Here is a 72,089-nt window from a genome sequence, read left to right as displayed (position 1 = left end):
TTATTTTGCAGAGCCGGACACTATCTTTGTGTTCAAAATCTTCTATTAAGTACTTGGAGGAGGAACCCGCCTTGCAATGCCGAAGACAATCTGCGCGCCGGACTCATCGTCATTGAAGCCTGGTTCAGGGGCTACTGAGGGAGTCCTGGATTAGGGGGTGTCCGGATGGCCGGACTATACCTTCAGCCGGACTCCTGGACTATGAAGATACAAGATTGAAGACTTTGTCTCGTGTCCGGAAGGGACTTTCCTTGGCGTGGAAGGCAAGCTTGGCGATACGGATATGCAGATCTCCTACCATTGTAACCGACTTTGTGTAACCCTAACCCTCTCCGGTGTCTATATAAACCGGAGGGTTTTAGTCCGTAGGACAACATACACAACAATAATCATACCATAGGCTAGCTTCTAGGGTTTAGCCTCTCCGATCTCGTGGTAGATCTACTCTTGTACTACCCATATCATCAATATTAATCAAGCAGGACGTAGGGTTTTACCTCCATCGAGAGGGCCCGAACCTGGGTAAAACTTCGTGTCCCTTGCCTCCTGTTACCATCCGGCCTAGACGCATAGTTCGGGACCCCCTACCCGAGATCCGCCGGTTTTGACACCGACAATCACCATGATCTTGCGTGTGCGTAGGAATTTTTTTTGAAATTACTACGTTCCCCTACAGTGGCATCCGAGCCAGGTTTATGCGTAGATGTTATATGCACGAGTAGAACACAAAGGAGTTGTGGGTGTAGGTATATACATATTGCTTGCCGTCACTAGTTGATTCTTGATTCAGCGGCATTGTTGGATGAAGCGGCCCAGACCGACATTACGCGTACGCTTACGCGAGATTGGTTATACCGACGTGCTTCGCACACAGGTGGCTAGTGGGTGTCTGTTTCTCTAGCTTTAGTTGAATCGGATTCAATGAACAGGGTTCTTTCTGAAGATCAAAAAGCAATCACTATATCGCGTTGTGGTTTTCGATGCGTAGGTAAGAACGGTTCTTGCTCAGCCCGTAGCAGCCACGTAAAACTTGCAACAACAAAGTAGAGGACGTTTGACTTGTTTTTGCAGGGCATGTTGTGATGTGATATGGTCAAGACATGATGCTAAATTTTATTTTATGAGATGGTCATGTTTTGTTAAAGTTATCGGCAACTGGCAGAAGCCTCATGGTTGTCTCTTTATTGCATAAGATACAAGTGCCATACAATTGATTTCCTTTATCGCTATGCGGTAGCAATAGTTGGGAGAGCAATAGTTGGCGAGACGACCATATGATGACACATTGATAGAGATCAGGATGATGGAGATCATAATGTCATGCCGATGACGATAAAGATCATGACGGTACTTTGGAGATGGAGATCAAAGGCGCAAGATGATCATGGCCATATTATGTCACATATTTTGATTGCACGTGATGTTTATCCTTTATGCATCTTATTTTGCTTAGTTCGACGGTAGCATTATAAGATGATCTCTCACTACATTTCAAGGTACAGGTGTTCTCCCTGAGTATGCACCGTTGCAAAAGTTTGTCGTGCCAAGACACCACGTGATGATCGGGTGTGATAAGCTCAACGTTCTTATACAACGGGTGCAAGCCAGTTTTGCACACGCAGAATACTCGGGTTAAACTTGACGAGCCTAGCATATACAGATATGGCCTCGGAACACTGAGACCGAAAGGTCGAGCGTGAATCATATAGTAGATATGATCAACATAGTGATGTTCACCATTGAAAACTACTCCATTTCACGTGATGACCGGTCATGGTTTAGTTGATTTGGATCACGTGATCACTTAGATGATTAGAGGGATGTCTATCTAAGTGGGAGTTCTTAAATATGATTAATTGAACTTTAATTTATCATGAACTTAGTCCTGATAGTATTTTCATAACTATGTTGTAGATCAATAGCTCGCGATGTAGCTCCCCGTTTATTTTGATATGTTCCTAGAGAAAAACTAAGTTGAAAGATGTTAGTAGCAATGATGCGGATTGGATCTGTGATCTGAGGGTTATCCTCATTGCTGCACAGAAGAATTATGTCCTTGATGCACCGCTAGGTGACAGACCGATTGCAGGAGCAGATGCAGACGTTATGAACGTTTAGCGAGCTCGATATGATGACTACTTGATAGTTTAGTGCACCATGCTTTACGGGTTACTATCGGGGCTTCAAAGACATTTTGAACGACACGGAGCATATGAGATGTTCCAAGAGTTGAAATTAGTATTTCAGACTCATGCCCATGTCGAAAGGTATGAGACCTTTGACAAGCACTTTGCCTACAAGATGGAGGAGAATGGCTCAGCTAGTGAGCATGTGCTCAGAATGTCTGAGTACTACAATCACCTGAATCAAGTGGGAGTTAATCTTCCAGATAAGATAGTGATTGACAGAGTTCTCTAGACACTATCACCAAGTTACTGGAACTTCGTGATGAACTATAATATGCAAGGGATAATGGAAACAATTCCCAAGCTCTTTGTAATGCTAAAATCGACGAAGGTAGAAATCAAGAAAAGCATCAAGTAAAGATGGTTGACAAGACCACTAGTTTCAAGAAAAGGGCAAAGGAAAGAAGGGGAACTTCAAGAAGAATGGCAAGCAAGTTGCTGCTCAAGTGAAGAAGCCCAAGTCTAGACCTAAGCCTAAGACTAAGTGCTTCTACTACAAAGGGACTGTTCACTGGAAGCAGAACTGCCCCAAGTATTTGGCGGATAAGAAGGATGGCAAAGTGAACAAAGGTATATTTGATATACATGTTATTGATGTGTACTTTACTAGTGTTTATAGCAACCCCTCAGTATTTGATACTAGTTTAGTTGCTAAAGATTAGTAACTCGAAACAGGAGTTGCAGAATAAACAGAGACTAGTTAAGGGTGAAGTGACGATGTGTGTTGGAAGTGGTTCCAAGATTGATATGATCATCATCGCACACTCCCTATACTTTCGGGATTAGTGTTGAACCTAAAATAAATGTTATTTGGTGTTTGCGTTAAACATGAATATGATTGGATCATGTTTATTGCAATACGGTTATTCATTTAAGTCAAAGAATAACTGTTGTTCTATTTACATGAATAAAACCTTCTATGGTCATACACTCAATATAAATGATTTATTGAATCTCGCTCATAGTGATACAAATATTCATAATATTGAAGCCAAAAGATGTAAAGTTAATAATGATAGTGCAACTTATTTGTGGCACTGCCGTTTAGGTCATATCAGTGTAAAGCGCATGAAGAAACTCCATGCTGATGGGTTTTTGTAATCACTTGATTATGAATCACTTCATGCTTGTGAACCATGCCGCATGGGCAAGATGACTAAGACTCCGTTCTCCGGAACAATGGAGCGAGCAACTGACTTATTGGAAATAATACATACTAATGTATGCAGTCCGATGAGTGTTAAGGCTCGCGGCGGGTATCGTTATTTTCTGACCTTCACAGATGATTTGAGCAGATATGGGTATATCTACTTGATGAAACATAAGTCCGAAACATTTGAAAAGTTCAAAGAATTTCAGAGTGAAGTGGAAAATCATCGTGACAAGAAAATAAAGTTTCTACGATCTGATCACGGAGACGAATATTTGTGTTACGAGTTTGGTCTTCAATTAAAACAATGTGGAATAGTTTCACAAATTCGTGCCACCTAGAACACCATAGCATAATGGTGTGTCCGAACATCATAACCGTACTTTATTGGATATAGTGCAATCTATGATGTCTCTTACCGATTTACCACTATCGTTTTTGGGGTTATGCGTTAGAGACAGCTACATTCACGTTAAAAAGGGCACCATCTAAATCCGTTAAGACGACACCGTATGAACTGTGGTTTAGCAAGAAACCTAAGCTGTCGTTTCTTAAAGTTCGGGGTTGTGATGCTTATGTGAAAAAAGTTTCGGCCTGATAAGCACAAACCTAAATCGGAAAAGTGTGTCTTCATAGGATACCCAAAAGAAACTGTTGGGTACACCTTCTATCACAGATCCGAAAGGCAATATCTTTGTTGCTAAAGAGTGGATCCTTTCTAGAGAAGAAGTTTCTCTCGAAAGAAGTGAGTGGGAGGAATGTAGAACTTGATGAGGTAATTGTACCTTCTCCCGAATTGGAAAATAGTTCATCACAGAAATCAGTTCTAGTGATCTCTACACCAATTAGTGAGGAAGCTAATGATGATGATCATGAAACTTCAAATCAAGTTACTACCGAACCTCGTAGGACAACCAGAGTATGGTCCGCACCAGAGTGGTATGATAATCCTTTCTGGAAATCATGTTACTAGACCATGATGAACCTACAAACTATGAGGAAGTGATGATGAGCCCAGATTCCGCGAAATGGCTTGAGGCCATGAAATCTGAGATGGGATCCATGTGTGAGAACAAAGTATGGACTTTGAATGACTTGCCCGATGATCGGAGAGTCATTGAGAATAAATGGATCTTCAAGAGGAAGACGGACACTGATAGTAGTGTGATAACCCACAAGTATAGGGGATTGCAACAGTTTTCGATAAGTAAGAGTGTCGAGCCCAACAAGGAGCTAAAGGCAGAACAAATATTCCCTCAAGTTCTATCGACCACCGATACAACTCTACGCACGCTTGACGTTCGCTTTACCTAGAACAAGTATGAAACTAGAAGTACTTTGTAGGTGTTGTTGGATAGGTTTGAAAGATAATAAAGATTACGTAAATAAAAAGTAGGGGCTATTTAGATAAAGACACAACTAAGTTAGTTTTAGTAAAGAGATTTTTTGTTACGAGAACGTTATTTGTCCCTAGGCAATCGATAACTAGACCGGTAATCATTATTGCAATTTTAGTTGAGGGAGAGGCATAAGCTAACATACTTTCTCTACCTGGATCATATGCACTTATGATTGGAACTCTAGCAAGCATCCGCAACTACTAAAGAACATTAAGGTAAAACCCAACCATAGCATTAAAGTATCAAGTCCTCTTTATCCCATACGCAAACAACCTACTTACTCGGGTCTGTGCTTCTGTCACTCACGCCACCCATCATAAGCAAATCATGAACATATTGCAAACCCTACAGCGGGAATCCCTCACTCTTGCGCGACACAGAGAGCACCATTGGACAACACCAACAATCAAACATGCAACTCAAACCAATCTTGATCATCAAATAGCCCATAGGACAAAACGGATCTACTCAAACATCATAGGATAGCCATACATCATTGGGAAATAATATATAACGTTGAGCACCATGTATAAGTAGAGATTACAGTGGGTAAGAGAGAGGTTACACCGCTGCATAGAGGGGGGAAGAGTTGGTGATGATGGCAGTGAAGTTGTTGGTGAAGATTGCGGTGATGATGATGGCCCCCGGTGGCACTCCGGTGCCACCGGAAGCGAGGGGGAGAGAGCCCCCCTTCTTCTTCTTCTTCCTTGACCTCCTCCCTAGATGGGAGAAGGGTTTCCCCTATGGTCCTTGGTCTCCAAGGCATGGGAGGGGCGAGAGCCCCTCCGAGATTGGATCTGTCTCTTTGTCTCTCTCTGTTTCTGCGTTCCCAGATTCTACCCTTTCACCATTTCTTATATTCCCGGAGATCCGTAACTCCGATTGGGCTGAAATTTTAACACGATGTCTATCCGGATATTAGATTTCTTGAGGCGAAAGAAGGGCACCAACCGCCTTACAGGGTGGCTGTAACGCCTAGGTAATCAAGCTACAGTAATCCAACGATAATCATGCCACGTCACCCCGGTTACTATTGATAATCTACCGTTAGGCCAAAACCGAGTCAAATTCAAACATTAAAATAAAGTTAAATTATAAAACTTTTCAAAATTTAAAACAAAAATGTTCGGGGTGTGCAAATAAATGCCTAGGAATTTATGGTGTGGGATCCATGCCTTTATAAAAGACCTAAATACTTAAAATGGATCAAACAGAAAAAAAAACAAAAAACAAACAAAAAAAATATAAAAGGACCCCTCCCCCCACTAGGCCAGACGGCCCAGCCGGCCAGGCCACCACCGGCCCAACTGGGCAAAGGCCCAGCCGGCCACCCCCCCCATAACCCACACCCCCCAAAACCCTAACCCCACCCGTCGCCCCACTCACCCCCCCACTCCCCACCTCTCCTCTCGCCCCCACTCCCCCCCCCCCCGATCCAATCGGGATCGGGCCCGAACCCATCGCCGCCTCCCCGACGCATCACCGGCGCCGCCCCGCCCGTCGCTCGCCGTCGTCCTCACCCCCTCCCCCTTTCCTGGACCGGAAGGGGCCCCCCCTTCCGTCGCCGCCACGCCAACCCCCACCGTCGCCGCCTGCCCTCGCTCAAGGGCCCGGCCCCGTGCCCCTGACGCCATTCCGGCGCAGCCCCGCCACCTCATCACCATCGTCGGACCTCCCCACTGGACCTCCTCATCTCCTCCCCGTCGGACTGCCTCCCCGCCACCGTTGCCGAACCGTCCCCGTCCTCCTCCCCGCCGGACCACATCGAGCCTCGCCGCCACCTCTGCTCGCCAACGCCGGTGAGGGCCGCACCCTCCTCGTCTCCTCTCTACCCCGTGTGCCACGACCTCGTCCGTCGCTCGACGTTGCCACCTGACCCACGCGCCGGATGCACCCAGTGCATGCGCCCGCGCCCACCGGCGGTGCTCTGTCCGCTGCTGTTGCGGCCCACGCGCTGCCTGCGCCCCACCTCGGCGCCTCGCCCCGCGACCATCTCCGCCTTCCCCTCGCCGCGCCGGGGGTGCGCCTTCGCCACCGCACACGCGCCCCACGCCCGTGCCTCTGCACGCGGCCGCTCGCCCCGTTCCCCCTCCCCCCCCCCCCCGCACGCCGCCCTACGCGGCCGCCATCGGCCGAGGCCATGGCCTCGACGACCCTGCTGGGTGCCTGCGCCCGTAACCCGCGCGCCCGAATCGCTGTGGCCCCTTGGGCCACTGACATGTGGGGCCCGGCCCCAGAACGTTTTAATTAAAAAAAAGAGAAGAAAAGAATTTTAAAATAATAATAATAATAATAATAATAATAATAATTAATTAATTAAGGAATTGATTAAGTTAATTAATTATAATTAGATTAACCTAATCACTAATTAACCTAATTAACTGTTAGTTAATTAAAACAGAGTATGACGATCGGGACCCACACGTCAGTTGACTGCTGACGTCATGCTGATGTCAGCGGGCACTATTCTGGATAATGTTGGTTAAATTAAATAAATAAATCCAAAAAAATGATTTAAATCTTTTAAAAATTAATATAAAATAAACCGTAAATCGGATGGAAAAACTTTGTACATGAAAGTTGCTCAGAACGACGAGACGAATTCGGATACGCAGCCCGTTTATCCGCCACGCATCCCTAGCATAGCGAACACGCAACTTTCCCCCTCTATTACACCGGTCCGAAAACGCGAAACACCGGGGATACTTTCCCGGATGTTATCCCCCTTCACCGGTATTACCTACTACCGCGTTGGGGCACCTCTAACGTCGTAACTTGACATGTCATGCATCGCTATGCATCTGTTTGCTTAAATATTTATTGTTTCTTCCTCCTCTTCTCTCCGGTAGACCACGAGACCGACGTCGCTGCTGGGGCCCCGACCGACTACGCTGTTGACGACCCCTCTCTCTTGCCAGAGCAACCAGGCAAGCCCCCCCTTTTTGATCACCAGATATCGCCTACTCTTCTCTATACTGCTTGCATTAGAGTAGCGTAGCATGTTACTGCTTCCCGTTAATCCTATACTGATGCATAGCCTGTCCTTGCTACTACTGTCGTTACCTTTACCTGCAATCCTAATGCTTAGTATAGGATGCTAGTATTTTCATCAGTGGCCCTACATCCTTGTCCGTCTGCCATGCTATTCTATCGGGCCGTGATCACTCGGGAGTTGATCACGGGTATATTACTTACTTTCTACAGGATACATGTGGTGACTAAAGACGGGTCGGCTTATGGAGCACCCGCGAGTGATTCATGGATTGGGGGCTGAAAGGACCTTTGTCCCAACGGCCCTCTGTGTGGATCTTTGAGGCGGAGCGACAGGGCAGGTTCCGACCACCTAGGAGAGAGGTGGGCCTGGCCCTGGTCGACGTTCGCGGATACTTAACACGCTTAACGAGATCTGGGTATTTGATCTGAGTCTGGCCATTTGGTCTATACGCACTAACCATCTACGCGGGAGTAGTTATGGGTATCCCGGCGTCGTGGTATCAGCCGAAGCCTTCTTGACGTCAGCGACGGAGCGGCGCGCGCTGGATTGGACTGGAACGCCACTAGGCTAGGTCTGCTTCCGGCCGCCCACGCAACGTGCAGGTGTGCTAAGGGCGATGGGCCCAGACCCCTGGGCGCTTAGGTTTAGACCGGCGTGCTGACCTCTCTGTTGGTCTAGGTGGGGCTGCGACGTGTTGATCTTCCGAGGCCGGGCATGACCCAGGAAAGTGTGTCCGGCCAAATGGGATCGAGCGTGTTGGGGTATGTGGTGCACCCCTGCAGGGAAGTTAATCTATTCGAATAGCCGTGATCTTCGGTAACAGGACGACTTGGAGTTGTACCTTGACCTTATGACAACTAGAACCGGATACTTAATAAAACACACCCTTCCAAGTGCCAGATACAACCGGTGGTCGCTCTCTCACAGGGCGACGAGGGGAGGATCATCGGTTAGGATTATGCTATACGATGCTACTTGGAGGTCTTCAGTCTACTCTCTTCTACATGCTGCAAGGCGGAGGCTGCCAAAAGCGTAGTCTTCGAAAGGATTAGTTATCCCCCTCTTATTCTGGCATTCTGTAGTTCAGTCCACATATGATACCCTTACTCCATTTGATACCCATGCATATGTAGTGTAGCTCCTTGCTTGCGAGTACTTTGGATGAGTACTCACGGTTGCTTTCTCCCCCTTTTTCCCCCTTTCCTTTCTTCCTGGTTGTCGCAACCAGATGTTGGAGCCCAGGAGCCAGACGCCACCGTCGACGACGACTCCTACTACACCGGAGGTGCCTACTACTACGTGATGCCCGCTGACGACGACCAGGAGTAGTTAGGAGGATCCCAGGCAGGAGGCCTGCGCCTCTTTCGATCTGTATCCCAGTTTGTGCTAGCCTTCTTAAGGCAAACTTGTTTAACTTATGTCTGTACTCAGATATTGTTGTTTCCGCTGACTCGTCTATGATCGAGCTCTTGTATTCGAGCCTTCGAGGCCCCTGGCTTGTAATATGATGCTTGTATGACGTATTTTATTTGTAGAGTTGTGTTGTGATATCTTCCCGTGAGTCCCTGATTTTGATCGTACACGTTTGCGTGTATGATTAGTGTACGGTCAAATCGGGGGCGTCACAAGTTGGTATCAGAGCCGACTGCCTGTAGGAACCCCCCTTCCACACTCCTTGGCCGAAGTCGAGTCTAGACATTACAAAACCCTTTTACTAACATGGTTGTGTGCCTTACGGGCCCACGTCGCCATCTGGGTGGTATTAGGATCTTTTACTCCTCGACCTTTACCCTGGGACTCTGAACTCTCTTCTACTCGGGTTAAACGAATTTACTAACTCTGACACTAGGATCCCGTTACGACATTCACCCCAAAGTTGGATAAGCCCTAGTTATTCTTTAGAATTGTATTTAAACATTATCCACATTGTCATTTGACTCCTGTGAAAACATCTGTGTTTTCAGATGGAACCCACGAGGCAGGTCGTGCGCCACACGACGGCCATTGGTACCTCGGGATCACCTGCCGTGCTAGCTGAGATGATGACCTATCTGGGTTATCGCTGGCACCCTGAGTACACCGTCTATGAGGAGTATCAGGACTTCAACCAGGAGCAGTACCGTGCCATCGTCCACCTCTACTCTCGAGAGTATGACTCCACTACCGTGCTGCACACTGCTCATGGTGTTGGAGTGACTATCGATATGGCGGTCCACGATGCTGCTTATGCTGCTCTGACACGTCTCCGTGGCGAGTATCAGGAGTTGGACACCTCCCCCTTCAGGCACATCGCTATCGCATCCGATGTTGGTGCGGAGGGTTACTACACTGCTGCCTACTCCACTGTCACCCGAGAGCCCTTCTACCATCAGAACCTGGTTCTGCATGCTGATGGGCTGGATCGAGCTAACCGAGCTCTTCGCCACGAGTTGTACACCACTCGTCAGCACCTCTACCGTGCTCTGACGATGTTGCACCCCTTCGTCGGATCTGGGGAGCTGTCGCGTTCTGCTATCTACCCAGCCAGAACCGTGATGCCCCAGGGTGTCAGTTGGCCAGAGGTGGGAGGCTACTCTCCCGCACTTGGTCCTCTTCTGCCACCTGAGCGTCAGGTTCTGCACCAGAGTACCCGCGGACCCCAGGTTGCCGACGTGGTGTACCCGATGCCACACTACCAGCTTTCAGGCTACAGCTACCTCCGCAGTACCGCGTGGGACTGATGTAGACTTGCTTGTTAGTGTTAGATGCATTCGCCGCGAGCCTGCGTGCCGCCTGTGATGTCTTAGTCTATGTACTGAACACTGTGTAACGAACTCTATGCATGATCTCTTTTGTAAGATATGCCGACTACTATGTGGTATCTATCGGGCTGCTTTCGTTGTGCATGTTTCATCATGAATGATTCTTGTTTTTACAATTCCTCAATGTTGAACTACCCCTGTTAAATATTAGCAGGATGGTTAGACCAGGTGGTCGTGGTCGTGGTGGCAACGCCCCACCACCGCCTGAGTACATGGCTGGTATGATCCAACAGCTTGAGATGAATCGCCAGTTCATGGAGAATATGATGGCTCAGTTTCCTCGCCCCAATATGAACCAGCAGCCAACCCCAGTAACTCTGCAGGATTTCATGTGCCTGAACCCAACAGTGTACCACAGCTCAACTCAGCCTCTGGATGCTGATGACTGGCTCCGTGACATCACCTATGAGATGGAGTCTGCTGATGTAGCCCCTGCCAGCTATGTCACCTTTGCTTCCTTCTTCCTGAAGGGACCCGCAGCTCAATGGTGGGACAGCCACAGGCGTACACTGCCAGCTGGAACAATCATCACCTGGCCAGACTTCCAAGCTGCCTTCCGTGCTCGCTTCATTCCTCAGGGAGTTACGGACCGGAAGAAGCGTGAGTTCCGCAACCTCACCCAAGGCAACAAAACTGTGGAAGCTTATCAGCGGGAGTTTCTGGACTTGTCCCGCTATGCTGAAGAGGACATTGCAACTGATGCACGCAGACAGGAGAAGTTCCGGGATGGCCTTCAAGCTGACATCAAACTCGCACTTCTAGTGCATGATTTTGCTGATTTCGCCACTCTGGTGAACAAAGCCATCAATGTCGAAACTGGTCTGCAGGAATACCAGAGCTCTCACAGGCGCAACCGTGACACGGGCTCATCTTCGGGCCCGTCCTCGCAGAAGCGCAAGATATGGATTCCCAATAGCTTGTACCAGCCGGATGCACCTACCCCAAGGCAGACCTATGCTGCACCTCGTCTGCCTACTCCTCCGACTAGGCGGCCAAGACTCCCAGCTCCACCACCACAAGCTCCTGTTCCCACTCCCAATAATGGATTGTGCTTCAGGTGTGGACAACCAGGGCATCGTGCTAGGGAATGCAACTAGAACCCGAATCAACTGGCCCTTCCAGCAACTGGCCGTGGAAGCAACCAGCCCCGCAGCAACAATGCCAAGTCTTATGGTCGTGTTCATGCCAACCACGTTGATCTGAGCGAAGCTCAAGACCAGCCTGCTACTGTGATGGGTACCCTCCTCGTAAATTCAGTACCAGCATCCGTTTTATTTGATACAGGTGCATCGCATTCATTCATGTCAGAAGGTTTTGCATGCTTGCACGACATTAAATGTGAGAACATGGATGCTTCACTATTAGTACACACCCCTGCGGGCCAATGTCGAACCTCCATGATTTGCAACGAAGTCCCTGTAGAAATCGAAGGGCTGGAATTCCTTGTCTCTCCCATCGTACTGAAGTCCTGTAGCATTGATCTCATTCTGGGAATGAATTGGTTAAAAGCGCATACTGCTTCTATAGTTTGCGCCACTAAGGTCGTCCATTTGCTACACCCTTCTGATGAAATAATAGCTTATCGAGCTCATCTAGTTCAGAACGCCGAGGCACGACTTTATGCCTTGAATGCGTTGAACGCTGCACCACTCGAGGGCATTGAAAACATTCCCGTCGTTCGTGAATTCCAAGATGTCTTCCCAGAAGAACTTCCAGGGATTCCCCCTGCTAGAGCTGTCGAATTCATCATCGACTTGAAACCCGGCACCACCCCTATAGCTAGACGACCCTACAAGATGCCGCCGCATGAACTCCTTGAGCTTAAGGAGGAAATCGACAAATCTCTTGTCAAAGGTTTCATTCGCCCAAGTTGCTCTCCTTGGGGAGCACCTTCTCTCTTTGTTAGGAAGAAGGATGGGACAAACCGATTGGTCCAAGACTACCGTCCTATAAACCAAGCTACCATTCAGAATAAATACCCTCTTCCTCGGATCAATGATCTTTATGATCAACTGGCTGGTTCATCAGTGTTCTCCAAACTCGACTTGAGGTTGGGTTACCACCAGATCCGTGTTCGTGAAGAGGACATCCCAAAAACTGCCTTCGTGACTCGGTATGGATCATACGAGTACACCGTCATGTCATTCGGTTTAACGAATGCTCCAGCCACCTTCTCTCGTCTGATGAATTATATATTCATGGATTACCTCGACAAGTTCGTCGTGGTTTATCTGGACGATATCCTTGTATTTTCCAAGAACGAGGAAGAACATGCTGGACATCTGCGTCTTGTGCTAGAGAAGCTTCGAGAACATCAACTGTATGCTAAGTATTCCAAGTGTGAATTCTGGCTCCCCGAAGTAACCTATCTTGGGCATGTCATCTCCAAAGATGGTATTGCCGTCAACCCTGAACGAGTTCAGGCTATTCTCGATTGGACTCCTCCGAAGAATGTGAAGCAAGTCCGAAGTTTTCTCGGTCTCGCCAGCTATTCCCGTCGATTCGTCGAGAACTTCTCCAAGATTGCCAGGCCTCTGACTAATTTGTTGCATAAGGGTGTCAAGTTTGACTGGACAGACAAGTGTCAGGAAAGTTTCTAGGCGCTCAAAGACAAGTTGACTTCTGCCCCCGTGCTTGCACCACCTGATACTAAGAAGGACTTCGTCATTTACTGCGACGCTTCCCGCCAAGGATAGGCTGTGTCCTAATGCAGGAGCGCAGAGTGATTGCTTATGCCTCTCGTCAATTGCGCCCTCACGAAGAAAACTACCCGGTTCACGACCTCGAGCTTGCTGCTGTCATTCATGCACTGAAGCAGTGGCGACATTACCTTCTCGGTAATCGTTGCGAGATCTTCACCGACCATCAAAGTCTGGAGTATCTGTTTACTCAGCCAGATTTGAACCTACGCCAGCAGAGATGGATGGAGACTGTTGCAGACTTTGACGTGGATATATCATATACCCCCGGCAAGGCTAATGTGATGGCTGATGCCTTGAGCCGCAAGTCTTACTGCAACCACCTCCAGGTTCATAAAGTTCAGCCCTCGCTTACCGAAGAATTTAGAAGGCTGAACCTCCATATTGTTCCTCCGGGATCACTCGCTCCCCCTCCCGAAGATTTCCCCAAACGGAACCTCCATGTTGTTTCCAAGGGTTCTCTCAATACCCTGGTTGCGAAACCAGATCTTGTGGACACCATCAAATGGATACAGAAATGTGACGATGAAGTCCTCAAGATTAAGCGCGGCCTCAAAAGGGGAAATCCCTCATTCTTCACGATCGCCGACGATGGCGCCTTGTATTTCAAAGGCCGCCTAGTGGTACCATGTTCGAAGAGAAACCTGGATAAGACTAAAAGAGTTATGCAAGAAGCTCATGATACGCCTCTGTCCATCCATCCTGGTAGTACAAAGATGTATCAGGATATTCGTCAAAGATTCTGGTGGTCTAATATGAAGCAGGACATTGCTCGTTATGTTGCTGAGTGTGACATTTGTCGCCGAATCAAAGCAGAGCATCAAAAGCCTGCTGGAACTCTGCAACCTATCTCTATTCCTGAATGGAAATGGGACCATGTTGAAATGGACTTCGTCACTGGATTTCCCAAATCGCAGAAAGGTAATGATGCTATTCTTGTCGTCATTGACCGGCTTTCCAAAGTTGCCCATTTTCTGGCGGTCAAAGAGGCAATCACTGCTAGTCAGCTTGCTACTCTCTACATGGCCAGAATTGTTTCACTTCACGGTATCCCACTGGTTATCAGTTCAGACCGTGGCAGCTTATTCACTTCAAGGTTTTGGGCGAGTTTCCAAGAAGCTATGGGGACTCATCTGTCGTTCAGTACTGCGTTCCATCCTCAGTCACAAGGGCAAGTTGAACGTGTCAACCAAGTTCTCGAAGACATGCTTCGAGCTTGTGTAATCTCATTCGGCAAGAAATGGGAGGAATCTCTTCCATATGCCGAGTTCTCTTATAATAATAGCTATCAAGCTAGTCTGAAGATGTCCCCCTTCGAAGTGCTATATGGACGTAAGTGTCGAACCCCTCTGAACTGGTCAGAAACTGGGGAACGTCCACTCTTTGGTCCGGATATTATTCAACAGGCCGAAGAACAAGTTCGCATTATTCGTGAGAATCTCAAGGCTGCTCAGTCACGTCAGAAAAGTCAGTATGACCGTCATCACCAAGACATGGTCTATCAACCTGGCGAAAAGGCTTATCTTCGAGTTACACCAATGAAGGGTGCTCACCGCTTCGGGATCAAAGGCAAGCTAGCTCCTCGCTATATCGGCCCCTTCACTATTCTCGAAAGGCGTGGAAAGGTGGCATATCAACTGGAGCTTCCGCCGAACCTTTCTCAGGTTCACGATGTGTTCCACGTGTCGCAGCTTCGACGCTGCTTCAAGGACCCAATCCGAGCAGTGGATCATGAAGTGCTTGAATTGCAACAAGACCTCTCCTATAAAGAGCATCCAGTCCGCATTCTCGACCAAGCTGAACGCCGCACACGTCAGAAGGCGATCAAGTTCCTCAAGGTCCAGTGGTCGAATCACTCTGAAGACGAAGCCACCTGGGAACGCGAGGATCGTCTTCGTGATGAATACCCCGCACTGTTTCCTTCTACCTCCTAAATCTCGGGACGAGATTTCTTGTAGTGGAGGAGTTTTGTAACGCTTGGGTAATCAAGCTACAGTAATCCAACGATAATCATGCCACGTCACCCCGGTTACTATTGATAATCTACCGTTAGGCCAAAACCGAGTCAAATTCAAACATTAAAATAAAGTTAAATTATAAAACTTTTCAAAATTTAAAACAAAAATGTTCGGGGTGTGCAAATAAATGCCTAGGAATTTATGGTGTGGGATCCATGCCTTTATAAAAGACCTAAATACTTAAAATGGATCAAACAGAAAAAAAAAACAGAAAACAAACAAAAAAATATATAAAAGGACCCCCCCCCACTGGGCCAGACGGCCCAGCCGGCCAGGCCACCACCGGCCCAACTGGGCAAAGGCCCAGCCGGCCACCCCCCCCCCCATAACCCACACCCCCGAAACCCTAACCCCACCCGTCGCCCCACTCACCCCCCCCCCACTCCCCACCTCTCCTCTCGCCCCCACTCCCCCCCCCCCGATCCAATCGGGATCGGGCCCGAACCCATCGCCGCCTCCCCGACGCATCACCGGCGCCGCCCCGCCCGTCGCTCGCCGTCGTCCTCACCCCCTCCCCCTTTCCTGGACCGGAAGGGGCCCCCCCTTCCGTCGCCGCCACGCCAACCCCCGCCGTCGCCGCCTGCCCTCGCTCAAGGGCCCGGCCCCGTGCCCCTGACGCCATTCCGGCGCAGCCCCGCCACCTCATCACCATCGCCGGACCTCCCCACCGGACCTCCTCATCTCCTCCCCGTCGGACTGCCTCCCCGCCACCGTTGCCGAACCGTCCCCGTCCTCCTCCCCGCCGGACCACATCGAGCCTCGCCGCCACCTCTGCTCGCCAACGCCGGTGAGGGCCGCACCCTCCTCATCTCCTCTCTACCCCGTGTGCCACGACCTCGTCCGTCGCTCGACGTTGCCACCTGACCCACGCGCCGGATGCACCCAGTGCATGCGCCCGCGCCCGCCGACGGTGCTCTGTCCGCTGCTGTTGCGGCCCACGCGCTGCCTGCGCCCCACCTCGGCGCCTCGCCCCGCGACCATCTCCGCCTTCCCCTCGCCGCGCCGGGGGTGCGCCTTCGCCACCGCACACGCGCCCCACGCCCGTGCCTCTGCACGCGGCCGCTCGCCCCGTTCCCCCTCCCCCCCCCCGCACGCCGCCCTACGCGGCCGCCATCGGCCGAGGCCATGGCCTCGACGACCCTGCTGGGTGCCTGCGCCCGTAACCCGCGCGCCCGAATCGCTGTGGCCCCTTGGGCCACTGACATGTGGGGCCCGGCCCCAGAACGTTTTAATTAAAAAAAAGAGAAGAAAAGAATTTTAAAATAACAATAATAAAAAAATAAAATTAATTAATTAATTAATTAAGGAATTGATTAAGTTAATTAATTATAATTAGATTAACCTAATCACTAAGTAACCTAATTAACTGTTAGTTAATTAAAACAGAGTATGACGATCGGGACCCACACGTCAGTTGACTGCTGACGTCATGCTGACGTCATGCTGATGTCAGCGGGCACTATTCTGGATAATGTTGGTTAAATTAAATAAATAAATCCAAAAAAATGATTTAAATCTTTTAAAAATTAATATAAAATAAACCGTAAATCGGATGGAAAAACTTTGTACATGAAAGTTGCTCAGAACGACGAGACGAATTCGGATACGCAGCCCGTTTATCCGCCACGCATCCCTAGCATAGCGAACACGCAACTTTCCCCCTCTATTACACCGGTCCGAAAACGCGAAACACCGGGGATACTTTCCCGGATGTTATCCCCCTTCACCGGTATTACCTACTACCGCGTTGGGGCACCTCTAACGTCGTAACTTGACATGTCATGCATCGCTATGCATCTGTTTGCTTAAATATTTATTGTTTCTTCCTCCTCTTCTCTCCGGTAGACCACGAGACCGACGTCGCTGCTGGGGCCCCGACCGACTACGCTGTTGACGACCCCTCTCTCTTGCCAGAGCAACCAGGCAAGCCCCCCCTTTTTGATCACCAGATATCGCCTACTCTTCTCTATACTGCTTGCATTAGAGTAGCGTAGCATGTTACTGCTTCCCGTTAAACCTATACTGATGCATAGCCTGTCCTTGCTACTACTGTCGTTACCTTTACCTGCAATCCTAATGCTTAGTATAGGATGCTAGTATTTTCATCAGTGGCCCTACATCCTTGTCCGTCTGCCATGCTATTCTATCGGGACGTGATCACTCGGGAGTTGATCACGGGTATATTACTTACTTTCTACAGGATACATGTGGTGACTAAAGACGGGTCGGCTTATGGAGCACCCGCGAGTGATTCACGGATTGGGGGCTGAAAGGACCTTTGTCCCAACGGCCCTCTGTGTGGATCTTTGAGGCGGAGCGACAGGGCAGGTTCCGACCACCTAGGAGAGAGGTGGGCCTGGCCCTGGTCGACGTTCGCGGATACTTAACACGCTTAACGAGATCTGGGTATTTGATCTGAGTCTGGCCATTTGGTCTATACGCACTAACCATCTACGCGGGAGTAGTTATGGGTATCCCGGCGTCGTGGTATCAGCCGAAGCCTTCTTGACGTCAGCGACGGAGCGGCGCGCGCTGGATTGGACTGGAACGCCACTAGGCTAGGTCTGCTTCCGGCCGCCCACGCAACGTGCAGGTGTGCTAAGGGCGATGGGCCCAGACCCCTGGGCGCTTAGGTTTAGACCGGCGTGCTGACCTCTCTGTTGGTCTAGGTGGGGCTGCGACGTGTTGATCTTCCGAGGCCGGGCATGACCCAGGAAAGTGTGTCCGGCTAAATGGGATCGAGCGTGTTGGGGTTGTGGTGCACCCCTGCAGGGAAGTTAATCTATTCGAATAGTCGTGATCTTCGGTAACAGGACGACTTGGAGTTGTACCTTGACCTTATGACAACTAGAACCGGATACTTAATAAAACACACCCTTCCAAGTGCCAGATACAACCGGTGGTCGCTCTCTCACAGGGCGACGAGGGGAGGATCATCGGTTAGGATTATGCTATACGATGCTACTTGGAGGTCTTCAGTCTACTCTCTTCTACATGCTGCAAGGCGGAGGCTGCCAAAAGCGTAGTCTTCGAAAGGATTAGTTATCCCCCTCTTATTCTGGCATTCTGCAGTTCAGTCCACATATGATACCCTTACTCCATTTGATACCCATGCATATGTAGTGTAGCTCCTTGCTTGCGAGTACTTTGGATGAGTACTCACGGTTGCTTTCTCCCCCTTTTTCCCCCTTTCCTTTCTTCCTGGTTGTCGCAACCAGATGTTGGAGCCCAGGAGCCAGACGCCACCGTCGACGACGACTCCTACTACACCGGAGGTGCCTACTACTACGTGATGCCCGCTGACGACGACCAGGAGTAGTTAGGAGGATCCCAGGCAGGAGGCCTGCGCCTCTTTCGATCTGTATCCCAGTTTGTGCTAGCCTTCTTAAGGCAAACTTGTTTAACTTATGTCTGTACTCAGATATTGTTGTTTCCGCTGACTCGTCTATGATCGAGCTCTTGTATTCGAGCCTTCGAGGCCCCTGGCTTGTAATATGATGCTTGTATGACGTATTTTATTTGTAGAGTTGTGTTGTGATATCTTCCCGTGAGTCCCTGATTTTGATCGTACACGTTTGCGTGTATGATTAGTGTACGGTCAAATCGGGGGCGTCACAGTGGCCACGAGGGTCATGAGCACGCCCAGGGGGATGGGGCGCGCCCCCTGCCTCGTGCCTCCCTCGGGCACTGTCTTGCGTGGATTTTTCTTCCCAAAAATCATATATATTCCAAAAAAATCTCCATCAGTTTTTATCCCGTTTGGACTCTGTTTGATATGGATATTCTGCAAAACAAAAAACATGCAACAAACAGGAACTGGCACTGGGCACTGGATCAATATGTTAGTCCCAAAAATAGTATAAAAAGTTGCCAAAAGTATATGAAAGTTGTAGAATATTGGCATGGAACAATAAAAATTTATAGATATGATGGAGACGTATCAGCATCCCCAAGCTTAATTCATGCTCGTCCTCAAGTAGGTAAATGATAAAAAAAGATAATTTTTGATGTGGAATGCTACCTAGCATAATCTTGATCACATATCTAATCATGGCATGAATATTAAGATACGAGTGATTCAAAGCAATAGTCTATCATTTGACATAAAAACAATAATACTTCAAGCCTACTAATAAAGCAATCATGTATTTTCAAAATAGCATGGCCAAAGAAAGTTATCCCTACAAAATCATATAGTCTGGCTATGCTCCATCTTCACCATACAAAATATTCACATCATGCACAACCCCGATGACAAGCCAAGCAATTGTTTCATACTTTTGACGTTCTCAAACCTTTTCAATCTTCACGCAATACATGAGCCTGAGCCATGAACATATCACTATAGGTGGAATAGAATGGTGGTTGTGGAGAAGACAAAAAGGAGAAGATAGTCTCACATCAACTAGGCGTATCGACGGGCTATGGAGATTCCCATCAATAGATATCAATGTGAGTGAGTAGGGATTGCCATGCAGCGGATGCACTAGAGCTATAAGTGTATAAAAGCTCAACAAAAGAAACTAAGTGGGTGTGCATCCAACTTGCTTGCTCATGAAGACCTAGGGCATTTTGAGGAAGCCCGTCATTGGAATATACAAGCCAAGTTCTATAATGAAAAATTCCCACTAGTATATGAAAGTGACAAAATGAGAGACTCTCTATCATGAATACCATGGTGCTACTTTGAAGCACAAGTGTGGTAACTGATAGTAACATTGTCCCTTCTCTCTTTTTCTCTCATTTTTTATTTTTTTTATTTGGGCCTTTTCTATTTTTTATGGCCTCTTTTCTTTCCTTTTTTTTATTTTTCGTCCCGAGTCTCATCCCGATTTGTGGGGGAATCATAGTCTCCATCATCGTTTCCTCACTGGGACAATGCTCTAATAATGATGATCATCACACTTTTATTTTCTTACAACTCAATAATTACAACTCGATACTTAGAACAAAATATGACTCTATATGAATGCCTCTGGCGGTGTACCGGGATATGCAATGAATCAAGAGTGACATGTATGAAAGAATTATGAATGGTGGCTTTGCCACAAATACGATGTCAACTACATGATCATGCTAAGCAATACGACAATGATGGAGTGTGTCATGATAAACAGAACGGTGGAAAGTTGCATGGCAATATATCTCGGAATGGCTAGGTAGGTATGGTGGTTGTTTTGAGGAAGGTATATGGTAGGTGTATGATACCGGCGAAAGGTGCGCGGTATTAGAGAGGCTAGCAATGGTGGAAGGAAGAAAAGTGCGTATAATCCATGGACTCAACATTAGTCATAAAGAACTCATGTACTTATTGCAAAAATCTACAAGTTATCAAAGCAAATTATTACGCGCATGCTCCTAGGGGGATAGATTGGTAGGAAAAGACCATCGCTCGTCCCCGACCGCCACTCATAAGGAAGACAATCAAAAAATAAATCATGCTCCGACTTCATCACATAACGGTTCACCATATGTGCATGCTACGGGAATCACAAATTTTAACACAAGTATTTCTCAAATTCACAACTACTCAACTAGCACAACTTTAATATCACCATCTTCATATCTCAAAACAATTATCAAGCATCAAACTTCTCATAGCATTCAACACACTCATAAGAAATTTTTTACTATTCTTGAATACCAAGCATATTAGGATTATTTAAGAAAATTACCATGTTATTTAAGACTCTCAAAATAATCTAAGTGAAGCATGAGAGATCAATAGTTTCTATAAAACAATTCCACCACCGTGCTCTAAAAAAATATAAGTGAAGTACTAGAGCAAAACTATATAACTCAAATGATATAAGCGAAGCACATAGAGTATTCTAACAAATTCCAAATCATGTATGGCTCTCTCAAAAGGTTTGTACAGCAAGGATGATTTTGGTAAACTAAAAATCAAAGACTCAAATCATAAAAGACGCTCCAAGCAAAACACATATCATGTGGTGAATAAAAATATAGCTCCAAGTAAAGTTACCGATAGAAGTAGACGAAAGAGGGGATGCCTTCTGGGGCATCCCCAAGCTTTGGCTTTTAGGTGTCCTTAGATTATCTTGGGAGTGCCATGGGCATCCCCAAGCTTAGGCTCTTGCCACTCCTTGTTCCATAATCCATCAAATCTTTACCCAAAACTTGAAAACTTCACAACACAAAACTTAAAGTAGAAAATCTCGTGAGCTCCGTTAGTGGAAGAAAACAAAAGACCACTTCAAGGTACTGTAATGAACTCATTCTTTATTTATATTGGTGTTAAACCTACTGTATTCAAACTTCTCTATGGTTTATAAACTATTTTACTAGCCATAGATTCATCAAAATAAGCAAACAACACACGAAAAACAGAATCTGTCAAAAACAGAACAGTCTGTAGTAATCTGTAGCTAGCGCAAGATCTGGAACCCCAAATATTCCAAAATAAATTTCTGGACGTGAGTAATTTATCTATTAATCATCTTCAAAAAGAATTAACTAAATAGCACTTCCCAAATAAAAATGGAAGCAGTTCTCGTGAGCGCTAAAGTTTCTGTTTTTTACAGCAAGATATCAAGACTTTCCCCAAGTCTTCCCAACGGTTCTACTTGGCACAAACACTAATTAAACACAAAAACACAACCAAAACAGAGTCTAGGTAAATTATTTATTACTAAACAGGAGCAAAAAGCAAGGAATAAAAATAAAATTGGGTTGCCTCCCAACAAGCGCTATCGTTTAACACCCCTAGCTAGGCATAAAAAGCAAGGATAGATCTAGGTATTGCCATAATAGTAAGATAGATCATTAAAACTCATTTCATATTCTCTATGTTCAGCAGCAAGTTTTCTTTGAGGCAAGCAAAAGTAATCAAAAGGGCTAAATTTAATGGGACAAAAGTCCCCAAGATCAACCTTGGGAGGTATAGGTTCCTCCTTTGGTCCTTCGTATTGCACAACCAATTCATCATTATAAGCATTCTTTTGACAGAACTTTGTGAGCCTATATTCAAGAGAATATCCTAGTTCATTATTTCGAATGGCCAAATCATCATTAAGTTCAGAAATTCTATCAACTAAAACATTGGTAGGAACCCTTTTTCTAAGATTTTCATTGAAAGCAACATAGTCTAGAGATTGAAAACGCATTATTTCTTCTTGATCAAAAAGGATAGCCTCTATGGGAGGATAGCAAGCGTCCACCCTATAATGCGCAAAGATTTCTTTGGCCTCTTTTATTATGAATCTAAACTCATGAGCCAAAAAGAAAGTAGCGGCACGCTTAACAGAAGAATGCTCAATATTAGAAAATTCTAGGAAAATCCTTTGTATGCAAGGATGCATGTGCATAAATTGTCTTTCAAGTTCAACTACAAACATGGCAATAGCGTCCGCAAGACTACTAGTTCTATGAAGGATAGAACTACCCATAGAAGGTAAAGCACCGGCACAAGTAAAGAAATCTTGAATAACTCCTTTTCCAATAATATTACCACTACCAACACGGAATTTTTTGTATGTAAGATGGGGGGTTCTTTAGCAGGAGCATCAGAATTTTTCATGATATTATTATTGTCCATATCGACAATAATTTCCCCAATTTCAGACATAACGGCAGAAGGTGCAAAGGGCAAAAAAAGGAAAATAGATAAAGAGAGGGAGGATAGAGAGAGAGGGCGAATAAAACGGCAAGGGTGAAGTTGGGGAGAGGAAAACGAGAGGCAAATGGCAAATAATGTAATGCGGGAGATAAGGGTTGTGATGGGTACTTGGTATGTTTGACTTTTGCGTAGACTCCCCGGCAACGGCGCCAGAAATGGCTCGTTGTCGGGAGTCAAATCTTGAATTGCGCGAACCTTCCCGGCAACGGCGCTAGAAATTCTTCTTGCTACGTCTTGAGCACTGCGTTGGATTTCCTTGAAGAGGAAAGGATGATGCAGCAAAGTAGCGTAAGTATTTCCCTCAGTTTTTGAGAACCAAGGTATCAATGCAGTAGGAGGCTACGCGCGAGTCCCTCGTGCCTGCACAAAACAAATAACTCCTCACAACAAACGCGATAAGGGGTTGTCAATCCCTTCACGGTCACTTATGAGAGTGAGATCTGATAGATATGATAGGATAATATTTTTGGTATTTTTGTGATAAATATGCAAAGTAAAATAAAAGTAAAGTAAAAAAGCAAAGGAAATAACTAAGTAACGGAAGATTAATATGATGAAGATAGACCCGGGGGCCATAGGTTTCACTAGTGGTTTCTCTCAGGAGCATAAGTATTTTACGGTGGGTGAACGAATTACTGTTGAGCAATTAAAAGAATTGAGCATAGTTATGAGAATATCCAGGTATGATCATGTATATAGGCATCACGTCTGAGACAAGTAGACCGACTCCTGCCTGCATCTACTACTATTACTCCACTCATCGATCGCTATCCAGCATGCATGTAGAGTATTAAGTTCATGAAAACAGAGTAACACCTTAAGCAAGATGACATGATGTAGAGGGATAAATTCATGCGATATGATAAAAAAAACCCATCTTGTTATCCTTGATGGCAACAATACAATACGTGCCTTGCTGCCCCTACTGTCACTGGGAAAGGACACCGCAAGATTGAACCCAAAGCTAAGCACTTCTCCCATTGCAAGAAAGATCAATCTAGTAGGCCAAACCAAACTGATAATTCGAAGAGACTTGCAAAGATAACCAATCATACATAAAAGTTCATAGATAATCTTGATCATAAACCCCCAATTCATCGGTCTTAACAAACACACCGCAAAAAGAAGATTACATCGAATAGATCTCCACAAGAGAGGGGGAGAACATTGTATTGAGATCCAAAAAGAGAGAAGAAGCCATCTAGCTAATAACTATGGACCCGAAGGTCTGAAGTAAACTACTCACACTTCATCGGAGAGGCTATGGTCTCCTGGATCATGTTCAGTGAGAAAATCACGTTCCCGAAGGTTTCATTCCGTTTAGACTCCGTTTGATATTCCTTTTCTTCGAAACCCTAAAATAGGCAAAAAAACAGCAATTCTGGGCTGGGCCTCCAGTTAATAGGTTAGTCCCAAAAATAATATAAAAGTGGATAATAAAGCCCAATAATGTCCAAAACAGTAGATAATATAGCATGGAGCAATCAAAAATTATAGATACGTTGGAGACATATCAATACCCACCGCGAGCCTCAACACTCATCGGACCGCATACATTAGTATGTATTATTTCCAATAAGTCAGTTGCTCGCTCCATTGTTCCGGAGAACGGAGTCATAGTCATCTTGCCCATGAGGCATGGTTCGCAAGCATCAAGTGATTCATAATCAAGTGATTCCAAAAGCCCATCAGCATGGAGTTTCTTCATGTGCTTTACACCAATATGACCTAAACGGCATGCCACAAATAAGTTGCATTATCATTATTAACTTTGCATCTTTTGGCTTCAATATTATGAATATGTATATCACTACGATCGAGATTCAATAAACCATTTATATTGAGTGTATGACCATAGAAGGTTTTATTCATGTAAATAGAATAACAATTATTCTTTGACTTAAATGAATAGCCGTATTGCAATAAACATGATCCAGTCATATTCATGCTCAACGCAAACACCAAATAACATTTATTTTAGGTTCAACACTAATCCCTAAGGTAAAGGGAGTGTGCGATGGTAATCTTATCAACCTTGGAATCACTTCCAACACACATCATCACCTCACCCTTAACTAGTCTCTGTTTATTTTGCATCTCCCGTTTCGAGTTACTACTCTTAGCAACTGAACCAGTATCAAATACCAAGGGGTTGCTATAAACACTAGTAAAGTACACATCAATAACATGTATATCCAATATACCTTTGTTCAGTATGCCATCCTTCTTATCTACCAAGTATCTAGGGCAGTTCCACTTTCAGTGACCATTTCCTTTGCAGTATAAGCACTCAGTTTCAGGCTTGGGTCTAGCTTTGGGCTTCTTCATGGGAGTGGCAACTTGCTTGACATTCTTCTTGAAGTTCCCTTTCTTTCTCTTGCCCTTTTGCTTGAAACTAGTGGTATTGTCAACCATCAACACTTAATGCTTTTCTTGATTTCTACCTTCGCTGATTTCAGCATCGCGAAGAGCTTGGGAATTACTTTCGTCATCCCTTGCATATTATAGTTCATCACGAAGTTCCAGTAACTTGGTGATAGTGACTAGAGAACTCTATCAATCACTATTTTATCTAGAAGATTAACTCCCACTTGATTCAAGCAATTGTAGTACTCAAACAATCTGAGCACATGCTCATTGGTTGAGCTATTCTCCTCCATCTTGTAGGCAAAGTACTGTCAGACGTCTCATATCTCTCGACACGGGCATGAGTCCGAAATACTAGTTTCAACTCTCGGAACATCTTATATGTTCCGTGGCGTTCAAAACATTTTTGAAGTCCCGGTTCTAAGCCATAAAGCATGGTGCACTAAACTATCAAGTAGTCATCATACCGAGCTTTGCCAAATGTTCATAAGGTCTGTCTACTCTTGCAATAGGTTCGTCACCTAGCGGTGCATCAAGGACATAATTCTTCTGTGCAGCAATGAGGATAATCGTCAGATCACGGACCTAGTCCGCATCATTGCTACTATCATCTTTCAACTTAATTTTCTCTAGGAACATATAAAAAATAAAACAGGGGAGCTAAATGCGAGCTATTGATCTACAACATAGATATGCTAATACTACCAGGACTAAGTTCATGATAAATTTAAGTTCAATTAATCATATTACTTAAGAACTCCCACTTAGATAGACATCCCTCTAATCATCTAAGTGATCACATGATCCATATCAACTAAACCATGTCCGATCATCACGTGAGATGGAGTAGTTTTCAATGGTGAACATCACTATGTTGATCATATCTACTATATGATTCATGCTCGACCTTTCGGTTTCAGTGTTCCGAGGCCATATCTACATATGCTAGGCTCGTCAAGTTTAACCCGAGTATTCAACATGTGCAAAACTGGCTTGCACCAGTTGTATGTGAACGTAGAGCTTATCACACCCGATCATCACGTGGTGTCTCAGCACGAAGAACTGTCACAACGGTGCATACTTAGGAAGAACACTTGTACCTTGAAATTTAGTGAGAGATCATCTTATAATGCTACTGTCGAACTAAGAAAAATAAGATGCATAAAGGATAAACATCATATGCAATCAATATAAGTGATATGATATGGCCATCATCATCTAGTGCTTTTGATCTCCATCTCCAAAGCACCGTCATGATCACCATCGTCATCGGCTTGACACCTTAATCTCCATCGAAGCATCGTTGTCGTCTCATCAACTATTGCTTCTACGACTATCGCTACCGCTTAGTGATAAAGTAAAGCAATTACATGGCGATTGTATTTCATACAATAAAGCGACAACCATATATGGCTCCTGCCAGTTGTCGATAACTGTGTTACAAAACATGATAATCTCATACAATAAAATTTAGCATCATGTCTTGACCATATCACATCACAACTGCCCTACAAAAACAAGTTAGACGTCCTCTACTTTGTTGTTGCAAGTTTTACGTGGCTGCTACGGGTTGAGCAAAAACCGTTCTTACCTACACATCAAAAACCACAACACGGTATAGTGATTGATTTTTGATCTTCAGAAAGAACCCTGCTCATTGAATCCGATTCAACTAAAGTTGGAGAAACTGACACCCACCAGCCACCTGTGTGTGAAGCACGTCGGTAGAACCAGTCTCGCGTAAGCATACGCGTAATGTCGGTCTGGGCCGCTTCATCCAACAATACCGCCGAATCAAGAATCAACTAGTGACGGTAAGCAAAATGTATATACCCACGCCCACAACTCCTTTGAGTTCTACTCGTGCATATAACATCTACACATAAACCTGGCTCGGATGCCACTGTTGGGGAACGTAGTAATTTCAAAATTTTCCTACGCACATGCAAGATCATGGTGGTGCATAGCAACGAGAGGGGAGAGTATTGTCCATGTACCCTCATAGACTGTAAGCGGAAACGTTATGACAACGCGGTTGATGTAGTCGTATGTCTTCACGATCGACCGATCCTACTACCGAAGGTACGACACCTCCACGGTCTGCACACGTTCGGCTCGGTGACGTCCCACGAACTCACGATCCAGTAGAGTGTCGGGGAAGAGCTTCGTCAGCACGACGGCGTGATGACGGTGATGATGAAGCTACCGGCGCAGGGCTTCATCTAAGCACTATGACGATATGACCGAGGTGGATTATGGTGGAGGGGGGCACTGCACACGGCTAAAAGATCAATGATCAACTTGTGTGTCTATGGGGTGCCCCCCTCCCTCGTATAAAAAGGAGTGGAGGAGGGGGAGGGGGTCGGCTGCCTAGGCGTGCCCCAAGGGGAGTCCTACTCCCACCGGGAGTAGGATTCCCCCTCCTTCCCTAGTTGGATTAGGAGAGAAAGAAGGGGAAGGAAGGAGGAAGGAAAGGGGGGCGACCCCCCTCCCAATTCGGATTGGGCTTGGGGGGCGCCCCCTCCTTTGCTTCCTTCTCCTCTCTCCCACTATGGCCCAATAAGGCCCATATACCTCCCGTGGGGTTCTGGTAACCTCCCGGTACATCGGTAAATGCCCGATCTCATCCGGAACCATTACGATGTCCAAATATAGTCATCCAATATATAGATATTTATGTCTCGACCATTTCGAGACTCCTCGTCATGTCCGTGATCATATCCGGGACTCCGAACTACCTTTGGTACATCAAAACACATAAACTCATAATACGATCATCACCGAACTTTAAGCGTGCGGACCCTACGGGTTCGAGAACTATGTAGACATGACCGAGACACGTCTCCGATAAATAACCAACAGCGGAACCTGGATGCTCATATTGGTTCCTACATATTCTACGAAGATCTTTATCGGTCAAACCACATAATGATATACGTTGTTCCCTTTGTCATTGATATGTTACATGCCCGAAATTTGATCGTCGGTATCTCAATACCTAGTTCAATCTCGTTACCGGCAAGTCTCTTTACTCGTTCCGTAATGCTACATCTCGTAACTAACTCATTAGCTACATTGTTTGCAAGGCTTATAGTGATGTACATTACCGAGAAGGCCCAGAGATACCTCTCCGACAGTCGGAGTGACAAATCCTAATCTCGATCTATACCAACTCAACAAATACCATCGGAGACACCTGTAGAGCACCTTTATAATCACCCAGTTATATTGTGACGTTTGGTAGCACACAAAGTGTTCCTCCGGTATTCGGGAGTTGCATGATCTCATAGTCATAGGAACATGTATAAGTTATGGAGAAAGCAATAACAACAAACTAAACAATCATCGTGCTAAGCTAACAGATGGGTCAAGTCAATCACATCATTCTCTAATGATGTGATCCCGTTAATTAAATGACAACTCGTGTCTATGGTTAGGAAACATAATCATCATTGATTCAACGAGCTAGTCAAGTAGAGGCAAACTAGTGGCATTCTGTTTGTCTATGTATTCACACATGTACTAAGTTTCCGGTTAATATAATTCTAGCATGAATAATAAACATTTATCATGATATAAGGAAATATAAATAACAACTTTATTATTGCCTCTAGGGCATATTTCCTTCACATGCCCACTTCCCATCCCTCTCCCCATGAGTGAGCTCGGGGAAGGAGACACTGCCGGCGAGCCACGTGGTTTAGGTCAGGGGCTTAGGGTTGTGTAGAGAGGGGGATCTCAACGAGCGGCAGCGCAGGAAAAAGAAGTGCAGGAGATGCAGTTTTGCGAGCGAGCAAAGGGAGGAGGTGCGAGCGATCGGGATCGCGTGGCTAGGGAGTCGTTTGGTAGTTTTGCAATTTGCCACACGGTTGCCACATACATATTTCGTTTTTCTTTAGCTTGTCTTTTTTTCCTATCTTCTTAGGCCTTCTATAATAAGTTGTTTAAAATTGGATGTCATGGACAATATACTACTCCCTCGTGCATAAATATAAGATATTTTGGATATTTTAATATAAACTACATACAAATTGAAATGAGTAAACAAACACACTAAAACGCGTCTATACACATCCGAATCAGGAAAAAAAACAATAAAACATTATATATTTGTGAAAGAAGGAAGTCCGTATAGGATTCTTTTGTTTTTGTTTTTGCGGGTGTGTATAGGATTCATCCAACCCAAAGATTAGAATCAATGCTTAACTTGGAGTCTGGCATTTTAAGTGAATTTATAGTGTTTTTCTCTCCAACCAATGGTAGACTAGAGAGCATCATGTTTTCATCGAGAAAAATTTAGAGCTAGTTTGGTTGGTGGCCTGGATAACATGCCTGGAAAATTTTGATGCCTGGCCCGGGCCTGAGTATTTGGAATTTTTTACGTGGCCAGGCAAGTAGCATTTGGTCCATGACCTGGCCTGGTGGTGTATTCCCTCTTTTATATCCTGCTGATTGCCTCATTTTTTGTAGCCTTGCCTGTGACAAGTTCAAGCTAGCACGTCCAGGCACGCCCAGGCCAGGTCCAAGCGACATTTACTCGATGTCTGGTTCAGGCTAATTAGGTTTGCAGGCTAATCATATTCTTCAGGCCAGGCTCACCACTCCTCATGAGGCCACCAACCAAACAGGAGCCAGGCAGCTCACAGGGAGAGTCCAGGCCAGGCGTCTCAAGCCGTGGAAGGAAACCAAACTAATCCTTAGACTATGTACCAAGTGGCTATGTTTTATCCTTTGATTACCGGAAATCCCTAAAAACCTTTATTTAGGGGGGCGGGGGGGGGGGGGGGGGGGGGGATATCCCCTAGGAACTTGCTTTTTATTGTTTTGTAAAATTGTCTAAACGATCCTTAGAATAGTAATGACGCCTTTTTTTGAGATGTTGTATTGTTTTATTTATTCAAACGTCTATGTAATTTTTGCATTGGATACGGGGAGATGGCCTGTGGTGATGTGTAGAGAACTACTTCCTTTGTCCCATGATATAGGACGTTTTTTGACACTACACTAATACAAAAAAAACGTCTTACATTACGGGACATGGTAGTAGTTTTTGTATTTAGGCAATATGGAGTTTTTTTTGAGAAAAATGTAAAGTCCAGTTTTTTGTAGGTGTTAGAGCATCTCCAGTCGTCCGGGCCCCCAGGGCGTCGAAAAAGAGCCTCCTGGGAGCGAGCCGGTGCTAGATTGGCGCGTGGGGCGACCTAGCTCCTAGTCGTCGGCCCAACGGTCGCCCCGGGTGCGGTGATATTGTGTACAAAATATATGCAAACTCGGCGACATTTGCACGAACTCGGCGAAACTTCATTCAAATTTGTACATAAAATATGAAAACATGCAAACTACGACTGAACTACGCCTAAACTACGCCTAGCCGCCACCGTCCGCCGCCGCCGCCGTCTACATGCCGAGAAATCTGTAGAAGCGGGTGTAGTCGCCGCCGCCGTCGTCATCGTTGCGCGGCTGGCTTGGGCCGGCGACGTCGCTGCTACAGTCCTGGCCAGGGTCGGCGAGGCGCGCTGGCGCGCTAGACGGCCCGGCCACGTCCTCTTCGTCGCTGTCGAGGACGATGACGCCGCGCTCCTCGCGCCCGTGGCGTCGGGCCTGGAGCTCCGCGTACGCCCGGCGCTGGCGGCGGACCTGCTCACGGACGTAGTCCTCCTTCGCTCACTTGAGAGCGGACTCGTCGTCGGGGGCAGCCATCTCGACGTGTTCCGGCTTCCTCGGGAGCAGCCACGGCTCGGGCTTCGACCGGACCAGGCGGAGGGAGCGCCTCCCCGAAGCCGGACCAGGCGGGGAGGGCCGGGCACCCTCGTTGATGATGAGGGCACCGCTACGGGTGCGGCGCCCAAGCGGCGTCTCCTCCGGCTCGGGCTTAACGGGGCGGAGCGGCGCGGCCGGTGAGCCAGGGCCCGACGACGAGGACGACCCCGGCTCCATCCGCCGCGGTGTCCAAGAGCTACCACGGCGGCGGGAGAAGGTCGGCCGCTGCGGGTACTCGAGGTGCGGCACGTTGCCGGTCTCGTTGTGATCGAGGACGGCCTCGAGGGTGCGGCCTGGCACGCCCCACCACTCGCGTCGACCGTTGGCGTTGAAGCGGGCATGGGGGATGACGCCGTTGGTGGCGGCGATTTGCTTGTCGCGGCAGCGTTGGAAGTACATGGTCCAGAGGGCGTGGCTGTCAGCGGCGTAGCGCGGCTCGTCCCTCTGCGTCTGCATCAGGGAAGAGCGGATGCGGGCGATCTCGACACACCGCGCCACTCCTTCGGGCATCGGTGGCACCGGTACGCCGCCGGCGCTCAGGCGCTACGTCCCCAGCACCCGCATGTCCGGGGACGCCGGATACTCGGCCTCGTAGAGCAGGCACACCTCCCGCTCTTGGAGGTGGCAGCGGCGGAAGCCGTTCGCCGCCGCTCCGTCGCCTGGGTACCTCTCGGCCATGTTTCTCCTCGGCGGTAAGAGAGGAGTGTTGCTATCTACGCCGGAGAGGGGGAGAATGAGAGCCGTGGCGTCCACCGGTGGGGAGGTCGCCTTTTATAGCCGTAACGGGGCGGTGACGGGCTGCATGCCGGGCGACGCGTGGCTGGATGCGCGTCGCGGCGCGTTCACTACGCCGCCCGTGAGAGGCATCAATAGAGGCTTACCGGCGCGACAGCGCGGCAGCCTTCGCATTGATTCCCGCAGGAACCGAGGCGATGAGGGCGACGAAGCAGCGTCTCGCTGACACGACAGGCCCATCTGCTTTCGCGCCAAAACCAATCGCCCCGGCGTCCCCGGGCGCCCCCCAGCGCCGGGTTCGGTCTGAATCCGCCGGTGCTAGTTTCGGCCCAAACCGGCGAAAAACGGGCTCCTGGGGTGTGACTGGGCCGATTTTTCGACGCCGGCGCGGCAAAAACGCCAGGGGAGAGCCTGCTGAGGGCGCGACAAAAACGTCGGGGGAGGGCCTGCTGGGGACGCGGCTGAGGAAATGTAGAGTCTCTAGTAGGGATTTTTTTCCTACTAGTAAACGTGTACGTGCGTGTCGATCAAAGCAGCCTCTCAGATTTATGTGAGTACTGAATTCTTAATTCATATTTTCTAGAAATTTAGGGAAAAAGAATATCTATAGTGCCCGCATCTCTAAAGGTCAAGTTTAATACAAACCATCATTTATCTTTTGATGATGGCATTTGAAGTTCAAGAAGACCAAAATGATCTTATAGTAAAGATTTCAGGATATCTAATTTTTCTTGTCTGAACTTGAAGGACTTATAATAAGTATAGGTATTGTCCAAGTGAACATGGAAGAGATGCAAAATTTTAATAAAGATAGAAAAAAATAGTTGTCCTGGAAAAACTAAACCTCACTTCCTCTTGGGTTCGGGCTACATGTTATCTTCACAAGTTGAATTGTTGGGCTCGACTACAACGCCATCAGTGGGAACACAGCGAGCTAAAGAGTTCGCCAGTAGTCAGGACTATTTTGCTCCTATTCTGAGTTTGTCTCATCTCATGTAGTGCAACATTCTGAACAAAAATGAAGAAATGGAATTTAACATTTTTGTATGACACAGATTGCATGCAACAAGCTACCTTTTTTTTTCTAAGCTAAGCTTAGTTCTGGAAGGATTAAACATGATTTAAACTTTTCATATGAACATCCTAACTATGGAGAAAAGTCTAGTGTTCTAGAATAACAAACTGTGCAATAAGTTAAAAAGCCCTAAGTCATGTGCTACAATAATAATTGGTTAGCTAACCAGGAAAGAGAAAATAAAAACACGTGAAATTTAGGAAGACGAAAGGCAGACAAAATAAATTTCTAATGAGATGAATATACCCTCAGAAAAATAAACCGTACCAATATCATGACGGACACATAAGTAACTTGCAGACTAAAAATGAAGGAAATGCATAATGTGATGCAACTATGAGTACATATTCCATTTGAAGCAACCTCACGTCAGTTAACTCACAAAAATGGTGTGGGGGGGGGGGGAGCATGCGTGCCGTATTTGCCTGCTGAACTTAAGCTCCTCTTCTATCCATTTTAGAGCACCATTCTTAAAATAAAACAGGGTTATTGTTTATGCATAAAAATCTGATCGTGACACCAGCCGAGGGGGTGTTTAAAAATTAATTGAGGAGCTATTATCAATATAAAATAGAAGAAAAGAGAGAAATTTATTGTTAGCAAATTATAATTCAGTACAATGTAAACTCATCATAGTCTGAATCCTCTTTTATTCGGCCACTATTAACAAAAAAAAGTAGAGCTATTTTTAGTTGCAACTATTAACAGAGGCATTGTTAGACCACAAATTAAATCATCTTATTGTTTAACATGTATGGCCGCAAGCCCTACAGTAAAAGAAAAAAAAATAGTTGTTGCATCTAATTGTTGGAATTGCATGTATGCATAGAATAGAAAAAAAATAGCAAATCTTTTTTGCAAAAAGTGCACTGGTGATGGGCATATCTTTCCCCGATTGACATGTGGAAATTGTCCAAATGCACTGGCCAGTTCATGCCAACAACTGTGAATCAAAATTGAAATAATAGACTTACCTGATTGAGCATCAAACGACAGAGAATACTGCTGCAAATACTCCACGAGCGCAGCGCAGAGCATCGCGTCATACATGATTTATCTAGTTACGGCTGGTGTAGGAACTTATGTACGAACTTATTCTGAATCTTCTGAAATCCAAAGGCAGACTTCAAACAAACTTCTTCAGATCTAGAAATCTAAAAAGCCCGACCAGTCCGAAAAAAGATACTACTGTAACTACAAGAAAAATCATATATGTATCAGTACAGAGGGAGCTCTGTTTACGACAACACATGAAAAATATAGTGCTATCCCTGTAATACCATCTATGACAACCATATTTTGAACATAAAAATGAATGATAAAGGGATCTGCATAAAGTGATACAATGATGTAGGAGCATGGAGAAAACTAAAAATATCTAGGATCTTCAATCTTGCAGGCACACATAGCGTTGGCCTTGTTTCCTGAAGGTCATCGTCCTAATTAGGAACATTTAGCTTCAGGCCTTCGGCTCTTTATCTCAAATCATTTTCTTTAGTAAATATTATGCAAATAAACCCACACCGAACAAAACTGAGATAAAGAAAAACAGATTTTATTTGATGCGCATAAAATGGAATGCCAGAATAATCAAATGCATCATCTAAAAATAGGTGCTTACCAAAGACCAGTAGCCCCAAATCAATTCTGTTTTGTATATCACTTAATCTGGTATATCCAGATGCATCTCACTTCCAGGCAGGTTAGCCCCAATACAGGCGTCGCATCCATGGACCATGAGCAAATTATTCTCCACCATCTCATTTCTAGATGGATTACATCCCAGGTCGCTGGAGTCCTATTAGTGATGGTGCAAATTGGCCATGAGCTGGCAGCCTGGCACGACGACGGACGGCAGCTGCGACCTCGTTAATCTCACATGTATAGTTTGGCGATTACCAGAAGCTGTTAGAATAAATTCGAGATACGCGGACGATCCACCGAGAAACAAGCAATCACAGACAATAACGACACCGAGATTTGTTAACGAGGTTCGGTGAACTCGCCTACTCCTTGGGGCAATGACTACGGGCGCTCCTCCCTGAGATACCGCAACACCGGCCACCCGGGCGTCGGCACAAGCCGCCGGCACCCCCTTGCGAGCCTGTCGCTATCTAGTCGTCATAGGTTACAACGTGGGGTGCCTCCTCATATATAAGAGGCCAAGGATACAACGTGTCCGACTCTGACACTACAAGTATCCTACCCACACTACAACACCAAGTCCAAGCGTAACCCAACTAGTACAAAATATTCGACACAAAAACACAACAAACTCCACCTTGACGAATATTCTCCATCACCTTGAATTTGTCCATGCGTCAAACTTCCATGTACTCCGGACTTGTGTTGTCTTCTTCGTAGCTTACTGAGAGTTACTCGACAAGTCTGCCCCAGACCCGCCGCCGCCATGAGACCCCGCTGCTACTCCCGCAACTCTAGTCTCCGTGACTCCACCTGCAATAGTGCTCCCTTGCAGCTTGTAAAGATGCGAAGCCGTCCTCCCTCCAATCATCACGGTCACCTCATCTTCCATGATTCTCATGGTCTTCCTATCCCGATCACAACGGAATACCATACCACCATCATGAAGAACACCAAGCGAAATTAGATTCCTCCTTAGCCCCGGCACATGCCAGACTCCCCGAAGCATCCGCTCAACTCCGTCAAACATCTTGATTCTGATGTCACCTACTCCAGCGACACGATAACATGTGTCATCGCCCACATAGGCTAAACCAAACTCACCAGACTTGTAAGAAGAGAACCACTCCCTGTTGGGTGTCGCATGAAAAGAGCAAGCTGAATCCAACATCCACGCTTCACTTTTGGTTGACCGCCTGTCTGATACTATGAGAACATCACTATTGCTATCTGAGTCATCACCATGAGTTGCCTTATTAGCACTTGCCCCACCATTGAGTTCTGGACAGTCCTTTCTGATATGTCCCCACTGCTTACACTTGTGACACTGTATATTCTTTTTCTTTTTCTTGTTCTTCCCAGCCTCATATCCCTTCCGCCACTGCTCACCCTTGACTAGCAAACCTTCACCATGAGAGACTTCCACCACGTTCTTCTTTCTCACACTACTAGGGAAAACCTTATACACAGAATCTTAGCAGCAGCGCGGTCTAAAAACAGACGCTACTGCTAATTAGCAGCAACGAGCTTTAGAAAAGAGCGCTGCTAATGACTGAGTAGCAGTAGCGCTCTAGGTGAAAAGAGCGCTACTACTATAATTTCCACGGTGTTGCCTCCAGGCTAGATATAGTAGTAGCGCCCTTCCCGTGGACGCGCTACTGCTAAAGAACTTAGTAGCAGCGGTTTTGCTCAAAACTCGCTGCTGGTAAGTATGACCGCAACTAATTAAGTTTAGTCCCATACTGCTAAGCGAACAAGGTGTTTACCACCTTAAATATGTTGCTTCTCAATCTATCTCGAGCACTTGGTCTTCATTGAACTATATGTGTATGATTTGTGGTTGCAATATGAATCCTCGCCTGTACCTATACAGGTACAGTGAGGATTCATGTTGACTATTTAGATTATACACAAAAAGATCAATGATGACCAATGTATATTTTTGATGTTTTTACTAAACAAAAGAAATAACTGCTTCCATTAGCAGTAGCGGTTTTTCCCAAAACGCGCTGTAGATAAGTTAGCTATAGCGCGTTTTCTGTACGTGCGCTACTGCTAGTTCGAGCTAACCACCCCCCGCATCAAAATTTCGCTAAGTCCTCCTTTCCCCCCCACCGGCCTGTTCCCCTACTCCCTATCGCCGCCGCCCGAGCCCGAGCGTGCCTGCGCCCTCACCGCCGCCGCCGCCGCCCGCCCTCAACCTCACCGCCGCCGCTCTCGACCACACTGTCGCCGCCCTCGACCTCACCGCCGCCGCCCTCGACCGAGCCCGCCGCCCAGGACTGCCGCCCTCCCGATCCCGAGCCCGCCCTCGCCGCCCCTCCGTCGCCGAGCACCTCCCCGCCACCGTCTCTCCCTCTGTAAGCCCCCCACCCCTCCCCAACCCCCTCTCTCTTTGCTTAGTTAGTAGATAATTTTAGTAGTAGTAGATGTTAATTTAGGGTTCATAGATAATGATTTTTAGAAGTAGTGGATATTAATTACTAGTAGTGATGGTAAACTAGTTGTATAATTAGCAGTAGTACATGTTAATTAGTAGTAGATGTAGTAGTTAGATGTTAATTAGTAGTAGTAGATGTGCTAGTTTCTTTCTATTTATAGTAAGTTTATATATAGTAAGAACTATTTGAATTAATAGAACTAGTTTAGTTTTAGTTGAACTAGTTAAGTTTTAGTTGAACTAGTATAGTAAGTAAATTAATAACTAGTTGAACTACTTCATTTTTAGAAAGAACTACTTTTTTTTCTTTTTATACTAAGTTTATATTTAGTAAGAACTAGTTGAATTAATAGAACTAGTTGAATTAATAGAACTAGTTGAACATGCCATATTTGGTGTTATTTTTTAGTTTAAGCAATTATTTCATGTTTTTGTTACACCTCCGAGTGGCCTATGTTTTGCCGGAGTGTTGATTAATTTCTGTTCCGGCAAATTTCAGGCGCTCGATATGTCCTTTTTTAGCAAAGGTCATGCCGGATTTTTCCGTGAATTCTGGCATGACTTGTGCTAGAATATGTGGGAAATATCGAGTGGTCTGGATTTTCTTTGAAAAATAATGATCTAATTTAGGTTTTTTAGTACATATATTTAATTGTACAAATTTAATCTTTGAATTATGAACGTAGGAAATGTCAAAATTGGTTGTCAAAATTGGGAAGCACTTTGCAAAATGTATGGTTTTTATGAGGGTATGATTGTCACCATGGATCTTGGTCATCCTGACATCGAGCAAGACAATATGGACATTTGGGTCCTTGTTGATACGCTTCTGATTCTACCGCAATGTGAGTTTCTCAAACATAGTTATTAACTAATTTATATTGTTTATTTCAAAATAGTTGACAGCTTATTTCCATTGACAGCTTATTTCGAATCTTCAAAGAATGTGCAGAAGATGGTAGACAAAACCCACTACACTAATGGCTCCGAATTAACTTATAAGGAGAAAAATCATCTGATTGCTTATTGTACTTTTTTTGAGAATTACAATACCTATTATCGAACTCCTCCAAATTATGGTGAATACGTGCCACTAGTGCACGTGTTGAACCACGATAACTTCTATGGAGATACCCTGGTAAGATATTTTACTATTACGACATCCGTGCATTTTTTGCATACTTCTAAAACTAGTACATCATTGCTAACTACGAAGTTATTACTATGTTTTTCAACAGAAAATCCTGATGGATTGTGTGCCTCATCTGATGTATTACAATGGTCGCCTTGAAGTTCTGAACGTACAGTCAGGTCATCCTACGGATTTCACCTGTGCATATCGAATTTCTAAAACCGGTGAACACATGCTAATCAAAGAGTGGAAAAAATGTTTGGACATTCGTAAGGAGGTTTTTGGAAGCAACATTAAGCGAAAGGCAAGAATTGGAGACAGGATAATCTGCATTCTCCATAATGGAGAGCGAGGGGCTATCTTGTTTTTTGCTATTTTACCTTGGAGAATATAGTAGGTCCTAAGAGAATGTAGTAGGTCCTATGAGGTACAATATGTTTATTATGTGATACAATGTGTTAGAGTTGAAGATATCAGGAGTACTTGTGATTACGACTAGTGACCAATGATATGATGATGATAAGTTGTTAATGATATGATGATGATGATGATGATATTTATTATATCATTGGGTGAAAGAACCGCGGATTAGTTTCAAGTGGATGTCCGTCCACTTGAAACTAGTCCACACGGTTCTTTCACCCCGTGATGTAATAACTCATGATGATGTAAAAACAATTTATAAATTCATGTTGTATGAAAATTTGTGTAAAGGTGTATGAATACAACATGAAATAAAAAAAATGAAATATGAAATAATAGTAGCAGCGCGGGCAGAGAGAAGCGCTACTACTAATTACCAGCAGCGCTCCTCCTGGAACTCGCTGCTACTAAGTCGATTTAGCCGTAGCGTGGGTGGAGGCACGCTACTGCTATTCGTTAGCTGTAGCGCCTTATCAGTAGCGCACCACCCCGCGCTACTGATAGGTTTAAAACCCGCGCTGCTGCTAGCCTTTTCCCTAGTAGTGTCATATCATAAGATAGCAATGCCGCAGTAATATCCTCATTCTTGACGGTCTCCTTGCCATGCGTCAAAGTAGTGATCAAATGATCATAGGATGATGGCAACGAACAAAGAAGCAGAATTGCCCTATCCTCGTCGTCAACCGTCGCACCCAAGCGTGCTAGATCCATCACGACTTGATTAAAGGCGTTCATATACTCCACAAGATCTGACCCCTCCTGCATCCTCATCCCATACAACTTTTGCTTCAGATACACCTTGGTCGTCGCAGTCTTGGACATAAACTGACTTTCCAGCTTCTCCCAGATCTTCTTCGGCGAATTCTCATCCATCACATGATAAATAACCTGGTCCGACAGACACAACCGTATAGTCCCGGCTGCTTTCAACTGTAACTCCTCCCAATCATCCGCCTCTATCTTAGCTGGCTTGGCTTCCTGCAACAACGCTTTCAAGCATCCCTGTTGTGCCAACAAATCTTTCACCCTTGTTTGTCATAACCCAAAGCTTCCAGTTCCGTTGAACTTCTCCATCTCAAACCTGGTATCCGATGGCGCCATGGTTCTTTGTATGGCTAACCCTGCGAAAAATTATCTAAGCTTTGTACGCGATGCCCCAAAGTACGCAACTGAACCTCCGGTCCTCCACGTACTACTAGCACTTCCAACCAAAAAAATCTCTTCACGTGTATAGCTCCTGTCCTGGCTCAACTCCTGATGCTAAGCTAATTTGCTTTGCCTTGCCCTTGCTAATTCCGATGGATAGCACAACCAGCGATGGCCTTTTCTGCCGATTGGATCTGTTGCTTGCCTCGTCTCGAGTCGTGAGGACCTGCCCTGCCGCTGCTTTTAACCGCGCGCAGACGTCCGCCTTGTACACGAGTCCCACCAGGACTCGGTCCTGTTTTGGTCTCCAAATAAAATCTCGTGACTTGTTGTTTCCGATTGCATCACATATATCGCTAGAATCTGTACGCCCAGCCACCGCTTGAGTCCTCAGCCTGCACGCGACGTTCCGCCGCTTGGGCTGCAACCTTGCCCGACTCCGAGTACGTCGGCTCGGCGCCCACGCGATCATGACACTCGCCGACGACTAATTCTTTCACGATATTTTCACCTCTAAATCAATATGATCCGCCTCAATTTCAAACCTTGCTTTGATATCATTTGTTAAAATAAATCCGAGATACGCGGACGATCCATCGAGGAACAAACAATCACAGACAATGACAACACCGAGATTTGTTAATGAGGTTCGGCGAACTCGCCTACTCCCCGGGGCAATGACTACGGACGCTCCTCCCCGAAATACCACAACACCGGCCACCCGGGCGCCGGCACAAGCCGCCGGCACCCCCTTGCGAGCCTGTCGCTATCTAGTCGTCATAGGTTACAACGTGGGATGCCTCCTCATATATAAGAGGCCAAGAATACAACGTGTCCGACTCCGACACTACAAGTATCCTACCCACACTACAACACCAAGTCCAAGCGTAACCCAACTAGTACAAAATATTCGACACAAAAAAACAACAGAAGCGGCTTCAGTGGTGGCCCATCTTCTCAGCCGCCATGGAGGAAGCCAAGGGAACGACCAGAGATGGGGAAGCGGTGCTGGGGTAGAGCTCTTGTGCTGGAAAAGGACAAGAATAGTAATTCAAGTTACCCAGAAAACTGTATGTATACATCATATATTTGTCATGCTTACGGTCACAAATTTCCTATATACACAAGGATACTTCAAGAGGAAAAAACTATCATCTGTTAATTCATGGAAGTACCTAAGCAAAATCCCTATTGATGATCCACTTCCTGTTTGAAAATGGTGATAACCAAAGTTTATATAAAGTACTGAAATTTCAATAAGTGTGCTTAGTATAGGTTATGCTGACATACCTGATTTCTGTAGGGGTAGGGGTACACGAAATAGGCAGTAAGCAAGACGTACTTCCCTTCATGACACCAGCCGGCCCTCCCTTGAATCCATACATGGTGCTGCCTTTGGCACGCTCCCACGGGTAATCAGATCCACAACACCAACCATGACAAGTCAATGACAAGAATTATTCAGCAAACACCGCAAAGCAACAAAATCTAACAAGATATATCCTCAGATTTTTCATCAGAAAAGAGACTGGCACAGTGCACTAACAGCTCTTTAATTCAATTATGAACACCTATTTTCACTCAATTGGTCTCAGCTAGTGCTAAACGAAACGAACGTGCGGTTGAAGATCACTCGCACTTATCAAAAATGTCGCAGATCACATTGTGCCCCCCTAGAACCTAGTCACCAGAAAGCACGGCGCCGATCTTGAGCACCTTCGTTGCAACCGGCTTGGCCCAAGGCTGGTCGTACAAGCTGGGAACAGTTTGGCGATCTCATCTGCGACAGATCAAGTCATGGTGGCGATCTCATCTGCGACAGATCAAGTCATGGCCGTCAAATCCCAAATTCAAAGCAGCCCAAACCGCAATCTTGCAGTCCGAGATCCGGGAGCGGCGCATCCCAGGAAACAGGGCGTTCATTACTCACCGAGTCACCGGGGCTTCCCACGGCGGTGGTGGCGGGCCCATCGGCGTCCATGAAATGGAAGCAGACGACTAAGGGGAGGGGCAGCGTGTGCCGATGCGGCTCATCTGCACCTCGATGTACACTTACGCGAGGTGACCGAGCACGGATGCTTTGGGGGTCGCTCCCCCGTTGAAGGCCGCCGCCGCCGCCATGTGATGCGATGTGCCGGTGAGGAGTTGCGGGCGACGGCGTGAGGTGAGGGGTGAGCGGCAGAAGCGGGCGGGGGTCTCCAGCAGCGGGCGGAGGCCAAGCTGTGCGGCGATGGTGGATGAGGGGATCGGCGGGGCGGCGAACGGTGCGGGAGGATCGGTGTGCGGCGGCCCGCCTGTGTTGTGGCCAGCTGTGGCGAATGGCTGGCGTCCGTTAGGAGGAGGAGGGGGTGAGAGGTCGTGCGGGCGTGCGTTGGCACTGTTTTTTTTTCGAACGTGGGCAGAGTTAGCGATTGATCGAGCGTGACTTGTTGCGTGGTTGGTAGCGTTAAACACAGAATGATTAAGAGCCATTAGATTTTGATGATGAATGGATGTGATTGTTTGGATCCATCCCTCTTTTTTTCTATAGTGGTAGTAGATAGTAGATAGTAGATTTTCTTTTTTTTAGACAAAGTAGATAGTAGATAGTAGACTAGTGGGAAACCGGAGGGCCGGAGACAACCGCAAGCCCAAGAGCCTCAGGGCCTATGATGCGCAAGCGGTTACGTTTTCGCCATCCATTTCGAAGCGGAGGCGCGCGCCTGCGGTTCCGCCACCAGTTGCTGCAGCCTCAAAAAGAAAAGAAAAAAACAGTTGCTGCGACTCATCCCCACCCCGCTCCGCTCGCCCTTCGCCACCGCGACGGCAACCGCCGATGGCTCCTCGTCCCCGTCCCCCTCATTCCCGGCCTGGTAACCACGCCGTGTTCCTCCTCCTCGCCGCGGCCGCCCTGGTCGAGCCCGCCGTCGGGGTGGAGATCCTCTCCAAGTCCCGCCTGGAGCGCTGTGCCCTGGACTCGGGGGCCGGCGGCGCCCTCGCCTGCGACCGCAAGCTCGTCCTCAACCTCGCCGTTCCCAGCGGCTCCGTAAGCCTATCCTCCTCTCGAGCCCCGATGGAGTCGTGCGTTTTGTTTTTTTTACTGACGATGTGTGTGTTCGGGGGCTCGATTCAGAGCGGCGGCGAGTCGTCGCTGGTGGCGCAGGTGGTGGAGGTCGAGGAGAACGATGCGCAGGCGATGCAGACGGTGCGGGATCCCCCCGTCATCACCATCAACAAGTCCGCCGTCTACGCGCTCTACGCCCTCAGCTACATGAGGGTAAAGCCCCTCTGCCTGTGCCCCCCCCCCCCCCCCCCCCCCCCCCTGACTAGCAGACCGGAGTCTGGTTTTTCTTATGAATAGCTAGTAGGAATAGGATGCCACTTTCCACTTCAAGACTTAGAGCCAAACAGCCTCCAGCCATCATACAATGCTGCCCGTTCCCATCACTTTGCGGCCCTATCGTATCGTAGCGTTGCTGAAATGTCGTGTTCTAGGTTTTGGAATGGACACATCATAGATAAACAGGGAGTCGACGAAGCGGGTTTCCTAAATGTTTTAGAGCTATCGAAATATTGGAATGCCATTCAGTATGTTCTGATATTGCTAGAGTGGGACCGTTTATGCTTACGTGTTTTGCATCTCCTCATTTGTTATAGCAACCCCATTTGCATCTGAAAATGTTTTTAGCATTTTGTTGTCTGATTGTTTTTATATGCGGCTTGTTGCACTGAAAAGTTAGCCGTATCACTGATATCAACTGTTACCTACCAGTAACACTATACTCTCTAACAAATCATGTGAATTCGGAGCTGATTTATTGTCTGTGCTTGTTTCTTCAGGATGTTGCTTATAAACCAGAGGAAATGTTTACCAAGACACATAAATGTGAGTCAGATGCTGGTGCTGATGTTGTTGGAGTTTGTGAAAGGTAAAAAAAAAACTTTGGGACTCGATCCAGTTGATAGGTTGTCATCATCATTCGTCAATATTTCTGGGAGGGATTCCAATTGGCAGGTCTTCGTAATCACAGACCCACCATTTCAGTTTTAGACAGCTATAATCTGTGCTGTAGCACTTTTGGTGCGAGTTTATTACAATAGTATACCATTTCCTCTCATGGCCATTCATATCTTCAGACTTTCCCTCGATTTCTGCATCCTTCTTTATACATATTTTCAATGCCGTATAAACTAATGATGTCTATTTCATGAATATGGCTAGGTTATGGGATCAGAACGGTCACGTAGTTGAGCATACAGAGGTGAAACGCACTGGCCTTTGTCATCCTTATTATCTCAGTGTCTTGAGTAGTAACAATATTGAACCAAACAGTTTTTGACCAAATAAACCGCGGATCTGATTGCTTTGGGCATTTTTTTCCTCGCCTACGCATAGCTTTGGTCTTACATGACTTTGCTAGGTGCCCGTGTGTTTTTGTGTATGTGTGTTGGTGTTGGTTGTGTGCATCATAGCTATGCAGAGGCCGGGTGTGTCCTCATAGTGTTTGTATCCTCTTGATGCTCCATTTTGAGCCAATACAATCCACCCTTTGTTGATTTCTTTTTGAGAAAAATAAAGGCACATATGAATTCTTTTCAACGTGCTTGTGCTCTGCATGTCATATACTCGTTTAGTTTGTGTTATTGTATTTTACATGTAGCTATGATCTACTATCTCATAAAAAAATGATATACTATCTCATGATTCTACTGTTTCCTCTCTTTTCCACGGTAAATTTAAAGTTTCCTCTACACTTTGACATTGCACTAGCCGGTTTGCTGTCCATGTGGGCCTAATCGCCGTGTTGGTTCGTCATGCGGATCAATTTGTGAGTTAACAAATTGATATTTTTTTACCATTTCTGCATTTTCAGTATAACATTGTGTCACACCTTTCACATGCATCTTCCTTGCAGTTGATAAAATGATTAAAGGCAAAGCTAATACGGCTCACTGTGTACGTTTTCCAGGTGATTGGTATGGGCATTACTTGTGAGATATCTTTGTAATATTTATAAATATTGTCTTAAGAACTCCACCTGCTGAGTTCACTAAAAGAAACTTGAATTGGCACGATATCCTAATATCTTGTACTTCTTATTTCGGTCTGACATGGTCGTAGTACTTCCTTTTCGTTGCTAACATCATCAAGTAGGTAGTAAACATTTTGGGGATTAATGGTGATCTAGTTTATTTATTTATTTTTAAGTAGAATCTTAGAGAGTATATGCTCATGCCAAACTTATATGCTGCTCACATCATTCCATGTTTTTTTAATCATTATTCAGGTCAAAATTTGAGTAAATCTGTGTATCACTCTATCTCCATTGCTTATAAACAGGTTTCATGTTTTTGGAATTAAGAGAAGTTCACTTGGGTTCAGCATCAGAGTACAAGTAAAGAAAGGCTCTTCTGTAACGGTAGGCACTAAAATTCTGCACTGTTACTTGTAAGGCTAGTATAGAATACAGACTCTTGAAGAAATTACCATGATTATGTACATGCTGACAATATGTTGGCACAAATAGGCACAAGCAAAATCAATCATCCTGATGATGATATTATTTTTCACATGCCTTTGCTATCCGGAGTTCTATCAAGTCTGGGGACCTTGGCTTACTGCGCTTTTATTGTTCGATCTTGTGCCCCTTTAAGGACTAATATTCTGAATATTCTATTTATTTATCAAATCAAAGTAGCGTCCAAATGACTACTTTTCTGTTCTTATATCTAGTTTGCTGTTTTGGACTTTGAGTATGCAAAGCACTCACGCAACAGCAGTATGCCTTTATCAATTAAACACTGCACTGCAGGAGGTTATTGTTAGTCCAGAGAATAGTACAGTTGTTTCTAAAGATAACTTTCTGAGGGTAAATCTCATTGGTGACTATGTTCGTTATACAAGTATCCCAGCATTTGAAGACTTCTGTCTTGTGACTCCACGGAAGGTATTCAGCAAATTATGATACGTGTATTTCTCTCACGTGACTTCATAATTATCTTCTATATCTGAAATATTGAAGGGTGGTGGTGACGGTCAACCACAAGTCCTTGGCGACGAGTTCTCCAGGTGGATGCTGTTGGAGAGAGTCCGGTTTACATTAGATGGTCTTGAGTGCAACAAGATTGGTGTTGGGTATGAAGCTTACAGAAACCAGCCTAACCTCTGTGGATCACCATTTGGGAGCTGCTTGTACAATCAGCTTTGGAATTTCAAGGAGGTAAGGTTGTGCATTAGCAAGTGTCAAGTTTTCTTTTGCAAGGATAAGTGTCAAGCTTCTTGTTCCTGAAGCACAATCTGCTAATATTGTAACTGTTTAGTCATGAGTTTTTATTTCACCATTTTTCTTCAGTCTGACGACAATCGAATAAACAGAAACCAAGAGCCCCAGTATATTGTGCAGGGAAGATTTGATAGGATCAACCAACACCCGGTTATATTCCCACCATTTATTCTTGAGTCCTGTTTTTATGCTGGCATTGGATAAAGCATTTGATACATACCCATCACAGAATGCAGGAGCTCATTCATTCTCTATTGGAATCACAGAAAGTCTGAATACTAATTTGCTGATAGAGCTGAGTGCTGATGATATAAATTATGTATACCAGAGGTACTGATAATAATTACGCAATTTTATTTTGCATTTACCTTGCACTGATTTGTCAATTTCAGGAGTCCAGGGAAAATAATTGACATTAATGTCCCTACATTTGAAGCCTTAAGCCAAGTTGGTACTGCCAAGGTCACAATTAAGAACATTGGCAAACTGGAAGCTTCATATAGCTTGACGGTATGCATCGCCAAGGAAATTATAATTTTCTTTGCAGGGAAGCAAATGCCTTTTGATATATTTTTAGACAATTGTCTACCTTTTGATAGTTCATTAATTGCATTAATTTTCTTTTCTCTTAAGATAGATACGTCCATGAACTGATTTCCTACCCATCATTCTTGTTGTCCTTGCATGAATATCCTTTCTATTCCCTGCATACCTACATGGACGCACCCACATCGTTCGACTGAGATATATTTGACTAACATATTTCACATTTACTTTGCTTATAAAACGGTTGGATTAAAAATTTAGTCAATGATTTACTTGGCCTCCTCAGTTTTCCTGAACTCTGATGACTGCCTTACTCCTTTTACAGTTCGTCTGCTTAAGTGGCATCAGTTATGTGGAGGTATATTTATTGTGGTATCGGTGTTTTCTGTTTTTATTTGATTGACGAGCTGCAACACATCATTTCAGTTAATTATTCATCAGCACAGTTTCCTGCTTTGGTTATTTTCTCATTCAGTTTGTTCTCATGAAGCTACCCTGCAATTTCATTTGCAGGAGCAATTCTTCATCATGAAACCTGGCCAAGTGCTTATCCGCTTATTCTATTTGCGTTCCTCATCAGACCAAGCATCAAAATATCGCTGCTCGGGTGAGTTAGAAACCAAAGACAGCTCATCATTGTCCTTACATCCAAAGTCCTATTTTAGGAATGAACATGGGATTTGTTTGTGGTCGATTGCAGCTATTTTGAAAGGGTCAGATTTCAGTGAACTTGACAGAGCAGAGTGCCAGTTCTCTACTACAGCCACAGTTCTTTGACAATGGAACACAGGTTCTGAAATGTTTGTTCCCTTGAAGTGATCCTGTTAGGATTCATTAGCTTTTGTTTCCTGTTAAAACAAGCGCAGGGAGATAGTTAGAGTTGCCTACAATGTTTCATCCCAATCTTTGATGTCAGTGTATCTCTTGCCTTGATAAACTTTTGTCAGAGTATCACAGATCTGTGTTTTCGCACGATCCAGATCCCCTTTTTACCATGACAAATAATTGTGTTGTGCTGTTCCAATCTCTGAGCTACATACATTGCTTACTGCCCTTAAAACCCATGTAGATCGGCCCACCGAAGCAGCATAAGAAGGGTGGCATCAGGGGTTTCATTGAAGCCATCGAAACCTTGTGGCGCAACACATGGGACAGCGTGATCGATTTCTTCACCGGCAGATCATGCAGGTAATAATGTTTTCGGTAGTAATTCGGATCCGGCTGTGCCTCTTACTCTTTCTGATCATTTTAGCTCATCTATCTATTCCACTCCCTCTGAAACAGCACCAAGTGCACGAGCTTCATGCTGATGGTAACAAACCTAACGGGGAGACGTACTGGACTGGACTTCCGGCGGCTGCCGGCGACTGGCGTGATGCCGATCCCCTTCTTCCCCTCTTCTTCTCCTTCCTCTCCTCCACCCCACCTTCTTCCCTAGCTGATCCACTCTTCCCTGCTCTGTCGCTACTTCTATCTCTGTTTCCTTTCTCTCAGATCCCTCTCCTTTCCCCTTGTTCCTGCCGGATTCAAGCCGGAGGCGATCTTTCTGACCGGATCTGATGCGGCGTCGTTCGATCCGACCGGATCCAGGGCTTCCTTGTCTCCTCCGCAGAGTCCATCCCCAGCCTTTGTTGTTCTTTCTACCTTTCCCGTCTTCCACTCCTCCAATCCCCTTGTTTTTGTTTTCTGTTCCTCTCAACTTGTCCCACTTATAATCTTCGATTCAAGTTTCCCAAAACCTGTTTTGCTGGATCTGCTTTTGCGCAATCTTTTTGTCTGGTTTAAGCCCTCTCTCTCGCGCAGGGGTCAGCAGTGCATCGTCCTTAAGGATCTTGGGTGCCATGAAAGCTATAGCGTGGAATTGCCGAGGCATGGGCCGGAGCCTCCGCAATGATCGTATGCTATTTCTGGCTAATCTGATCCGTTCTACTAAAGCGCAGGTAACTTTTGTTTCTGAAATAAAATCTTCTAAAGTGCGATCAATTGATCTAGTTAATAGATTTGATGTTGCCAACAGTTTTGTTGTTCCTTCGAGAGGGGCCTCTGGAGGGCTCTGGCTAATGTGGAATGATGATCTCAAAGTCACTATTCATGCTGCTTCCTTCCACTATATATTAGCTACTGTACTTCATGTAACCACTGGTGTCCAATTTTGTTTGGTCTGTATATATGGTGATCCCTATCATAGACAAACTACTGCCATTTGGAGTGAGATTTCAACTTTTGTGTATGATAATCTGGGTCTGCCCATGATGTGTATGGGAGACCTTAATGACATCTTGTATGATACGGATGGTTGTAACGGCAATGTTAACTATTATCGTATGAATGTTTTCCGCTCTCTTGTTAAAAATTGTGGATTCTATGATATAGGTTTTAGTGGTCCTGCGTATACTTGGCGTAGTAAACAACACACTTCGAAACCTATTTATAGACGCCTTGATCGCTGCTTGGTTAATTCTGAATGGTGCATGCATTATCCTAATACTAAAGTCCTCAACTTGCCTATTATTCTTAGTGATCATGCCCCCATTCTAGTGTCTACTGAAGGTACTTTTGTTAAACCTAAGCAAACATTTAAGTTTGAAAATTGGTGGCTGCTGGAGGAAGATTTCGCTAGTTTTGCTAAATCTGCATGGAATAATTGCTCAGTTCACTCCTTTGCAGCCAAAACCTCTTATTTGGCAGGTTCCTTAAAGATGTGGTGCAAGAAAAAAAATCCTCTCCAGCAGGATCTTCTTGACCTAGAATCGAAGATTAATCAAATTCAACAACTTCCCTTGCAACCGCAGAATCATGCATTGGAAAGTTCTCTTATTTTCAGGTATGAGCAAACTCTTTCTAAGCTTAACCAATTCTATAAGCAGAGAAGTAAGAAAGGTTGGGCTACTGCTGGAGATCGTAATACTAAATTTTTCCATCAAGCGGTGGTTAAACGTAGGAAGAGGAATATTATTTGTTCTGTTAAGGATGAGAATGATATGATCCATTTCAAATCTAGTGCTATCACTAACACTTTTGTTAATTATTTTCGTTATATTTTCTCATCTCCCGATAATAATGCTGATAGGCCTTATCTTGATACACATTGGCCTAGTGACTCTCTGGATCCTACCTATGCTCTTCCTGATAAACATGAGGTTTTACAGATTCTCAAAGAAATGAAATTGAATGCTTCTCCAGGGCCAGATGGGTTTAATGTTGAATTTTATTTGGCGGCCTGGGACTGGATAGGAGATGAAGTCACTCAACTTGTCATTAACTTTTACACTACTGGTATTTTGCCTCCACATATTAATGACACTAACATTGCTCTTATTCCGAAAAAGCTTGTGCCTCAAGTTCCCATGGACTATCGCCCTATTAGCCTTTGTAATGTTGTTTACAAAATCATTGCGAAGTCGCTTGCTAATAGGATCAAGCCTCATCTTCCTGATTATATCGATCCTGCTCAACAAGCTTTCATTGAGGGTAGACGTATTAGTGATAACATCATTATTGCCCAGGAGATTGCCCACTCTTTCTCTCTTAAATCTTGGAAACACAGTGCTTTCATGCTTAAGATAGATCTAGCCAAAGCTTTTGATCGTCTAGAATGGAATTTTATTGTGTCTGCTCTTGCTCGTAAAGGGCTGCATGGTCACTTCATTAATTTAATTCATGCATGTGTTTCTTCTCCTACGTTCTCTGTGCTGATTAATGGACAACCCTCTCACAAGTTTAGGAGCTTTCGAGGTATTCATCAGGGCTGTCCGATGTCTCCTTTTTTGTTTGTTATTGCCATCAATGAATTATCTATTGCTCTCAACGAAGCTCTTGCTGCTCATCATTTGCAGGGTATTTCGCTTGGACCAAATTGCCCTTCTATCCACTCTTTGTTATTTGCAGATGACTTGATGGTTTGTGGGCAAGCCAGTCTTCAAGAAGCTCGCACTATGGCTCATCTTATTAATCATTTTTGTTCTATCTCAGGTCAAACTCCAAATTGGGCCAAATCAGCCATTCTTTTCAGTTCTCATGTTCCTCAAGCTATGATGCAGGATATTAAGCAGATTTTCCCTGTTTCTAATCTGGATAGCAATTTCACTCATCTTGGTCATCCACTTGTTCTTCCTGCAAAAAGAAGAGCTGCTGCATATAACTTTGTTCTAGACAAATTTCTGAATAAGTTGCCCATTTATAAAGCTAACATGCTTTCTCATGCTGCCAGACTTGAATTGATTCGCTCGGTTTTCTCGGCTATCCTTGTCTATTACATGGCTAATATCTTGTTTACGAAGAAATTCATTGCTAAGCTTACTGCTGTTATTAGGAATTTTTGGTGGACAAGTGTTCGAGAAAATGACTCAAAAAAGAGTCTTTGCCTTAGAGCATGGAAGGACATTTGCAATTCAAAAGATGAAGGTGGCTTAGGTGTCAGAAATTTAAAAGCTATTAATGAGAGTCTTCTTATTTCTGCTGCCTGGAGGTTAGCCAAGTTCCCTTCTTCTCACTTGCATCTTGTGCTTAAGGCTAAGTACTTTCATGATGCTTCTATCTGGACAGCTACTGCTATTTCTCCCAAATCAGCTTTCTGGACCTCTATTTTGAAATTGTTGCCTAAACTTAAAGCTCATTCTTTTTATCAGTTATCTCAAGGTAATATTTCAATTTGGAGCACACCTTGGTGCACTCTTTGGAGCTCGGTTCATGATCATCTTATTGCTCAACAACCTGGTTTTATATATCCTTCTTTAGTTAAAGATCTTTGGCTTCCAGGTCAAAAAAGTTGGAATCATGATCTTGTTTTCTCCCTTTTCCAGCAACCTTTGGCCTCTCTCATTGTTCAAACTGAAACTATTGATGACGAAAGTCCAGACTTGCTTTGTTGGGATCTTACCCCTAATGGAATTTGTTCTTCTAAATCTGCATATAAACTCTGTTTACAGGAGATTCATGCTAATCCCAGAAATGCGCCTGCTACTCTTCCTTTGGATTTGTTAGATTTTCTCAAATTAATTTGGAAACAGAAGGATTTGCTTCCTAGGGTCAAAACTTTCGCCTGGAAATTACTTAGAAAGGCCTTGCCTACGGGTTTGCGAGCTGGTCGTTTTTCCATTCATATTTCTAAAAATTGTTGTCGTTGTGGCCAGCAAGAGGATGAGTTCCATCTATTTTTTCTGTGTAACTTTTCCCGTGCGGCTTGGTTTTCCTCTCCTTGGTTCCTTCGATCGGATGCTTTAATTCAGGGCCATTCCACTATGCATTCTGTTCTTTTTGACTTGCTTCGTATGGGACATCCTCATGGTTCTATTTCTAGTGTTTTAAATTTTTTGTGGTGTCTCTGGAAGGCTAGAAATGATTTTCTCTTTGATAGAAAAAAGGCTCTTCCCCACCAAGTTCATATTGCAGCTCTTGCTTTAGCTTCTGATTGTTATGATAATCTTCCATGTTTACCTTCGAAGCAGGATCAAGCTCATAATCAATTGCCTCCTAATCAGCTCCCTATGCAAGGTAGAACGCTTAAGACAAATCTGTTAATTGTTGGCCCTAAGATCTATTCTGATGCTGCTTATAGGACCAAGAAAGTTCCAGGTTTGTTGCAAGGAGAGGTTGCTACAGGTGTGGGAGTGTACATCTCTATGCCCTTCAACCAAAAGGAAATTAATGTGCAAGTTCAAGCTTCGGCTTCTCCTACTTCTACTCCTCTGCAAGCTGAAGCATTGGCTCTTTCTTTTGCTGCTCATCTTGCTTCTCAATTCAATATTGCGCAGCCCACTTTTCTTTTGGATTGTCTTGCTTTAGCTTTGGCTGTTGCCTCAGGTAATATTTGTGATTCTGCCACCCCTTGGAATATTAGAAAGTCTTTGGCTAGCTTTTTCAAATGTACATCTAATTTGCAACCGCGCGTGTTTCATATTTCTAGAGAAATCAATGGTATTGCTCACAATCTTGCGCAACAGGTTTTTTCTTCTGATGGGCACACTCAACTCTCTTGTTTTGCTGCTACTCATTCTCAAGTTTCTTGTCCTGTGTTGCCCCTTCTTTCAAATTTCCAGATTCAGGGTTTTAGAATTCATACTATACATTGCTACTAACAACCTTGTTGTGCATGGATCTTCTGCTTCTATTCACAGTGTTGCTGTGCTGGCTTCTATACTCTCTCTCTCTCTCTCTTTTAGGATGCGCCTTTGCCAGATTAAGGATGGTCTTTTTCAACCTGCTGGTTTCTCACAGGAAAAGGAATCCTCTTCCATGTTGTGCATTTTGCAGAGTTTGCCAAGCTGAGGCCAGTTGACGTCTTAAGCTCTGCAGGATTAAATTTAGAGGCTTGTATTACACCTGCATTTGGGTGCTTCAGTACACTTTCAAGTCATCTTTGTTTGGCACACTTGTTGTTTTAGTCTGTCTGTTGTCTGTCTTTCTGTTCTTCTGATCATGGTGTTCATCAGTTGGGGTTTCCCTCTCTGTCTTTCAGGATAGTTCCTCAGCTCATATAGCCTTAGACTCTGCTTCTCTTTCTTTCAATTTCTTGGCAGGTCTATGTAATGCTTGATGTACTCTGTCAATGAGCTGAATGAAATTGGCACCTGTTGGTGCCTTCTCTTGTTCAAAAAAAAAAAGTGCACGAGCTTCTTGGACCTGAGCTGCCACATCCAGTACATATGCATCGGCTGGCTCGTCATGTTCGGCCTGCTGCTCACCACGCTACCCGCTGGTCCGTAAGCATTTCGTATCGTCAGGTGGCTATTTTTCTTCATGTTCACGACGCCGATGCTCATTTTCTCCGTGTTTTGGGGGTTGCAGTCGCGGTGCTGCTGTGGCTGCTCCACCAGAAGGGCATGTTCGACCCGCTGTACGACTGCTGGGAGGACGTGTTCGGGCCGCCGGAGGCCGCGCACCCAAAGCACCGGGGAGGCCCAGGCCACCACACGCACGCCCACGCCCACGCCCACCACCACCACCACCACCACAGTAAGCACCCGCACGCGCACAAGAAGCGCAGCAGCGGGGCGCCCGGCCAGCACCACCACCACGTTCTCCATAGGCACGCGGCAGCCGACGGTGGTGAGCGGCACAGGGACGCCGGGCACAAGCACCACCGCCACGGCAAGGCGCCGCAGAGGGAGAGGGATGACGGCCGCGGCGCGGAGTACAAGGAGCAGCGTGGGCACCATGAGAGGCACGGCGGGCGCGAGGGCCGCCACCACTCCCGGGCGGCGTAGAAGACGGACGGTTGTGATCAATTGGCTCAATGCCGGTCGATGTATGTAAGACACTTAAAGGAAATTAGGAACTCGTTGCGACTTGTGTGATTCATGTTGTTCATTTCTGTTTGCCGTTGTTACGTTGTCCTACAGAACAACTTTAGTTCTTTTGACATGAGCATCCGTGACAATCGACCGCACATCAAATAAACACAGAGATGTGCATAACAGGCGCGAGTAGAATTGGTGACAAACCAACATCTCAATCAGATAAAAATTTCACATCAGCACAATCACAACTCACAACAAGCACAGATTATTAATTTCACATATTATTGTCTACTTGGCGGCACCGGGATTGTTCCATCCCGCTCACTAGCTCAGGGCCTTATTAACTCAGAGCGGCGTGAAGAAGAACACATGAATCACTTCTTGGGCGGTGGAGTGAGCGCCGCCTTGAGCTTCTGCACGGTGGGCAGGTCGGTCTTGAATGACTTGGCGAGCACGGCATCATCGACGCCGGTGCCGAACACAGTGACAGGCACGGACACGGTGCCAGGCGCGGAGCTGCCGAACGCAGAGAGCGCCACGGCGGGGCTTTGCCCCGGGTTGGACTGGTAGTGCACCAGGCCCTTGGGGAACACAAACATGTCGCCGGCGGCCAGGTCCTGCGTGTAGAGCTTGCCGGCCGTGTCGACGAAGCCGACGGAGAGCGCGCCGTCAAGGACGAGCAGCAGCTCGGCGGCACGGGGGTGGGTGTGTGGCGGGTTCACGGATTCGGAGGGGAACTTGAGCATGGCGTAGGCTACGCTTTGCCCGTTGAGCGCAGGGAATTCCACCATGGTGGCCTTGGTCACCGTGAAGTTCTGCGTCCCCGGCATCGGCATCGGCATGGTCATGTTGCTGAAGCCGGTGTAGGTGAAGAAGTCGCCGGTGATGTTCATCGGTGGCATGCCGATCATGGAAGTCGGCACTACGAAATCGCTGAGGATGTCCGGGTCGCCGGCCACGGCGGCCAACGGCACCAAGGCCAGTGCAACCACCACCAACACCAAGGAGTAGTAGCAGTTGATGGACGCCATTGGAAATGGATGTAGCAGCAAGCTAAGCTAACAGTTTAGCTTTGCTAACCGATTGATTAAGGCTGTGGTTGTGAGATGCTGTGGTTGAACGACTTGCTGTGTTAATTTATACGGAAGAGGTGGGCTAGTGATGTGATGGAGGGTTTGAGAAACCAAGGACGATGGATGCACATTGTGGAACAGCAAGCTGTAACCAGCTAGCGTTAATTGACAGTTTGACACACATCTGAGGAAGAATTAACTGGCCGATGTTATGCAATTCTTGGTGTCTCCAAGCATATGGATATACCTGCAATGCAGCGCGGAATTTATTTTTGCTTCCATTATAATGAAAACTTTGGTGTGTGTCCCTCAAGAAAGAAAAAAGACTTGGGTGTGTGAGTGTGTCTCATCCCCAACTTCATTAATCTGAGAAATTTAAAAATGTAACAACAAATATATGCATGTAATTTTTCCAAAGTCCAAACACAAAAGTCTAACCTATGTATGCACTAGCAATTTACAATAACTATGTTTTTCTTTAAGTCTAGAATATGTAATGTATGAACAAACCAAACTAGCAGCGAGTCGCCAATTGAACCAATCCGAATCAGGCCATACAGCAAATGATGACATCATTGAATATGTCAATTAATCAACATGTTGCACGTAATGATTGTGAAATCATACTAACTAGAAGGATTAGGCACGCTTTGCTGCGCCGTTTATGTTGTTGTGATTTCATAGTGATCAAAATTGGGTTGACACGTGGGGAAGATAGTGAAGTGTTTTTTTATATAATACAATGTTTTGATGTGTTTTTTGGCAGTATGATTTTTGTGTTAAATGCTAATCAACCCATACGTGGAAAAGTTTTCAGTGTTGGTGGACGCATGTACTATATTAGTGTTGCAGTGCACGTGTTGGCGCTGGTTTGTTAGTTGGGAGGGTGTGTGGGACAGATGTGTTTCTATAGAATGGTTGTTTCCAATTAATTTGACAAGTTGTTGGTCCAGTCAAAATCGTGAATCAAATCCGAGTGGTTGTTTCCAATTAACTTGAGAAGTTGTTGATCCAGTCAAAATCGTGAATCAAATCCAACATTAAATACCTCAACTGAATGAGAGAGCTCCTGAGAAATCGTTGACCCGGTAGAAATCGAGAACCAGTGAACTCCTCAATTGAACGGGAGAGCTCCAAAATTAGGCAGCAGGGTGCATTAGATAGATGATAAGAGAATTAAAGACAGAGCCCCTTAAATCATTGACCTGGTCAAAATTGGTGACCCAATTTCAAATTAAAGACCTCGTTGAATGTGTAACACCTCTGGAGGGCTCTAAAAATTAGGGAGCATGGTATATTAGATGATAAAAGAATTGAAGAGAGAGCCCCTTAAATCATTGACCCGGTCAAACGGTGATCCAATTCTAAATTGAAGACCTCAATTGAATGTAAGGCCTTAACAATTAGGGAGCATAATGTATTAGATATATTGTGCAATTATTGTATACATACACGCTGTTGAAAGTATTTAAAAATATGATGTATTAATTTATAGTAGTAAAAGGTTTATATTCAAATGCGAATCATAGTTTTATATAAGGATTGAAATGCACTCTCAAACTAATTGCACGATCTGATACGGGAAAAACAATAATGTTAGACCTACAAAGAATCTACAAAACGTTTAACTTTCCAAACTAACTCTCTCTTGAATGGGGCTTGCTGACTACCAGAATAGTAAAAACTTTGTGCATAAAGACGCAACGAACAATATATATTGTAATGCAAAGATACAGTTAACTATTTCAAAAATGCGTTTACAAAACTATATAAAACTCCGAGTGGATTCAGTGGGACTCGTACCCTCACCCTATGGAAAATTTTGGTTGACATGTGGTCACCAACTCACCATTCAATCCTCCTGTAACGAATCTGTCTCTCCGGATATGTGATTCCAACAACACGCAATTAGTAGATTTTAGGATCTCATTTGACAACGCTAAGGTGCCGGCAGCAACACCCTTGAGAAGCGTTTGCACTCCTCTGGACAATGTTGACAAGCCGACGAGATTAGAGTTTGGTTGCGCACGTCGTCTCTTTGGGGAGGTGACCGAGACATGCTAGCCTTTTGGCACTCTGGTGACCTCCTACCCTACCCAACAAGCCGTTGACATTTTTGGCGACTCCATGAGGGTCTTGTGAGCCTGAGTCTCCTGAATCTGTATGATCAGGATATGCAGTGCTTTGTGGTTCCATCCATAACCCGGTACAACACCGTCTTCTTCTTATGGTTGTCGGTCCCTCTAGATTGACATCACTGATGTATCATAATAGAGTTTGATGCCTTTCCGGTTGCATGCCAAGGCCAGTCGACTTTGCACACGTTAAGAAAGGAAGTAAGCCCTGCCCAAATTTCATAAGGGCGACACTCTGTGCCGGTTGACGGCTGAAAGGATCGAGAAGAGGGGTCTAGAGGGGGGGGGGATTAGACCCTTAACTAGTAAAAGTGGTAGTTTTTAGTTTCTTCAAGTTAAGGTTGAGTTTAGCACAAGTTAAAGGGCATCCAATACATTTCAAGTATGCATGACAAGAGTATAAGCAACGAAAAGAGTAACACATGCAATTTGCAAGAATGTAAAGGGATGGGATTGGAGTGTGCAAACGCAATGGAGACGCGGAGAATTTTTTGCGTGGTTCCAATAGGTGGTGATATCGTACATCCACGCCCATGAACGGTAATGGTTGTGCGAGTTCACGGAGGACTCCACCCATGAAGGGTCCATAAAGAAGCAACATTGTCTATCCCACCATGGCCATCGCCCACAAAGAACTTGCCTCACTCGGATAGATCTTCACGAAGTAGGCGATCTCCTTGCCCTTACAAACTTCTTGGTTCAACTCCACAACATGTTGGAGGCTCACAGGCGACACCTAACCAATCTAGGAGACACCACTCTTCAAAAGGTAATAGAAGGTGTGTTGATGATGAACTCCTTGCTCTTGTAATCTAAATGATAGTCTCCCCAACACTCAACTCTCTCTTCATAGATTTGGCTATGGTGAAAGGATTTGAGTGAAAGGCAACTTGGGGAAGGCTAGAAATCAAGGTTCAAATGGTTGGAATGGAATCTCTTGATCTCAACACATGAGTAGGTGGTTCTCTCTCAAAAAATGAATGGTAGGAGTGTAGGCATGTTCTGATGGCTATCACTCAAATGGACAAGGGGTGAAGGGGTATATATAGCCTCCACACAAAATCCAACCGTTACACACTTTTGACTCATCTCGGTGGCACCTATTTGGAAACTCGGTGACACCGATCTGTTCAAAAATATGAATGTTAGGAATCTCAGTGGGACCGACTGGAACAACTCGGTGGGGCCGATGTGCTAGGGCTTAGGGCAAACTTCATCTTGATGGCGCCGATTGCATCAACTCGGTGGGACTGAAATGAAGCAATAAGCAACAGAGAATCTGCCATGCCAACTCGGTGAGATCGATTGCATGAACTCCATAGGACCGAAGTGAATGCAACAGATCACAGAGCGCTGGCAAGGCCATCTCGGTGGGATCGAGATCCGTATCGGCGTGACCGAACTATTAAGGTTTATGGCAGTGGCTATGTCAAATGAACTCGGTGGCTCCGGGTAGAAAGAATCAGTGGGGCCGAGTTTGGAATTTAGGTTTGGACATATTTGGATAGAGAAAGTGGCTGAGGGTTGATGTGGCTTGAGACTGCGTCGGTATTTCCCCAAAAAGGAAGGGATGATGCAGCACGGCTACGGTAAGTATGTTTTCCCTCAGTTACGAAACCAAGGTTATCAATCTAGTAGGAGAACCAAGCAACACTATGTAAACCATACCTGAACATAAAGAACAAATACTTGCAACCCAACGCATAAGAGGGGTTGTCAATCTAAAATAAGTAAAGAAAAAGTGCAACAATGTATTTTGGGGTTTTTGGGACAATAGATTTGAAAACAATATGATAAAAGATAGACTGAGGGGCCGTAGATTCCACTAGTGGCTTCTTTCAAGAAAATAACATACGGTGGGTAAACAAATTACTGTTGAACAATTGATAGAAGAACAAATAATTATTACGATATCCAAGGCAATGATCATGAATATAGGCATCACGTCCAAGATTAATAGACTGACTCCTTTCTGCATATACTACTATTACTCCACACATCGACCGCTATCCAGCATGCATCTAGTGTATTAAGTTCATGGAGAAACGGAGTAATTCAATAAGAACGATGACATGATGTAGACAAGATCTATTCATGTAGGAATAGACCCCATATTTTTATCCTTAATAGCAATGATACATACGTGCCTTGCTACCCCTTCTGTCACTGGGTGAGGACACCGCAAGATCCAACCCATCACAAAGCACCTCTTCTCATTCAAAAAAAAATCAATCTAGCTGGCCAAACCAAACCATCTAGCTACTGCCTACGGACCCGTAGGTCTATGGTGAACTACTCACGCATCATCGGAGGAGCACCAATGAGGATGATGAACCCCTCCGTGATCATGTTCCCCTTCGGCAGAGTGCCGGAACAGGTCTCTAGATTGGATCTCGTGGTTCTGGAACTTACGGCGGTTGGAATTGTGTTTCGTCAACTCCCCTAGGGTTTCTGAAATATTTGGGTATTTATAGAGATGAGAGGCGGTGGAGAGGACCTTCGTGGGTCCCACAAACCATCAGGGCACGTTAGGGGCCTCTGGCGTGCCCTGGTATCTTGTGGACCCCACGGGCCTCCCCTCTGGTGCTTCCTTGGCTCCCAAGTTTTCTTCTGGTCCAAAAAAAATCTTCAAAAAGTTTCGCTGCGTTTGGACTCTGTTCGATAGGGATATTCTGTGAAGTAAAAAACAAGCAAATAACAGCAACTGGCACTAGGCCCTATTGTTGGAAATATGCCCTAGAGGCAATAATAAAATGGTTATTATTGTATTTGCTTGTTCATGATAATTGTCTATTGTTCATGCTATAATTGTATTAACCGGAAACCGTAATACATGTGTGAATATATAGACCACAACATGTCCCTAGTAAGCCTCTAGTTGACTAGATCGTTGATCAATAGATGGTCATGGTTTCCTGACCATGGACATTGGATGTCATTGATAACGGGATCACATCATTAGGAGAAGGATGTGATGGACAAGACCCAATCCTAAGCCTAGCACAAGATCGTATAGTTCGTCTGCTAAAGATTTTCTAATGTCAAGTATCATTTCCTTAGACCATGAGATTGTGCAACTCCCGGATACCGTAGGAATGCTTTGGGTGTACCAAACGCCACAACGTAATTGGGTGGCTATAAAGGTGCACTACGGGTATCTCCGAAAGTGTCTGTTGGGTTGGCACGAATCGAGACTGGGATTTGTCACTCCATGTAAACGGAGAGGTATCTCTGGGCCCACTCGGTAGGACATCATCATAATGTGCATAATGTGACCAAGGAGTTGGTCACGGGATGATGTGTTATGGAACGAGTAAAGAGACTTGCCGATAATGAGATTGAACAAGGTATTGGGATACCGTCGATCGAATCTCAGGCAAGTACTATACCGGTAGACAAAGGGAATTGTATACGGGATTGATTGAATCCTCGACATCGTGGTTCATCCAATGAGATCATCGTGGAGCATGTGGGAGCCAACATGGGTATCCAGATCCCGTTGTTGGTTATTGGCCGGAGAGTTGTCTTTGTCATGTCTACATGTCTCCCGAACCCGTAGGGTCTACACACTTAAGGTTCAGTGACGCTAGAGTTGTAGAGATATTAGTATGCGGTTAACCGAAAGTTGTTTGGAGCCCCGGATGAGATCCCGGACGTCACGAGGAGTTTCGGAATGGTCCGGAAGTCTAGTTTCGGCCACCGGGAGAGTTTCGGGGTCACCGGTATTGTACCGGGACCACCGGAAGGGTCCCGGGGGTCCACCGGGTGGGGCCACCAGTCCCGGAGGGCCCCATGGGCTGAAGTGACGTGGGAACCAGCCCCTGGTGGGCTGGTGCACCCCCCTTGGGCCTCCCTTGTGCCTAGGGTTGGAAACCCTAAAGGGGTGGGGGCGCCTCCACCTGGCTTGGGGGCCAAGCCACCCCCTAGGCCGCCGCCCCTCCCATTAGATGGGATCTCTAGGGGCCGGCGCTCCCCAGGGCCCCTATATATAGTGGAGGGGAGGGAGGGAAGCAGCACCCAAGCCCTGGCGCCTCCCTCCCTCCCGTGACACCTCTTCCTCCCCGCTTCCGCTTGGCGAAGCCCTGTCGGGATCCCGCTACTTCCACCACCACGCCGTCCTACTGCTGGATATCCATCAACTTCTCCTCCCCCCCTTGCTGGATCAAGAAGGAGGAGACGTCTCCGCTCCGTACGTGTGTTGAACGGGGAGGTGCCGTCCGTTCGGCGCTAGGCTCATCGGTGATTTGGATCACGACGAGTACAACTCCATCAACCCCGTTCTCTTGAACGCTTCTGCTTAGCGATCTACAAGGGTATGTAGATGCACTCCCCTTCCCCTCGTTGCTAGATTACTCCATAGATTGATCTTTGTGATGTGTAGAAATTTTTTAAATTTCTGCTACGATCCCCAACAGTGGCATCATGAGCTAGGTCTATGCATAGATTCTATGCACGAGTAGAACACAAAGTAGTTGTGGGCGATGATTTGTTCAATTTGCTTGCCGTTACTAGTCTTATCTTGATTTGGCGGCACTGTGGGATGAAGCGGCCCGGACCGACCTTATACGTACACTTACGTGAGACAGGTTTCACCGACTGACATGCACTTGATGCATAAGGTGGCTGGCGGGTGTCTGTCTCTCCCACTTTAGTCGGATTGGATTGATGAAAAGGGTCCTTATGAAGGGTAAATAGCAATTGGCATATCACCGTTGTGGTTTTGCGTAGGTAAGAAACGTTCTTGCTAGAAACCCATAGCAGCCACGTAAAACATGCAACAACAATTAGAGGACGTCTAACTTGTTTTTGCAGGGTATGCTATGTGATGTGATATGGCCAAAAGGATGTGATGTATGAGATTGATCATGTTCTTGTAATAGGAATCATGACTTGCATGTCGATGAGTATGACAACCGGCAGGAGCCATAGGAGTTGTCTTAATTTATTTATGACCTGTGTGTCAATGAAAACACCATGTAATTGCTTTACTTTATTGCTAACCGTTAGCCATAGTAGTAGAAGTAATAGTTGGCGAGGCAACTTCATGAAGACACATGATGGAGATCATGGTGTCATGCCGGTGACGATGGTGTTCATGCCGCGCCTCGAAGATGGAGATCAAAGGCGCAAGATGATATTGGCCATATCATGTCACGTTATGATTTGCATGTGATGTTTGTCATGTTTACATCTTATTTGCTTAGAACGACGGTAGCATAAATAAGATGATCCCTCGCAATAATTTCAAGAAAGTGTTCCCCCTAACTATGCACCGTTGCTAAGGTCCGTTGTTCCGAAGCACCACGTGATGATCGGGTGTGATAGGTTCTAACGTTCGCATACAACGGGTGTAAACCAGATTTACACACGCAATACACTTAGGTTAACTTGACGAGCCTAGCATGTACAAACATGGCCTCGAAACACGGAAGACCGAAAGGTCGAACATGAGTCGTATAGTGGATACGATCAACATGAAGATGTTCACCGATGATGACTAGTCCGTCTCACGTGATGATCGGACACGGCCTAGTTGACTCGGATCATGTATCACTTAGATGACTAGAGGGATGTCTATCTAAGTGGGAGTTTATTGAATAATTTGATTAGATGAACTTAATTATCATGAACATAGTCAAAAGGTCTTTGTAAATTATGTCGTAGCTCACGCTTTGGTTCTACTGTTTTAGATATGTTCCTAGAGAAAATTTAGTTGAGAGTTGACAGTAGCAATTATGCGAACTAGGTCCGTGAACTGAGGATTGTCCTCATTGCTGCACAGAAGGGTTACGTCCTTAATGCACCGCTCAGTGTGTTGAACCTCGAGCATCGTCTGTAGATGTTGGGAAACATCTGACATACACGTTTTGATGACTACGTGATAGTTCAGTACGTAATACTAACGGTTTAGAATTGTGGCACCAAAGATGTTTTTGAAACGTCGCAGAACATATGAGATGTTCCAAAGACTGAAATTGGAATTTCAGACTAGTGCCCACGTCAAGAGGTATGAGACCTCTGACAAGTTTCTTAAGCCTGCAAACTAAGGGAGAAAAACTCAATCGTTGAGCATGTGCTCAAATTGTCTGAGTACTGCAATCGCTTGAATCGAGTGGGAGTTAATCTTCCAGATGAGATAGTGATGGTTCTCCATACTCACTGCCACCAAGCTATTGGAGCTTCGTGATGAACTATAACATATCAGGGATAGACATGATGATCCTTGAGCAACTTGCGATGTTTGACACCAAGAAAGTAGAAATCAAGTAGGAGAATCAATTGTTGATGGTTAAACCACTAGTTTCAAGAAGGGCAAGGGAAAGAAGGGATACTTCATGAGACGGCAAATCAATTGTTGCTCTAGTGAAGAAACCCAAGGTTGAACCAAACCCGAGACTAAGTGCTTCTATAATGAGGGGAACGGTCACTGAAGCAGAACTACCCTAGATACTTGGTAGATGAGAAGGCTGGCAAGGTCGACAGAAGTATTTTGGATATACGTCATATTATTGTGTACTTTACTAGTACTCCTAGTAGCACCAGGGTAATAAATACCGGTTCGGTTGCTAAGCGTTAGTAACTCAAAATAAAAGGCTGCGGAGACTAGCTAAAGGTGAGATGACGATATGTGTTGGAAGTGTTTCCAAGGTTGATGTGATCAAACATCGCACGCTCCCTCTACCATCGGGATTGGTGTTAAACCGAAATAATTGTTATTTGGTGTTTGCGTTGAGCATAGACATGATTGGATTATGTTTATCGCCACACGGTTATTCATTTAAGGAGAATAATGGTTACTCTGTTTATTTGAATAATACCTTCAATGGTCTTGCACCTAAAATGAATGGTTTATTGAATCTCGATCGTAGTGATACACATGTTCATGCCAAAAGATATAAGATAGTAATGATAGTACCACGTACTTGTGGCACTACCGTTTGAGTCATGTTGGTATAAAACGCATGAAGAAGCTCCATGTTGATGGATCTTTGGACTCACTCGTTTTTGAAAAGATTGAGACATGCGAACCGTGTCTATTGGTAGATATGCATAAAGAAACTCCATGCAGATGGATCGTTTGGACTCACTTGATTTTGAATCACTTGAGACATGCAAATCATACCACATGGGCAAGATGACTGAAAGGCCTCGTTTTCAGTAAGATGGAACAAGAAAGCAACTTTTTGGAAGTAATACATTTTGATGTGTGCAGTCCAATGAGTGTTGGGGCACGTAGTGGATATCGTTATGTTCTTACTTCACAGATGATTTGAGTAGATGCTGAGTATATTTACTTGATGAAACACAAGTCTGGATTATTGAAAGGTTTAAGTAATTTCAGAGTGAAGTTGAAGTTCGTCGTGACAAGATGATAAAATATCTATGATATGATCATAGAGATGAATATCCGAGTTACGACTTTGGCACACAATTAAGACATTGTGGAAATTGTTTCACAACTAATACCGCCTTGACCACCATAGTGTGATGGTGTGTCCGAACATCACAACTGCACCCTATTGGATATGGTGCATACCATGATGTCCCTTATCGAATTACCACTATTGTTTATGGGTTAGGCATTCGAGACAACGCACTCACTTTAAATAGGGCACCACACAATTCCGTTGAGACGACACCGTATGAACTATGGTTTAGAGAAACCTAAGCTGTTGTTTCTTAAAAGTTTGGGGCTGCGATGCTTATGTGGATAAGTTTCAGGCTGATAAGCTCGAACCCAAAGCGGATAAATGCATCTTCATAGAATACCCAAAAACAGTTGGGTATACCTACTATTTCAGATCCGGAAGCAAAAGTGATTATTTCTAGAAACGGGTCCTTTCTCGAGGAAAAGTTTCTCTCGAAAGAATTGAGTGGGAGGATGGTGGAGACTTGATGAGGTTATTGAATCGTCACTTCAACTAGTGTTAGCAGGGCACAGGAAGTTGTTCCTGTGGCACCTACACCAATTGAAGTGGAAGCTTATGATAGTGATCATGAAACTTCGGATCAAGTCACTACCAAACCTCATAGGTCGACAAGGATGCATACTAATTCAGAGTGGTACGTAATCCTATCTTGGAAGTCATGTTGCTAGACAACAATGAACCTACGAGCTATGGAGAAGTGATGGTGGGCCCAGATTCCGAAGAATGGCTCGAGGCCATAAAATCCGAGAGAGGATCCATGTATAAAACAAAGTATAGACTTTGAAAGAACTACTTGATGGTCGTAAGGCTGTTGGGTGCAGATGGATTTTAAAAGGAAGATAGACAATGATGGTAAGTGTCACCATTAAGAAAGCTCGACTTGTCGTTAAGATGTTTCCCGACAAGTTCAAGGAGTTGACTACGATGAGACTTTCTCACTCGTAGCGATGTTAAGAGTCTGTTAGAATTATGTTAGCAGTTACTGCATTATTTATGAAATCTTGCAGATTGGATGTCAAAACATTGTTTCCTCGACGTTTTTCTTGAGGAAAGGTTGTATGTGATACAACCAGAAGGTTTTGTCAATCCTGAAAGATGCTAACAAGTATGCAAAGCTCCAGCAATCCTTTTAAGGACTGGAGTAAGCATCTCGGAATTGGAATATACGCTTTGTGAGATGATCAAAGATTTTGGGTTTATACAAAGTTTATGAGAAACTTGTATTTCCAAAGAAGTGAGTGGGAGCACTATAGAATTTTTGATGAGTATATGTTGTTAACATATTGTTGATGAGAAATGATGTAGAATTTTTGGAAAGCATACAGGGTTATTTGAAAAGTGTTTTTCAATGGAAAACCTGGATCAAGCTACTTGAACATTCAGCATCAAGATCTATAAGGATAGATCAAAAACGCTTAATAGTACTTTCAAATGAATACATGCCGTGACAAGTTTTTGAAGGAGTTCAAAATAGATCAGCAAAGTTCTTGGCTGTGTTACAAGGTATGAGCATTGAGTAAGACTCAAGACCTGACCACGACAGAAGAGAGAGAAAGGACGAAGGTCGTCCCCTATGCTTTAGACATAGGCTCTACAGTATGCTATGATGTGTACCGCGCCTGAAGTGTGCCTTGCCATGAGTCAGTCAAGGGGTACAAGAGTGATCCAGGAATGGATCACATGACATCGGTCGAACTTATCCTTAGTAACTAGTGGACTAAGGAATTTTCTCGATTATGGAGGTGGTAAAAGAGTTCGTCGTAAAGGGTTACGTCGATGCAAACTTTGACACTAATCCGGATGACTCTGAGTAGTAAACCGGATTCGTATAGTAGAACCGTTATTTGGAATAGCTCCAAGTAGCGCACATGGTTCTGAAAGGTTCAGACTCATTGACTAATAAACCTCTCTCACAAGCAAGATATGAACAAACCCCATGGGTGTTGGATTCATTGCAATCACATAGTGATGTGAACTAGATTATTGACTCTAGTGCAAGTGGGAGACTGTTGGAAATATGCCCTAGAGGCAATAATAAAATGGTTATTATTGTATTTCCTTGTTCATGATAATTGTCTATTGTTCATGCTATAATTGTATTAACCGGAAACTGTAATACATGTGTGAATACATAGACCACAACATGTCCCTAGTAAGCCTCTAGTTGACTAGCTCATTGATCAATAGATGGTCATGGTTTCCTGACCATGGACATTGGATGTCATTGATAACGGGATCACATCATTAGGAGAATGATGTGATGGACAAGACCCAATCCTAAGCCTAGCACAAGATCGTATAGTTCGTCTGCTAAAGCTTTTCTAATGTCAAGTATCATTTCCTTAGACCATGAGATTGTACAACTCCCGGATACCGTAGGAATGCTTTGGGTGTACCAAATGCCACAACGTAACTGGCTGGCTATAAAGGTGCACTACGGGTATCTCCGAAAGTGTCTGTTGGGTTGGCACGAATCGAGACTGGGATTTGTCACTCCGTGTAAACGGAGAGGTATCTCTGGGCCCACTCGGTAGGACATCATCATAATGTGCACAATGTGACCAAGGAGTTGATCACGGGATGATGTGTTATGGAACGAGTAAAGAGACTTGCCGGTAACGAGATTGAACAAGGTATCGGGATACCGACGATCGAATCTCGGGCAAGTACTATACCGGTAGACAAAGGGAATTGTATACGGGATTGATTGAATCCTCGACATCGTGGTTCATCTGATGAGATCATCGTGGAGCATGTGGGAGCCAACATGGGTATGTAGATCCCGCTGTTGGTTATTGGTCGGAGAGTTGTCTCTGTCATGTCTACGTGTCTCCCGAACCCGTAGGGTCTACACACTTAAGGTTCGGTGACGCTAGAGTTGTAGAGATATTAGTATGCGGTTAACCGAAAGTTGTTCGGAGTCCCGGATGAGATCCCGGACGTCACGAGGAGTTCCGGAATGGTCCGGAGGTAAAGATATATATATATATATATATATATATATATAGGAAGTCTAGTTTCGGCCACCGGGAGAGTTTCGGGGTCACCGGTATTGTACCGGGACCACCGGAAGGGTCCCGGGGGTCCACCGGGTGGGGCCACCTGTCCCGGAGGGCCCCATGGGCTGAAGTGACGTGGGAACCAGCCTCTGGTGGGCTGGTGCTCCCCTCTTGGGCCTCCCTTGCGCCTAGGTTTGGAAACCCTAAAGGGGTGGGGGCGCCTCACTACTAGGAAAAGGCCTACTAGTGGCGCACCAGTTTTGCCTACTAATGGCACACTACTGGTGCACCACTAGTACCACGCCACTAGTATTATATACTAATGGCACACCACGCCATGCGCCATTAGTATAGACCAACATGCGCCATTAGTATGCCTCCCAGGGGGCCATATTTACCCATGTGCTTTGGCATACTAATGGCGCACTGTGGGGTAATACGCCATTAGTATCCTTTGGCATACTAATGGTGCACTGTGTAGTGATGCGCCATTAGTATCCTTCGGCATACTAATGGCGCACTTTGAGATGATGCGCCATTAGTATGAATATTAGGTTTTATTTTTTTTACTTTTCTGATTTTTGCACAGGTTACAAAATATATTATTGGACAGAATATAGACAACACCACACAGCAACAACAGATTCATTGAATACAATAGAAGATTAGTCTCCGAATACAATTCATCATATTAGTCTCCGAATTCAAAAGACCGAACAAAGATAGAACATTACAAGTCTCGAGACCGCGAGTAGCGAGTTTGTCTTCACATTACAAGTCGATATCGATCATCTAAACTACCATCACATAGAAGAGAGCTGCGGTCATCATGATGAGCATCATCGCGATGAAACTGATCTTCATCCGGTTCCTCCAACGCTCCCTCCTCTCTCCCGCTAGATAGCGGGCGTATCTAGATTCCGCCTCCGCCCTAGTGGTGTACCCTTTGTAACTATTACCGCTGAAACGGTGAACCTGTCTCCGACACTCCTCCCAGTCGTCGTAGACTCCGGGAACCTTACCCTTGTACACGACATACGACGGCATCTCTATGCACAAGCCAAACAACAGACAATACATGAGCAATATATAAGTATGCAACAAAAGGATCGGAAGAGAAAAGCAAGACATTAATAGCACGGTTCATGGTCCTACTAATAAATAGCATCGATTACATCTAAGTTGAACGACTGTCCAAACCAAAGAGACATACAATTCATTAAAGTTTAATTACAACATGAGCCAATCAATGTTTCAGAACTACTCATAGCATCGCTACTTGTGACTCAACTCATGGGACCGAAGCGTGGATGAAGCCGCCGTCTGTCGTGATGGTCATGAAATCGCGGGCGTTGTCAGCCTGCATTTGTAGCGTTGTGTCTATCTCACTGTTGGACGGTTGATATCTGAGGTAGAACTGCCCCGAGGTATGAAGGACATCTTGATGGATGATTTCCGCAAACTCCGATTGGATGCGAAAGAATTCTTGTCTGATGTCCGCGTCCTGGATTGCCGACAAGCTCGCAGCCCAATCTTTGAGATTATCTGGTAGCAGAAGGTGATGATGGTCCCGTACGATCGCCCGCATGTGATGGAGGGCATAGTAGGCATCCTTATGACCTCCAGGCGGCTGCTTGATGCAGCAGAACTTAGTATTATGGGCGAACACGTGCCTGCCGTACCTATGAACTGGCCTGGTGAAGGTGCCTCCAGATTTGGCGTAGCCGGGGAGAACATCATCAAGAACTTTCTTGATATTTGTGTAGTCTATCTTGGAGTCACGGTTCGGGTCGTGGCCATGGAATATTTCGGGCTTAAGAGGATGAGTGTGCAATGTGTGTCACTGCACAGAACACGGAATGTTAGGAAAAAAACGATCGAAATCTACGAAATCATATGGTACGGGGCGGTTAAGGGATGACTTACTCGGGAAAGTATGACACGAGGAAGTTATCCTTATCTGGGTTTGCCAGAATGACGCCTTCGAGGTGTGAACTCGCGACTTGGCGGTCCCCAGCGCTGCCCAAGAGCTTGGCACACATGTAGAAGGGTCGACTATCACGATGTCCGGGGTCTTGTCTCTAATGATCCGCATCTCCATACTCAGCGAAAACTGCCGAACGAAGTTGTAGTGCAGCGGATGAAGGTTAAACATAGCAAAGATGTCATCAAACCGCAGGACGATCGTACCCCCGATGGTGCCATCCACAAAGCCCTTGCCCTCTGGCACCTTGGCCACGAAAACCGGGTATGCCACATCATTCTCTCTGAGACGCCGCTTCTCCAAAGAAAGAACACTGTCATGCAGACTCCGCATAGCACCGGTTGCAGCATTGAGCATATTTGTCGGTAGCATCGCCCTACCCGCCACATGCACCCTCCTCGAGATATCCTTAGGTGAAGGTGGCCCGTCCTGAGCACGGATCGTACTCGGTGCCGGCTGGCTCTCACCGGCGCCCTTTTTAGCCTTTCATTTCCGTCCCTTCTTCTTGATCTGCTGTAGTGGGACCGAGTTCTGCTCACAGACCGCCTTCTTGAGCGTGTTGGGGTTGATAATATTTCGCACCTCAGCTATCTGAGGCTCGGTGAAGGCGGCAGCTGGAGGCGTCTCCTGAGAACTAAATACCAGACGATGCCTGTTGCAATTGGGTTTCTCCGCCGTACCAGCTAGATCACGGTCGTCTTGGTTGGGTTCTTGAGAAGGAGGCCCGCAGAACTCATCACCGTACCCATGTTTGGCAAAGTACTTATCGACGTTGGTAAATGTACCGTCGTCGTTGTCATCGTCGTCCGGATCCTGTGCCATATGCATGTCCGGATCCTGTGCCATAGGGATGTCCGGCATGTCCGGTAGCGTTGCGGCATTCTTGCCATGGCTTGGCGCCGGCACGACTGGCGGTCTTGTTTGTGGGGTGGTGTCCCCCGCCCCCAAACGAATCTGGCTCTTTGGCCAAAGCAGGGGCCACCTTATGCAGGCGCTGAGATTCATCTCATCTTCTTCGTCGGCCCCAGCAGTTCGAATCGGAGGTAACAGCTCGTTGCAGCCTGGCAGCACCCGAACCACTTCAACCCTATACACTGTGGGTGGCATCGGATTACCGTGGAACACGGGGTTGCCCGGTTGAACGATTCTGCCCTTGGCAACATCGACCAACTCGCCGCCCACGAAGTGCAGGAGAGTGCAACGAACATCGGCGGCGCCCTGCGAAAACATGTAGGGCGTTAGGGATGCCCAGTCAAAGGCAAGGAGATGAAGTCATCAGCCGAGAGGCTTAGTTACCGTGATGTCGTCGAGCTCGGCTAATGTCGAGGCACCGCCAACGGCGGGCGTGCAACTGACGGAGGGGCCGCTTGCTGGCGAGGTGCCAACCGGCATACACCCGGGTGCATTAAGCTCCAATGCCCGTGCCGGCGCCGGAGACACGAATACCGCCTCCGCCGGAGACACCAATAGCGCCGCCGGAGACACCAATGGCGCCGCCTGCGCATTGTGCGAGTTGCTGGCCGTGAAGCTGGGAACCGGGGGAGGCCCCTGTTGGCCGCCCGCAATCCACGTCGTCAGCCCATGAATCAACGTAGGCACCATGGCGTTGAGCGTCGTTCCCAGTTGTTGTTGCACTTGCTCTTGGATAATCTCCGGAATCCGCGCCACGTGTGCCTTGAGTGCTTCAACCTCGCGCGACTGGCTTTCCGAGCTGGTCTTTTTCTCCTTTCGCCCACCAGCGGTATAGTATGACGACCATTTTGTGGACAAGCCTTTGTCGGCCACACGACCAGCTGACGTCGGCTTACTAAGCTTATCCTTGTTTTTCATTACGTTCAACGCCCTATTTAAAGGGGTGTCGAAAGGGGAGCTCTGAGACGACCCCGCGCTACTGCTTTCATTGTCCTGTGGAAGGAACGTGAACCATCTAGAAATATTGGGGATTAATTAGAATGCAACCATATGGAGCTAATTACGCGGGGGTGTATTCCTTACCAGAACAAGCTCAAGCGCCCTGGTCTTCGGATCCGTGGTAAGCTCCTTTGTTACCGGGTCCTCCTTGTACCGGGCCCTGAGAAAGTTCCTGGTCTGCTTGTCACGGTATTTCTCGAAGCGGGGCGGTAGGCCTTGCTCGGCACGCTCCGCGTCCTCCTTGTCCCATATAGGCTCTGCCACTCTGTAACCGCCGGGACTGAGTTGGTGGACCCCTAAGTTCAACTTCCGCATTTGTTTCCCCCACTGACTTGATTCGGAGGTTGCGCTGCTCTCGCACTTGATCTTGAACTCCTTGTAGTCATCTTCGCTCATCAAAGGATATTTCGCCTTGATCTTCTCATAACTATCACCTTTTTCAATCATTTCCTTCACCGTGCCTTTCAAGTAGACAGGGCCGTGCTCATCCTCGTGAGGGCGGCACTATTCACTTCATTCCCTGAGAGGCGTGTGTTTGCAAACTCAGCGGGGAACTTGTATCGTTCGTGCAGCTTCGTGAAGAGGAGGCTGCGCAAATTCCCTCGGTCCTTATGCCTTAGGTTCTCGGTGTTGATCGAGATGGTGCTCCGGAGAATGCACCCGAGCTGAACCGAGTACCCCTTGACTACTTGTTTAGGTGCCGTCGGATGCCCGTCGGAGTTCACTTCAGTAAATTCCTCCTTGACGGTGCCGAGCACGCTCGGGCGCCGGTCCTTCCGTTGCCTCTTCGGTTGGCTGCCATCTGTGCGTGCGCCTCCATCATCGGTGGTGGCATCCTCGGCGGCACCATCAGTGGTGTCATCCCCGACGCCACTAGTGGTTGTGTAGTCAGGATCGGTG

The 72,089-nt window shown here is 45.8% G+C and overlaps 1 protein-coding gene and 1 pseudogene across 2 annotated transcripts; one reads left to right on the top strand and one right to left on the bottom strand.

Moving 5' to 3' along the window:
• Nucleotides 1-42,298: 42,298 nt before the first annotated feature.
• On the top strand, nt 42,299-53,624 carry LOC125507258 (protein HAPLESS 2-like; annotated as a pseudogene). Its single transcript, XR_015603543.1, has 20 exons — nt 42,299-42,635; nt 42,723-42,866; nt 43,430-43,518; nt 43,812-43,851; nt 44,361-44,418; nt 44,506-44,566; nt 44,931-45,009; nt 45,403-45,537; nt 45,613-45,810; nt 45,943-46,023; nt 46,103-46,203; nt 46,266-46,383; nt 46,745-46,777; nt 46,933-47,026; nt 47,120-47,209; nt 47,489-47,607; nt 47,704-47,856; nt 48,437-48,551; nt 53,023-53,116; nt 53,206-53,624. The product of XR_015603543.1 is annotated as a protein HAPLESS 2-like (transcript).
• A 282-nt stretch (nt 53,625-53,906) lies between these two features.
• On the bottom strand, nt 53,907-54,775 carry LOC125556483 (germin-like protein 9-3). Its single transcript, XM_048719211.2, has one exon. It carries the CDS (start codon nt 54,686-54,688, stop codon nt 54,032-54,034), a length of 657 nt encoding a protein of 218 aa, XP_048575168.1. The 5' UTR covers nt 54,689-54,775; the 3' UTR covers nt 53,907-54,031.
• Nucleotides 54,776-72,089: the final 17,314 nt, after the last annotated feature.

This window comes from Triticum urartu, chromosome 5A (genome assembly GCF_056163025.1).
Source record: "Triticum urartu cultivar PI428250 chromosome 5A, HENAU_Tu73, whole genome shotgun sequence".
Classification (NCBI taxonomy): Eukaryota; Viridiplantae; Streptophyta; class Magnoliopsida; order Poales; family Poaceae; genus Triticum; species Triticum urartu.
Note: the sequence above shows the minus strand (reverse complement) of the source record. Positions and strands in the feature narration are given on the sequence as shown.

Coding starts and splice junctions, on each gene's coding strand:
- LOC125556483 (XM_048719211.2), bottom strand. CDS start 54,688: ATGGCGTCCATCAACTGCTACTACTCCTTGGTGTTGGTGGTGGTTGCA.